Source organism: Spermophilus citellus (genome assembly GCF_964194105.1).
Source record: "Spermophilus citellus genome assembly, chromosome: 1".
NCBI classification, from domain to species: domain Eukaryota; kingdom Metazoa; phylum Chordata; class Mammalia; order Rodentia; family Sciuridae; genus Spermophilus; species Spermophilus citellus.
Window position 1 is genome coordinate 16,052,449 of NC_138182.1, and position 72,089 is coordinate 16,124,537.

At 36.1% G+C, this 72,089-nt stretch overlaps 2 protein-coding genes across 2 annotated transcripts; one reads left to right on the plus strand and one right to left on the minus strand.

Annotated features, from left to right (window-relative positions):
• Positions 1-2,476: 2,476 nt before the first annotated feature.
• GPR180 (G protein-coupled receptor 180) lies at positions 2,477-31,152 on the minus strand. The gene is made up of 9 exons (XM_081302689.1): positions 30,915-31,152; positions 28,441-28,599; positions 21,882-22,082; positions 14,131-14,311; positions 13,939-13,988; positions 10,784-10,941; positions 8,181-8,372; positions 6,094-6,171; positions 2,477-5,049 (listed from the first exon to the last, which is right to left on the minus strand). The coding sequence occupies exons 1-9, from the start codon at positions 31,057-31,059 to the stop codon at positions 4,891-4,893; spliced, it is 1,323 nt and encodes a 440-aa protein (XP_081158815.1). The 5' UTR covers positions 31,060-31,152; the 3' UTR covers positions 2,477-4,890.
• A 4,107-nt stretch (positions 31,153-35,259) lies between these two features.
• On the plus strand, positions 35,260-60,801 carry TGDS (TDP-glucose 4,6-dehydratase). Its single transcript, XM_081291818.1, has 12 exons — positions 35,260-35,414; positions 37,512-37,578; positions 38,871-38,939; positions 40,143-40,233; positions 45,492-45,634; positions 49,408-49,506; positions 50,571-50,630; positions 52,054-52,097; positions 52,816-52,981; positions 53,601-53,659; positions 54,256-54,353; positions 55,901-60,801. The coding sequence occupies exons 1-12, from the start codon at positions 35,329-35,331 to the stop codon at positions 55,969-55,971; spliced, it is 1,053 nt and encodes a 350-aa protein (XP_081147944.1). The 5' UTR covers positions 35,260-35,328; the 3' UTR covers positions 55,972-60,801.
• Positions 60,802-72,089: the final 11,288 nt, after the last annotated feature.

The window sequence follows — 72,089 nt, forward strand, 5'->3', positions numbered from 1 at the left end:
ACAATTTAATGGAGTTCTGTGTAAATGGTCTAAGAGTCTGTTGGGATACACAGGGCTGTTTTCACTCAAACTAAATGACCCCAGGTTGCTGTGATGGTATTATCATTTTTAGTTTTCTGTCTTCTTCCAGTGACCTCCAACTTCTGTCAACATTCTTTCCTCTAGATGACTCAAAAACTTTCTTTTAAATTAGTGCTTCTAGTTGTGATGGGCAAAGAAACCAGCCACAATGTTCCATGGAGTATTACAGAAAAATGGAAACTCCCTTGTGACAACCTGTGTCATCCTATTATAACTGGAGAGTTTTACAGTTGAGTCTTTATAACTACTTGACTATTCCAGACTTACACACTTCCAAGTTCCATGATTTAATGGAGAACAGGTAGAATATTACTAAAGTCACTATGGACATTTTTATTATTTAACTAATGCCACATTAGAAGTATATCTAGAACTTCAGGATTGTTTTCATTCATTCATTCAAAAATATTTTGAGTACCTGGTGTGTACCAGGGGATGTTCTAGGTGTTAGGCATACAGCGATGGACAAAACAATGGGCAAACTCCCTTAGAATTTATATTCTAATTGGAAAGAGACAACAAAGAAAAAAAAAAGGATAATATGAGAATAATTAGGATGGGAGAGCAGCATTAGATAGGATGGTGTTTTCAGGATCTGATTAGGAGAACCGTTAGAATGTAACACATACCTTTAATATTTAAAACAAAGCAATTATATGGATTTTAGGAAAGCTGTTTCTCTTTGTCTGGCACTTGAATATGAAAGATGATATAAAATGGAAGAATCCAGGAACTTTCTAGGAAGAATAAAACCCATGGGGACTAAACGGAACTTATAAGAATGGACTGGAACTCACACCAATCTCACTTCCTTCAGTTGTCCAAAGTTAAGCACAGTGTTGTTTTTCAGAAACTAATAATGTCTGTCACAGAGTAATATACACACTTGGCCCAGGAATCACAGGCTTAAGGGGATGATCCAGCAGGAAGCTGTGTCCCCTGCTGTTGTCCCACAGGCCAAGAAGATGAGTCAACAATGTGGGGTAAGCTGCAACAGTACCTAGTGCCTTGCTTGGACCTTCTAATTACGGAGAGTCTGGACCTGACTGCTGCTTTACTTCCACCTTCTAAATCTCCTCTATCAATTGTTTTTTTGTGGGCTGTACTGTCTTAGAGTTACACAGGGACAAAAACTCTGGGGAACTTAATTGGCACCATCAAATCTACCACAGATGGTTGAGGTGTCTGAAAAGGCATTTGTACAGAGAATTTGAAGGATGAGGATTTGGTCATGCAACCACGATTTGGAAGAGAATATCCTAGGCAGAAGAAAAGGCTAGTGCCAATTTAGGGACATAAGCAGGGTATTTTCAGATGAAGAACAATGAGGTTGAGGTATGGTGGAAGGGAGAGTGATACAAATTATTAAAATCACATATAGAGGTAGGGATTAACTAGACCCTATGGGGACTTGCAGAAAACATGGTAATACATGGGGACTTCTTTTTTCTAAGTACAATGAGAGGCAAATAGAGTTATCAGGGCTGTAGTAGTTGGATCTGATTTAAATATTTTTTCAATGTTTTATTTTGAAATAATTTCAAATTTCCAAAAAAGTCGTAAGATTAGCACAAAGAATTCCTGGATGCCTATTGTATGGCTGATTTGTCTTTAAGAGGCTATTTTGGCTGCATAGTGGAGAATGCCTACAATGGCAGGGCTGTCTTCCCACACCTCCAGGCCTCACTGCATTCCTACAGCCCAGTGTGCACAAAGCTTTTGGAGCTAGCAGAAGGCTGCCCAGGTGTGGAGGCAGGAATGTTACTCACAAGCCACTACAAAAGTTCAAGCTATAGGGCTTCCACACTGGTGTCCAGACCTCATAGGAAAATCAATCCTTTATTGTCTCAATTCAGAAATCCATGCTGGAAGACAAAATGGCACTAACCCTTCCGATCTGACCTCTAACCAACTGGATGTTTCTAATGAGCATGACAATTCTCAAAACAAAAACAAAATCCTCAATGATTTGACACCACAGAAGCTATGTAAAAGAGTGGATTTTACAAGTAATTTCAGGTTTCTAAAAAATATCCAGAGAATGTGCAGTCTCCCAAGGGAGAGAAGGGGTTCATGTTCATGCTGATATACAGATTCTAGTCTTATTGGAGGTGACCTTAGACTTGTATCACTTCTACCTTCATGAGAATTGCTTAACTTGAGATTATGAAAAATTTCCCTCAAGTAAGCTTTTCTGCCTGGATTAATTCTCCCTGCTAGCAATACAGTCTGGCTGAAAGCCAGGTTCAAATTCTGAAGTACTGAGTTCTTTTGATTTCAGATTTCAGCACAAATCTGGATTTAATGTTCAAACCAACAGTAAAATTAACATGGATAACCATTCATTCTCACTAAAACCATACACACTGAATACATGCTCATTAAGTCGTGAGGGTAGAGTAGAAAAACTCAATGGATGGATGACCTTAGAGGAAACAGTCTCCTACTCAGTTCTTTGGGAGCTTGGGTATTGCAATAGGGCTTAGTGATAATGAGGGTTAAGTGCCTGATGCATAGCAGGCATTCTTACTATTATGCATGTCTATAAGGAAAGAATTTTTTTCTTCCCAAAAGAAAAAAATTTTTGCTTCCCAAAAGGGGCAGGAGTGGCAGAACATTTATCCCAAGAAAAATTGTAAAAGTGGATAAAAAAGAATTATCTGACAGAGGAAGAGAAGTAAAGTTTTTATCTTTCATTAGAGTTTGCACTATATGCTTATCTTCCTGTAATCTGTAGTGAAGAATCTCCATGTAAACATTCAGAAAGAAAAAGAGATGCTGTGTCATGACTTACAAACTATAAATTTTGTCCCTGATTACTAACCAAGGACAGTTTTATATATTTATTAAAAACTGTTTTCCTTCATTTAACAATGGCTTTTGAATAACAAAATAAATTATTTGCAATTTCAGCTACACTTAAAAAAAAAAAAACTTTTGAAGTTAAATAAATGCAAGTATAGTAATACATTTCACATATGTTGATTATAGTTACTGTGTTCTTTATATAAAATAATACAAATAATTATTCCTTTCCCATTGTTGCAATTTCACAAATTAAATGAAAAAATTTCTCTCACTCTTTTAGATTAATTAACTGTGACTCAGTTGAACATAGCAGACATTAGCTGGTTGTTATTAGTGATATGATAAAAGAAAAAGTTATGACCGCTCAGCAGATCCTGTAAACCTAAAACATTCTTCAGACTTTCTAGTCTTAACCTGCAGCACTCATTTATTAAATGATAGACAAAGAACTATTAGGGAGATGATTTAATCAGTGGGTTGAGCTTTGTTACTGTGCCATTTTGCTAGTCACACACAAAAATATTTTGCCTTTAGAATAAAGTAGAATACTATTCATTTCCAGTGAGATTATGTGCCAGGGAAAAACACAGACAAAGCCATAGATATTCTTAAGTTGAGCTACATCATTTTAACTAATTTATAAGTTTATAATTATCAGATCATTGCACCATTTCTTGTTTAAAAATGTAATAAGCAGATAAAAATATTTTTAAATAACCAGAAATAAAAATAAAAAGGCCTGAACAACTTGACAAACAGCAACAGAATTATTTCCAGTCAGTTACTATGAATGGGAATGTTCACTTTATACAGCAGGCAGTGACAACCATCTAGCAATTCTTTAATCAGGCACTTGATAGAGTATTTTTAAACTAGTGTACTCAACAGAAGGGCATCTTTCTTTCTCTTTCTCTCTCTCTCTCTCTCACACACACACACACACACACACACACACAAACACAAATATGGCTTTATTACAAAGGATTCAAGATGGCAACTACTTAGAATCCAGTGCCAACACGGATTATAACAAACCCAGTGAGTATTTTGTTTTTCAATTATTCATAGAAAATTTAATCCTGATTAAGTATCCTTGGGCAGGAATTCATGGGTAGTTGATGACTGAAACCAACATTTATGTGAAATGCTTCTGTTAATTTAATCTGGGTATATGGCTTAATTATGATTGAGGATTCAATGTAAGAGAAATGAATTATATCAGGATTAAAATATTAGTACCATATCACATAGTACCTTTTCCTTTTTTCTTTTCAGACATATAAACCTTTTTGTCCCTTTACCTAAGTGCTCAAATTTTAAAATCCTTTGTCCTTAAAACCCAAGTAAAGTGTCTAGGTTTTATTTTTCATAAATTTGTCAAAAATCCTTTGCTAATCAAGCTAGAGCCAAAAATGAAAGAATTGGCAAATAAACCCACCCACAGGTAAACAAAATCTTATTTAGGTAGCTGAATATATTTTATATTCATTTCCTGAACTAATCTCATTTTCAAATTCTTTAAACTCTAACATGAAATACATTTTCTTTAAAGCATTAAAACGAAGCAGTTTTTTCAATCAATGTATTACACTGATTTCATAACTGGACTAGTTTGGATATGTATATGCAAGTAATCATTTAACTGATTACTTTTTAAAATACTATCAAACCTGAGTAGCTATTGATATGAGGCATTATAAGTGGTGAATATCTTACCAAACTATCATATAGTTCTTTTTCACATTTATTCCATATGGAAATTGCTTCAATCACCTTATAAAAACACTCTTTCTTGAAAGTTTATTGTTTAAGTTTCTTTCAAAACATTTGACTTATTACCTTTTTGATTTTGGTACTGCTTAAATGCAGTTATATAAATAACATGCTCTGGTTTCAAAGTTCAATTTTTCATACCAAATGTATGAAAAAAGAGTCACTGTATTTGGATCCTTATTGCACTCCTTTAACGAATTCACTTTTTCTTTTAACAAAAATCAAGTATCAGAAATGTGGGCGACTTTTGTGTCCAGATGATATGGTCAGTGGTAGTGTTACTGAGGAAAGAGAAGAGACTTCCCAGTATAGACTGTGGGACAGGAAAAGTCTGTAGAGAATAACCATGGAAACAGACTGGCAAAGGATAACACCTATTGTAATAACCTGAAAAGAAAAGAAAGAATGCTTTTACTGCAAGCAGAAACAGAAAATATATTCTATTTATCATGAACACGTATATGCTTTTTATATACAGTACTCTATCCTTCATCTTTACCACATGTACATTTTAACAGGAAAATATGACTTATGTTATGAACTGTAATTGTTCAAGGGAAAAATCCCTCCAACAGTTTACAGATGCCAAGTAAGACACAAAAGAATAACTTGCTAAAACATTCTCTCCTAAGGGTGTGCACATAAGAGTATAGACAAGAGTAGTAACTCACAGGAAAAACCAGGTTCCTGGCTAATAGGAATTAAGCATGCCACTACCAAATGCCAGAGTGCTCTAAAGCCCTTTCAGAGATTTTCAAGTCACTTCCCTATTTCTATATACTATCTTCCTACTTATTTACCCTAGTGAATACCTCAGGCTCAATAAACATTTGTGCATTCAAGCACATAGTGCACTGCTTTGTAAGGGGCTCCTGGCAGAACTCCACTATCAAGTGATGGAGCAGTTCGCCCAGGAGGGGAGGAATCAACACAATCAAGACTCGGCATACTTGAGCATGGCACTCCAGAGTGTAGTCTGTTACAGAAACTAGACTGATTTTTATGAATCTATCATGATTTCTACCATTATGGAGCAAAAAAATTAATCTTTTTTTAAACAAAGATGTATTATAAATTCTATACTATGTGGCTGGGTATGTAGTTCAAAGTAAAACACTTGCCCAGCATACACAAGGCCCTGGGTTCGACGCCTAGCACTGGGGGTGGGAGGAGATATATATATTACATATTTAATATATAAAACATTATTCTGAAGAAGGCTGAATTAAGAACAAAAGATATTTCCATCATTTTGCTTATAAACTAAATTTCTAAAAATCATTTTATATTTTAAACAATCACAAGTTCAATATTTTGTCAGTTGTAAAGAACTCAAGAAACTTCCGAATCAACAGGCCTCTCCTACCTCAATATTTTTCAAAAAAAGACTACATTTTCATTTAAAACGACTAGTTTGATTATATTACTTACCTTATCTCTTTGGTAGTCACTGAAAAGGATAGAAATGCACGTAAGAACAGGATGGCATAAAAACCACAGGATACAACCCTGAAACAAATGAATAATAAGTCAAATAAGTACAGCTTTGTCTTTATTTACAGAATGTACCAGATAAAAGCATTGTTACTAGCACTGAATTCCTGATTGGCCTCAACTGGCCTTTAGAATAAAGCTTGCAATAAAATGTAGAAAAAATTTACTGTTGCTGTCATATTAATACTGTTTCTAACCAAATGTGTTGTTAAAGAGTATTTATAACCTTCTATTTGTAAATCTGTTACATATACAAATTTTGATAATACTTATAAATACATTAATATAAGCAACAATAATTGAGAAAAAGCAAGGTACAAATGTAGAATATTTCTGTAAAAAAAACATAAAAATGCACATTCATATGTGAATGTAGATACACAAAGAAACTTTGTAAAAATACACACCAAAAACTGATTAATAGTGGTTACCTATTTGGAGGTAATATGGAGGAGGGGGAACTGGGCAGGTAAGAATGGAAAACTGTTTATATCATACTTTCCAAATATCTTTTTCTGGTTTTCCTTGAACTATTTCAGCATATTCGCTTTTCCAAAAATTAAATTTGAAACAACTAAGTTAATATATAGCTGTTGTGGGGTACACTGAAGATTCAAGGATTAAAAAGATGTAGAAAAAGTTTTTGGTACACTTTTACATGAATGAAAATGGAGGAAACTATATGTAGAAATAAATAAAATTCTCTGGGAGGATAAATTAGGAACTCCTATCAGTGATGATATGAGGAGATGGTGGTAACTGCACAGAAGGAAGCAAGGTAAGAAGTACTTTTTGCTACTCTTTGAATACTTTTAGATTTTTGACCCTATTCAAAAAGTTATATTAAAAACTAAAAATAATTTTTAGTTAAGTTCAAATAAAAACATTTAATACTGTTTTGAACAAAAAAAAGGGGCCCAAACATCTCAAATATATATGAACTTATCAAACAATAATATCCACTCCTGCCCCTGTGAAAAATCCAAAAGCAAAATGGCAATTTCTTGCCCTTTTGGTACTCTGCAGTGGCCCTAGAACCCAGTCTGAAGCTGGGTTCTAGGGCCACTGCAGCAGCTTTGCAAAGTTCAACACCAGAAATAGGGAGGAATTTGGCTCTTCTGCCATACATGCCTCAGAATGCTGGTGGACCAGGCTGGATCTACTGCACACAGGAATGAAGGGACACAGATTTTTGCAACCTGACAGAAAAATAGAACCTCTATGGAAGGAAGGTTTCTGTGAGTTACTGCTCCAACACTTCTCTTGACAATCTTTCCTTTGACTAACTAGGTATAGGGAGAATAAAACAAACAAACAAACAAACAAAAAATATATATTTTTAAAGATCTCTCAGGCCTAAGAGTGATATACAAAGGGGGACTAAAGGGCTGGGGATATAGCTCAGTTGGTAGAGTGATTGCCTGGCATGCATAAAGCCCCTAAGTCAGTACTCAGCACAACAAAAACAAATAAACAACCAAAAAATACAACAATAAAGAAAGGGGGAATAAAATGGACATGATTTGATATGGGTGAAGTAGCTGAAACACAATAGGTACTCAGCCACCTGGCTTCATCTGCTTATGCTACAGGATAGCTCCTCAAGTGTTATAAAACACTGCATAACTCTGAGACAAACAGTTCAGCTAATTAATAAACTGTTGAAAAATTGCAAACTGTATTCTAATTAGAATGATAAATTAGAATATCATTAAAAAATTTAAAAATATTCTGTTACCACAGAGAAAATGCAAAACCCCTATTGATATAAGAAACTATAATACAGGCAAAGTTGACAAAGATTACATGGAAAATACTACTCCATAAGTTCTCTAAAATTGGGAAGATAATGCCCACAGCATTATGGTTATGAAGATTAAATGAGCAATGCAAATAAAGGGCTTACAGTAGGTTCCTAACACATAATAAGTAAACAGAAGTTAGCATGTGGATTTTATTAACTTCCCACAGAAATCAGAACAACATTCATAATCAGAATAATCACTTTTTACCCCAGCTCATACTTTGGCAAATGTGATGTAGAACTCTCTTTTGAGTGTGCTTCTCTCCACTGTGATGATTTGATAGAGTCCACATCCTAAAGACAATGCTAGGCAAATTCTTAAAATGATTAGGAGAATCCCTGCTAAGTTGTGGTGCGAATGGTAGCTGTGATGACTAGTATCTTCAAACTGTTCCCAAAGTAGTAAAATACTCTGCAAAAAATTTTTAAAAATTTAAACATTACATTTAGAGAAGAAAAAAAATGATACCTCCCTAAAATATTTTTTTTTCAACTTTTGCAAACTTTCCCTTTAACATTATATAAACATTCCTAAGGGATGTAAAGATGTAATAGATTATAAAGGCTGTTAAATAATAAAGTACAGGCATAGTTTTTTCCTTGCTCTGATAACAACTAAGTCAGAGAAAATGAATTTTTATCAAGTGAGACCCAGTTTTAAAAACAAAACAAACAAAAAAACAAACTAGTGCTATCCTGATTCAGATATGACATCTCTAAGGACAGAAATATATTGAAAAGGTTAAGTGAATAAATGTAAACTTTCTTCTAAATCCATCCTCTTCTTACTTCAGTATTGTCAATAAAAATCAAACTGTTCTGCATTACAGTCTATTATCTCAAGGTAACTTTCAAATGTCTCAAGATCTTTTGTAATCCAGAATTAACAAGTCAGAGTTGTTGATTTCAGACTTCACTTTTTCATGGTAACCTCATAGCCAAAAGAAAACACATCTTTCGTGTTCACTGTAAGTGCCCAGGGCACTGTTACACACCCTTATGTTGTCTGTTGACCTTTTCTCCCATATTGTTATTTCAACAGTGAAAAGCGCAGCAAGTTCTCATTATGCTGTTCTGTTCACTGCCATTCAATAGAAATCAGTGTCCATCTTTCCTCCATCCTTACCAAACATCAACTGCTTAAATTACTGTAATATTTTTAGCATCAAACATACCTTTGGGCTTCATTTATTTGTCAACTCAGCCCACAGAACGGAGTCTTTAGTGACTTCCAAAGAGTTTAGATAAATCTCACTATGAAATTCAATTCTTAGATTTTATGGGTTTACCAGCAACCTCTTCCTTTCCTCATTCTCACAGTTCTACCCTAATTTTATTACTGCTAGTACTCTAAGTAAGTGAACTTTGTCATCCTGCACATGTAAAATTTTCTTTAGGAGCTTAAATTTTGCTATTACTGAAAGTGTTATTCCTTCCATAAAATTATGCCTATCTGATTTCTTAACCACATTTCTAAAATTAAATTTTACACCACAAGTACTATTATAGAATTACTATTTTTCATGTTTCACATTTTTACAATTTGAACTCCCTATTTTCATACACATATGCCAATATGTGATCTGTATGATATATGTATTTATGTAGTCTTTGGTTGCCTGTCTCATCAACCTTGTTTGGCTGCTGAGGATCAGGGCTTTATCTAATACATTCTTCCTAAATGCCCATTTAAACTCTAGGGTAGGGTCAAAATCTTAATTTTCAGTTTGTATTTCTCTATGATAATGAATTAAAATTATAACAAAATGATTAATGAAAACTGAGTTTTTAAAAGAGCTATGAATTTAGAAATGAGAATTTAAAAAGAAATTAATAATATTTTCCATATATCCTGGATCAAAAACATTAAGTTGGTCTTACTTTATTTTAATCACTTCTAATTGAATTCATAGGCCCTTTCCTGGCACTCTCTACTTTCAAAATATCACCCACTAGGAAATAATCTTTCTCAAATCAATCATGTAAATTCAATACTCCTATGTCACTCATCACCTACTATACTTTACTAATACTATGGGAAAAGATGAATACAGCACTGGCTCCACAATTGATTAGTGAATTTTCAATTTATTTAATGCATTAAAACCTACATCATAATGCCCTTTACAGAGCCCACATGCATATTTCATTATTATCTGTAGTTAATGCTGGCCACAGACTCAGTATAAATTTTTGTTCACACCTTTCTTTCTTCCTAATTTTTATAAATCCATTGCACATAGGCATAGAGATATCTTAGAATACAGTCAATGCTACTAATACAGAGGAAAAGGAAAAAATTAAAGGACCTATGTTTTGCTATTACTGAAAATCCTCAAAACTTATGTCCTCTATATAAGACCAGATCTGTTTTTGTATTTGTTTCCAAAAAAATAGACCCCATTCTATCTTATTCCATATTGTGCCTTTTAATTAATCTCCTATAGTTACTCAAATATTTTTATGTATAAAGTAACCAACTGTAAAGATCCTTGTCAGTGGAATAAAATCTCAAATTCATTGAATCACTCATTAAATGGTCAGTACTTACCATGTAATAAAGAAATATGAAAGAAAGCTATTATTAAGTAGGAAACATTACACTTAGAAAAGCTGGTAGGATGCTCAAATCCAGGTAAGTTACAATTAAATCCCACAAACTATATATATTAGCACCTGGAAGGTTAACAGATTATTTGATCTTTAAATCCATACTTCAAAATGATACAAATTCCTCATGGGTCCCAAATTTCAATTCTGAAATACGTTGGCATTTCTAAATATTGCTAAGCATAAAACTGGGTCTCAGCACTCAGCACTCACCTGTGTTATGACAATGAATACGGCAATGCCAGTGGACGCAGGAGTAGAATCCCACTGGAGAGGTCTGCTTTGAGACTTCTTCATTCTGACTATAGTCCAACCCATGCATAGACTCAGAAGTAGGTATAACATGTGAATTTGGGAAGCAATGTCAAAAACTAAAGGGAAATAAAAATTGGAAGTTAACCAAGTTTTCATAATACACAGAATTTGGTACTTTTTGCATTGAGACAAAATTACCTTTTGTTTTATTTTGTAAGCCACAAAAGTACAGGCATTTTTTAAAGAGACGCTAAGGAAATTCAATAAGAGATATTCATATATGATAATTCTAAAGGATTACAAAAACTTCCAAAAAATGTGTAATGTTTATAAAAACAGTTAAAACAGTGGTAATACTACTTTAAAATGTATACATATATATATATATACACACATACCCATATATATATATGTGTACATATATATATATATATACGCACATATATATACGTATATATATATATATACACATATACACACACATACCCATATCATATCTCTATTAAGTTTAACCTTAAAGACATACATGTTTTCCATTTTTCTAAGCTTTCATAACCATAGATAATCCTGATCAAAAGAATCAAATTTTAAATATAATTTGTGCAGTGTACAAAATATTAATACCTTTAATTCTGGGTTGTTACTTTTTTGATGACTAAACTATATTGTAAATAGCATTTTCTAAAATTATTAGTAAGAAACACTATGACAATAAAGTACATAGCCACTGTGACATCCAATTATGTCAGTTTTAGTTTCAAAGTGCTGAAGACAAATGGAAAGCTTGGTGAATTAGTGCAATGTGCCACCAGGTGGCTATCACTTGAACTGCAGGGGAAGCCTGCTACTTTTAAAAAACAGTAACAAAATCACCTGTATCCAGTTCAGCAGTATAGGGAAACAAAATCTATAAATACTTCAAGTTCCACCCATATTTATATAAACTAGTAGTGATTGATTTTTTAAGGGCTACAATTTTTCATAGTGGTGTGTTCTGATGTGCATTTTGGAATAAATTTATGATAATTTAACAAAGTGCCACACAGAAACTCTGATATTCATAAATTTTACTTCTTTTATGTAAGGATATTATAAAAACAGAGAAAACTAGCTCTAGTATATAAAGGTTCATGTTTAAAAACTGCAAGCTAAAAATCTATTTCTAATACACCTTTTCAAATATATTTTTACAGATTTTCCCCTTTCATCTAAATTAAAACTGGCTACTCTACATTTATACTAATGTATCTGTGGTAGTGAATTCTGATAATTGCCACTACATTTGAATAATATAAAATGTTATGGCCAATCACATCAAGAACACTTTCTTTTCATCATAGATTTTTGAATCACTGTGATATCAATTAATTTTATTAAACATTTCACAAATACACATTCATTTAATTACATAAAGAAGCTAAAGGAATATTCCTACATAAGCTGCTAAGTAGCTTATGTAGAAATTGATTCACTCATTCTGTGTACTTACCGTGCAATAGAAAATATGAAAGAAATCTATTATTAAGCAGGAAATAATACATAAGCTGCTAAGTAGCAAAAACAAATACCTGGAAAACCCCCCTAATATTCTGGCTCATTTCTTTATGTACTAAGTAATACACAGATGGATATGAGACTATAACTGGATAGGTAGAAGACAGCTCATTTGTTGTTGGAAAGTAATTAATTTCATATAGAATACACAGATCACACAAAAACTCCATGCTGTCTTGAATTTTAATTACTTTAACTAACTAAACCTTTTGCTGTAGGAAGCACCAAAAATCAGCAACATCAATTTATTGCCATTCTAAACACAAACACACACACACACACACAAATTTTTGTTTCTCAGCCTTCCATAAAAATGCAAGACTAACACTGTACTATATATAGCAGACACTCACAAATATTCATCAGTCCTTCATTTTAGTAATAGCTTTGCCACTAATTGGCTCTGTGTGCTTTGCCCCTTTGAATGTCAATTTCTTCATCTAAAATGCATAAGCTGAATTATTTCTAAGGTTCTGTCCAGCTTTAACAATCTATAATTCCATTAAATATTTGAAAGACTTCCAAAAGGGAGAAGCAGAGCTCTAGACAATGTTCAGAAAGGATAAGCCCCTCCTGCTTGTGTACAGGAGGTGCACTGAACATATCCCCTTCACAAGGAGAATGAAAGGGTTTTCAAGTTTCAAAATCTTGAAACAGGTGGCAAGGTCTGGATGAGTGGGTCCAAAGATGATTAGTGGTAATACCCTAAAAGAGCAATGAGACTGGAAGAGAAATGTGGAAATATAAAGAAAAGTAAATCCTAGTAGTAAATCCAAAGATAAAATGAGTTTCATATTAAAAATCTGTTTTGTAGAGCAAATCTTAAATAGTTTTCCAATATTAAGAGTGGCATAAAACTTAATGTCCCTTTGCAGTTCTCTAAAATGTCATGATTACAGGACCTTTTAAATATTTTTTTCTATCATGCTTAATTGAAAAATTACTTCATAAAAGTTTCTCTTATAAATAAAAGAACAAAGATGTGTGATCAGCTCAATTATAGATGTACATATGGCCTAGTGTCAGAAACAGAAAAAACAGTTGGTGCAACAGAAAATGGAATTACAATAGGGAAAAAATATTCAGCATTGGGGTCAGACCTCTACTGCTCAATAGCTGACTGACAAATGAAAACATGCTTCATGACACTGAGTCCAGATTCTTTATCTGCAAAATAGGGATAAGCATATCTACTTTTTGGTGAGGACAAAATCAGAGACTATATATGTAAATATGCTCTCAAAATAATGAAGAGTTACATATATTATTAAGAAGAAACTAGGGAGGATAAATGAGAACTAAATCTGTAACCTTGTTTTCAGTCAATATGAGTTCTAACCAACCTTGGGCATAAAAAACTGTACTATGTTAAAAAATTACATATTTATGTGGTTTTTGCAATGCTGGGGATTAAACTCAAGGCCTCACACCTGCTAGGCATGTGCTCTGCCACTGAGCTTTTTTCCCCAATACAAAATAATTTTTAAAAAGGGAAAATGAACAAGCAGATAGCAAGTTTATCTTAAAAAAAATTAAATAGTGCTCAGAACAATACTCACATTCTGCCAAACTTCCCATAAAAGGTACCCCTATTCCATCCTTGGAATACCTGAGGAATTGAAAAGGAACATATTAGTGTAAATTACAAATGTGAAAAAAAGTGTTCATAATCAAAGCAAGCATAATTGTGGTGCACTAATTAGGATTAATTAGACGTAATGATGAACACAGTTTTAGTGGTTTTGAGTTACCTGGAGAAATGAATGTAATTAGCTAAAGCTGAACCAGCTTGTAACAGCAATGCAGTTGTCAGAACCTTTAAAATCATGTGCATGGGTCCTCCTTTCTTAATAGCCTGCCACAATGATTGAGCATAAATGCAAGCAATCACAAAGTACACTAGGACTAGGAGGAAAAAGAACTCATGTAACCCTGCGAAGAGAAGAAAGGGAGTTTGCTTCAGTAAAACAAAGCCAGTGCAGTGTTGGGCTGCTTTCAAGTCTTCCTGTCAATATATATCTAGACTTTTAAAACTGAAGTCACAGCATTTATTTTTGTGAGAAAATAAAGAGGGAAATTATTTAAAAACCAATTTTTTACTTTAGGCCAAAGTTTTAACTATAAAAAAGTAGATTAAACCAACCACTTAAAGTCAATCTATTAAAAAAAAAAATACAGTCAAGGAAGCCCAAAGATTCACCATAAAATCACACTTTAGTTTGAAAACAGCAAATGAAAACAAAGATTTCAATATTCAGTTAGATATACTTTTTACCCTAAAAGTGCATTCTTTTGTGAGAAGTTTAGATCTATTTAGTCATTAATAGTTTGCTATACCTGGATGATGCTCCTCCAAGTGTCGTCCCTGGGCCAGCAGCATCACCAGAGAACTTGTTGAAAATGAAATACCTTAGGCCCCACTTCAGATCTACTGAATCAGAATCCCTGAAGGTGGAACTCATTAATTTGTGTTTTAGTAAGTCTTAGGGTGATTCTGATACCACTAACATGTTCTGGAATGCTCCATTACTTTAAATTTCCATTTGGATAAAACTTTAAAACACCTGTTATAGCCAAAGTCACTTTCTGAGGTAAACTTTGTGTAGCTCTTGCCAAAGAGGAAATCCTATGGAGATCAAATGACTGCTCTATGATTAACTGGAATTGTGATACTAAATAACTGGCCACCAATTCAAGTTGCCAACAACATAACTTTGTTCTCAAAGGCAAGATAGGTCAGTCATATTTTTGGGGAATTCAAACAACAAAATATGAAAAGGGAAGTAGTCCATAAAAGACTTGATGCTAGGACAGGCCAGAAGAGTCAAACTAGGCTACAATGAAATAAAATTTTGAGTGAGCAGAAATTATGAGCAAAGAGCGCTGATTGGCAAAGATGAGAACAAAGTGCAGATGCTATATTAAAAAGGATGCCAGTCATTATAGAGACCTCTAGTTCCAAAAAGCAGCTCTTCTCCATAGTCTTCACGTAACTTCATGATCAACACCACCTTTTCTGGGTTACTTGGAATCTTTTTCTGAGTGTTCCTCTTCCAGAAATTTTAGATTTTTTTTTTTTATAATAAGCCAGAAGATGTACTGAGGTTTACTGCTTACATTTACAGGCATCCCTCAGTAACCAAAGAGGACTGGTTCCAGGATACCACTGGGATACCAAAATATATGGAGTCCTTCATATAAAATGGTATTTTATTTGAATAAAAGCTAGGCATATGCTCCTATATACTCCAAATCATCTCTAGATTACTTATTATACCAATACAATGTAAATCCATGTTAACTATATGTTATGCTGTATTGTTTAGTGAATACTGACAAGAAAAAAGTCTGCATATGTTCAGTACAATTTTTTCCACAATATATTTGATCTGGTACCCATGAAAATAGAACCTGTGGATATAAAAGGCCAATAGTACTTGGTTACACTCAAGACAGTCCCTAATATAGAGCTTTTAAATTCTAACTAATATTAGAATGTCATGAAGCAGTTGAGATTAGAGCCATCTCCACAGAATCTGTGGATAAAGAATGTAAATTACACTCACTCCCCTTCCAATCGTGAACACTGAGCCTGCTCTAATTTCCCTCGAGGAAAACTCCAGTTAATGAGCAGAAAAGGAACCTTTACATTATGTGGACAATAATTTTGGAAAAGATATAGAAGACACAAATAAAAGGGAAAAAGTCAAATGGTTCAATCTCAATCACTTTAGGGGCATGGTTAGGAGGAAAAAAAAAAGGCAGCAAGAAGTTTTTCTCCACTGGGTGTCTCCCCTGCTCTACCTATATAAATATAAAGACAGTCACTTTCTAGAGCAGGTGAAAAAGTATGTTTAGACTTCAGGAAGAGAAGATCAAATAACAGAAGGGGCATACTTCCTTTTTAAATTCCTTACATAGAAAAGCATTGCAGCTTTAGAAATAATGGGACCATAATCCTCAGATTACTGTAGGACTGGAACAATACAAAACACAAATGCTAACCATATTATAACAGCTGTGGGTCAGTAAAATTCCTTATACTATTCTGTGTATTAGATCTTAGTTTTTACCTTTCCTTCTTTGTATTAAGGAATAAAGCATTCTATTTAAAGTTTTATTTATAATACTTTATAGAATATCTATTACAGGATAAAGTTTCAGGCTCCATTAGGGTACAAATCTACCATGGAAAGAAAATCCTCAGACTAAGAAATCAGAATAATGTGGTAGGAGGGTACTTTTAAAAATAAGACACCTATTACCAGCAAAAAAAAAAAAAAAAAAGAAAAAAAGCCTGAGGATTATTCAATGTTAAATGTGTCTCTCAGAAAGGACCAATTTTATAGCCAACAAAGCAAATTGTTTCACTGAAATAATATATTAAATGAACCAAACTAAGATACTTTGTTCACTAAATTTTAGATAAATGATTCTTTCCTTAAGGCCATCCATGAGCTACTTTAAAGATAAAAGGGTGTGTTGTGTCTACACTGTTTTTAAAATTTTTAATGTTTTTAATGAGTATGTTACGTTCTATATAATATATATAGAATCACACACACATGGGATATAATTTGCTTCATTTCAGTCCCTATCACTTCTTCTTTTCTCTTCCTCCTCCCTGCTGTTCCCCTTCCTCTACCTACTGGGCTTCCCTCCATTTTATTGTTTTTAAAATTGATACTTTACAGAAGCTAGAGCAAAATAAGGGGAAAAAAAACAAAAACAACAACAACAACGGTCCAGGGGGGGGGATCCCACAAAAAAGGGAGATCAGTGGAGTGGAGGAAGGAGATAAAGGAGGTCAGGAAGAGAGGAACTCTGGAATGAAACAGACCAAAATATGCTATGTACATACATAAATGTCCACAGTGTATATCTACAAAGCACTGTTTTTTTAAAAAACAAATCACTCCCCCAAAAGTCTGATTTTTTTCCTCTTCAGTTACCAATTATACTTTTTTTATGCCACCAAGCTTCACAAGACCAAAACAATCTGTGTTTGTTCACACTGAAATTAAAATCTAAAAAACAGATGAATACAAAGTGTTACTTGTCCTACTTAAAACAACATTCACTAAAGAAGAAACACATACTTAAATGAACATGTAACTGTGGTGACACAGGTTATAAGGAAATGTATAGGTTGTAAGGCAAGTTCAAATGAAGAACTGGCAAAATCAAGTAGGAAGAAAACTTAGAGAAGAGCTTCAATAACTTCAGCCCCACCTAAATGATGGGAGAGCAGAGGATAAGAAAAGCAGAAAGAATCCTTGAGCCATGGGGCATCACTTGCAGCAGATCTGCCTGCCTGTCCACCATCCTTCCTGTCTTGGTCCCAATATGTACCCTCCCTCCTATGCCACAACAGCAACCAGAAATTCCAATACCCTTGCCAGCAGGAGGTAAACCTAGCCCCTTTGACAGATTTTTTTTACCTTTATCATCTTTCTGGTATGGAAACAAATATTTCTCTTATAATGCAAAGATATATGACCTAGTTCTAGCCAACGAAATGTGATGGGAGCTTCTGGGAAAGATTCCCTTGCTATTAAGAAGAGATACCAAAATTTGCCAATACCTAGATGGAATGTCCAGAACAACTATAGCTAAACCTATGGGGAGCCAACCTAAAGACAAAGGTGACAGAGGATACCAGGGCAGAGAGACACTAAATAATCCACTCTGGAAAAGCTTTAGATCCTTTTCTTGTTTAAGATAATTAAGTATACCACTTGCCTTAGGGTTTTCTATTACTTTAAGCTTAAAACATTTACTAATAAAACATGTTACCAGTGCAACATTAAGATCTAACCCATTATCTTTTGGAACATAGAGGAAAAAAGGGAAAACAGAAAAGCATGAACATGTATGCTAAAATTAAATACAGTGAGATGGCAGATGTGAAAGCCTGTAATATTCCAATGAAAACCAGTCTATCTATAGCCTTAGGTAATAACGCTCTTGGCATCCTAGGTGCTTCTTTTGGTCTCTAACAAGAGCACGAATACAGTTAACAAGGATTTTAATCTTTTTACAAAGCAGTTTCATTTGATTCTACCTTAAAGCATTATGCTCCTATTTAGTACACTGTCCAGTGGCATCAAACTTGCCTCAGTTCATTTTGTAAAATTAGACTGTATAGAATAGAGGATTAACCAAAGTCTGTTAGATATAAAAACACTAATTGTTTTGAAAGAAAATAAATTATAAAATTTAACCAGATTAACATGTAACATTAATTGCAGCAATTATCAGCAGGTTATTCTAATTCAAACCTCCCAGACATATGGAAATAGTCAATTCTTAATAAATAAAGCCATAGCAAATCAATTCTCCTTACTTGGAGCAGATAACGAGATAAGTGACCAAGTTTCTGAAATGAACTAATTGGAGATTATTCCCTGAAAACAAATACCTGAGAATAAAAGAATCCCTCTTAAGCCTTTACTTTAAAAAACTAACACATCACCAAAACAATGTGGAGTAGAGACTTTTAGGTCAGTGGTCCTGACAACAAACAGAATCAACTTCAGAGCTCTGAACCAATCTGGATTTTTAAAAATAGCTTCTCTAGCTATAAACACAGTAATAGGCTGCAAACCATCAATTTGGACTAGAATGAAAAAGAATTGCAGGCATTTTAATCAATACAATGATATGATCTTTAGGAATTGAACTAGTCAAAAATTAAGGTTGAGTACTTTTGGGTACTTTTGGCACTTTTTAATAATCAATCCCTGAAGGTTAGTCCTGCACAGAATCATGCTTAATGAAAATACACATTACAGTGAGGTTTTGCTCCTTGTTTAAACATTGTCAGCTACATAACCAATGTAACTTTACACATTTTAGAATAAGAAAGAACTTTAAGATATCAGAGTGAGCATCAAACCAACATCAGTGACAACATTAAGAAAAGTTAGAATGAGTCAGAACTAAGAAGCAAAGCAGAATGTAAATCCTAAAAAGCTAGCCATAACTCCAGATGTTAAGGAAAACACTGGAAGATATGGGCAAGGTTCAGGACAAGGCAGGTGGGTGTGGGTGGCATTCATTGGCCCAAGCACACAGCACAGGGCAGAGATGTAATTGCATAAAGGTGTGGGTTCAAAGTTCAGATGTGAAATTGGAATGAGGGAAAAGAGCAGAAATGGAAGCCTGGAAAAGGAGGCAAGAAAAAAAGCATATCAGGAGTCTCAAGTCCCAGAGAGCCACACAATAAATAAGACAACCTCTTGAGCCAAAGGTCTACTGCCTAGAAGGCAGGAGGGGAAAGGACAGCGCATCTGGACTCCACTAGAGGCAGTGGGGCTGGCATATAAAGGATTACTTCCTAGTAAGCCCTTGCCTGGCCCTAAAAATTGGTGTTAAATGAAATAATGAAATCATACAGTAAAGTGATCTTTCTTTCCCATATCTTTTTAAAACAGCTTTACTAAGGAGGCATAACTGATGTATATCATAAAACGCACTCAAGGTTAGTATACGATAATTTTTGGTATAGTTATACAGTTGTGCAACAACCACAATTCAGTTTTTTTCTTTTGGTAGTACTGGGGATTGAACTCAAAGCCTTGAATATGCTAGGCAAGTGTTCCCCACTGAGCTATAGTCCCAGCCCACAATTCAGTTCTAAAACATTTCCACTTCTTCCAAAAGCCCCTGGTTCGTGTTTGCAGTAATTCTCATACCTACTCTCAACTCCAAGCAACTATCAACTTTTTCAAAGTGTCTTTATTAGTGGATTATAGCTATACATAATAGTGAGGCTCATTTTGACATAACACATGCATGGAATATAATTTATTCCATTTCAGTGTCCATCTCCTCTTCTACTCCGTTGTTCTCCCCCATCTCTATTATTGCTCTTATAAACTGGTACTTCATAAATATACATAAAGGTGGAATTTACCATGGTACATTCACACATGCACACAGCATAATTTGGTCAACATCATTCTGCTATTCCTTTCCCTTCCCTTCCCTCCCCTGTCCCTTTCAAACCACACCCCCACCCCACTGATCTCCCTTCCATTTTCATGGTGCTGTTGAAAGGGATCTTAAAAGTAATTTAGTCCTGGGCTGGGGATGTGGCTCAAGCGGTAACACGCATGCGCGGGGTGCTGGGTTCGATCCTCAGCATCACATAAAATAAAATAAAGATGTTGTGTCCACCGAAAACTGAAAAATAAATATTAAAAAATTCCCTCTCTAAAAAAAAAAGTAATTTAGTCCAAATCAGTCATCCAATGCTATCAGATTTGGATTTCACCAATGCCTTTTCAAAATATGGAAAATAAATGTCAACATCTTTTATAAAGATAAAACAAATGACAAGACTAGCTTTCAATAATGATCCACACTGTTCTAAGGTTATCATTAGTGAAATCTGACCTTTAAGTTCATCTGCATTCAAAAACAACCTGAGTGGCTTAGACTCTCATTTCCCTCACAAAAAGAACTTTTAAAACTATCTATTTTAAAACATTAGCATCCCACTGACTCTATAAACTTTTTCAAACCAATGGATATTATAATATACTCATTCTTTATACATTCATTTGTGACCTATTACAAATGCTCTTTGACTTGCTTTTCTAGCTGTGGCAAACTTACACTTTGAAGTAAACATTGGTTAAGTCTAACACGGCCTCATTTTTGTCCCACCCTCCACCCATCCTCTTTATGGCCGATGAGATGCAATGGAATTAAATTCTTCTCTAAGTAGACTGACTTTTTCAAATGGGCAAATAACTCATGAAGTCATCACTTTTCTTTGACAGATGACCTACATAAATCCTTTTATAACTCTGACATATTACTCCAACAAGTCTATTCTACTTCATACTGGGTTTATCGAAATCACAAGAATCCCTTAATTTTTGTTGAGGCTAGGAATCTCACTTCAATAGGGCCGGGCATAGTCACCTAAAATTTGGTAAAAATGTGTCTTTATGGAATTAAATTTGACTCCAGAAAGCATTATAGATTCTGATCATTCCTATGTACCAATAAAGGCAGTCCCTAAATCTGTTCAAACAACCTAGCGAAAGGATAGCCTTGGAAAATAATTCAATTTCTAAGCTAAAATGCTGAAATATCAATTTAAATTGCTTTATTAACATTTTTGTTTATAAATATAATTCTAAGATGTCATAAAACAATAAAAAGAGGTAGACCACACAGAGCAGACTAAACACTATACATCTCTACCATTCAGAATAAGAAACCTATTATTTTTGTGATTTTTAAAAATTCATTCTCTGCATTTTTAAATACACTTGAAGTCATGCAATATAAAATTCAGTGTTCTGCCTTTTAAACTTAATATTATAGCTATCAAAATGTTATCAAATGATTCATTCAGCCATATCCCAAATGCTAAACACATAGATGACTTTAAATTTTTAATATTCTAAAAACACAACATGAAAGTGTTTTTTATGTCTTTTTTTTTTTTTTTGTATTTAGGATATATTTAAATAGGTATTCTTACCAGATTCTCTAGCACTAAAATGGTCAAATGGATTTCCTTCAGCGTCTGGGTTTAGTAACACCATTTCAAAGGGGATATCTTCCACCTGAGAATTCTCCTTGTCATCTCTGCATGTATACTTGTCTGCATAAAACACGTGCCATGTTTGTGGAGATGGAATCTGGGACACTGTCAGATTATGTTCAGTCTGGTTCATTGTCACTTTAAAGAGAAAGAAAACAACACCTTTCAAAGCAAAACTCTTTTTTAATTATTTATATGTGACAGTGGAATGCATTACAATTCTTATTACACATATACAGCACAATTTTTCATATCTCTGGATGTATATAAATTATATTCACTCCAATTCGTGTCTTCATACATGTACTTTGGATAATAATGATCATCACATTCCATCATCATTAATAACCCCATGCCCCTTCCTGTCCTCTCCAACCCTTCTGCCCTAAGTTCATCTATTCCTCCCATGCTCCCTTTCCCTATCCCACTATGAACAGCCTCCTTATATCAAAGAAAACATTTGGCATTTGGTTTTTTGGGATTGGCTAACTTTACTTAGCATCATCTTCTCTAACTCCATCCATTTACCTGCAAATGCCATGATTTTATTCCCTTTTATTGCTGAGTAATATTCCATTGTGTGTGTGTATATGTATGTGTATACATATATATATATGTATATATATATATATATATACACACACCACATTTTTTTATCCATTCATCTACTGAAGGACATCTAGGTTGGTTCCATAGTTTAGCTATTGTGAATTGTGCTGCTATAAACATTGATGTGGCTGTGTCTCTGTAGCATGCTGTTTTTAAGACCTTTGGGTATGGAGTGAGGAGAGAGATAGCTGCGTCAAATGGTGGTTCCATTCCCAATTTCCCAAGAAATTGGTGAGGATGTGGGGAAAAGGTACACTCATACGCTGCTGGTAGGACTGCAAATTGGTGCAGCCAAAGGAAAACTTTTAAATATGCTCACTGTTTTAGCTGTATAATCAATCTAGGGATTAGAATCCTTTTTTTGCCTCAAAAACTCAGGCCTGGGTGTAGTACTGGAATAAAGTATGTAAAGTATAAAGCAGATTAAAATGATGCATTTTATACCAAGAAATCACTATTAAAATACTGAAATACCACAAATGAAAATGGTTTCACTGAAACTTTGAATTTACTGTGATAAGAAAAAAAATACACAATTTTATCATTTTAACCACTTTTAAGAGAACAGTCCACGACACTAAGCACATTCACAATGCTGTGCAGTAACTGCTGTGACATTTGACATTTTTAAGTTACTTGAGTTAAATTTTAAATGGAGCATTCAACTAATTAAGAAAATTATTATTATATCTAAAAATTATGACTTACAAATAGTTTTTCAAAAAATTTTTCCAAAACATTTTTCTGACTGGTCATTCTTAAAAGCAGTACTGGGCTAAAGGTACAGCTCCATGAGACAGTGCTTGCTTGGGCCCTGGGACTGATTCCTAGCACCCATATCAAAACAAAACAAAACAAAACAAACAAAAACATCAAAAGGCACTTAAAAGTAAAAAAAAAAAAAAAAAAAAAAAAAAAGAAAAAAAGAAATACAGAAGATGTGGAGCCAACCTAGATGCCCTTCTGTAGATGAATGGATAAAAAAAAGTGTGGCATATATACACAATGGAATATTACTCAGCAATAAAAGAGAATAAAATCATGGCATCTGCAGGTAAATGGATGGCATTGGAGAATATAATGCTAAGTGAAGTTAGCCAATTCCAAAAAATCAAATGCCGAATGTTTTCTCTGATATAAGGAAGCTGATTCATAGTGGAGTAGGGAGGGGGAATATGGGAAAAACAGTCGATCTCTAGATAGGGCAGAGGGGTTGGAGGGGAATGGAGGGGGAAGGGGGTTAGCAAGGATGGTGGAATGTAATAGACATCATCATCCAAAGTACATATATGAAGATATGAATTGGTGTCAACATACTTTGTATACAACCAGAGATATGAAATATTGTGCTGTATATGTGTAATAAGAATTGTAATGCATTCTGCTGTCATTTATTTTTTTAAAAAAATCAATAAAAAAAGGAATACAGAAGATGAAAGTTACACTGGTTCAGGTCCATGTAAGGTAATATGACATAGTGGGGGAAAACTCATGAAAGTTGGCATCAAACGGATCTGTATATATACAATAACACTCACTTTCTTCATTTGTAAAATGAAGATAATACCTATAGCAAAGAACTGATGCAAGGACTAACTTATATGAGTCACCCGGCATGGTATTTGTCAAAGTAGTTGCTCAACAAATTAATTTTCCTTCTCCTTTCTTTAATACAAGGTTTTATACTAATCACAGTTCTCAAATCAGGGTAATCCTGCTTCCCTTTAGGGCACTTTGAAAATGTGTGGGGACAATTTTGTTGTCATAGTAGCTGTGAAAAACTTGGAGGGAAGCTGTGCTAAATCTCATGTAAGCTAGGTAAAGTCACATAGCAAAAAACTGTTCTTCCCTAAAATGCCACAGTACCCTCTTTTGAGAAGTACAAAATAATGTCTATGATCTTTTCCAGATCTAAGACCGTGATTCTGCCCTAAGAGGCATTAAATAATGCTACTTGAAGCTGTGGGGAAGCTGTGGGAAAGTGGTGTCTCAGACTCCAGACACTATTCCAAACAGTGGAGTTAGCAGAGCAAGGCTTGGCTTTGTGTAATTCAGCAAATAAATTACATTTTATAAATTTGCTTCTTCAACAGTATAATGGAAGATACCTGCCCTATCTAGCTCAGAATTCTTCGGAGGACAAATGAGACACATGAAAAATCCTATATTAAGATATATGGTTTTATACAAAGTAGAGTATTCTTAACACATAAAATTACATTGTTGGTCATACTTTACTTTGAACTTTTCTGTACACTGGAAATTTTTCCTAATAGAAAATTGAGGAAATGTTATGTATTGGATGGCTTGATAAATGAGATACAGATGTACCTAGTCAAGATTCAAATTTTAAGGACCTTGAATTTACAACTGGAAATTCTACCTATTATGAATTAAAATGAACAAGAGGATTTGATTCACAACAACACAGCATTGCTTTTTTGGCTATTGTAGATTAGCCGACTTTATATTACTTCTTTTTTTAAATTATACAGTCGCTAAAAAAAAAATGCAGCTAAGATTTTAGTTTCTGTTAAATTTTTGAAAACCTTTAGTAAAAATATAGTCAATCAATAGTTCAGGAATGAGACTGTTTAAATGTGAGGCTTGCAATTATATAATCTGGACCTCATTATATAAAGGTTCTGCTGTGTCTCTATCACTTGCACTTTTTCTCTTAGATAAGACAATACAAAAACTCATTATTATATTTTCATCAATATACTTTTTGGTGTTTCATTTTAAATTACATGGATCTACAGAGACAAAAATGTGCTTCATAAAGTGATACTGGCCTTTAGTTTTTGTCTGTCTCTTTTCAACAAGCCTGGTAAGTGAACCTCTTGACAAAACTATATGTTTATTGTTTGTGAGACAAAAGACTAAAGTACAGCATGCACATTCTATGCTGGTATAATTAGTACCTCAAATATTAACAAAAATTGAATTGCAGTGAATGGTGCTGAATGGCTAATTGCCTAGTCATATTATAAAAGAAAATGAATATTATTAACCAAAATACACAGAATAAAATACTAATATATTTAAATGATTTTAATACACCAAATACACAAAAAAATATAAAATATCAAAATGTTTTACATACAATATATGTAGCTCTTATAATCTAACAGAAAATTATCCTGAATCTCACTAGATTTCTTTTAGATAGAAAGAAAAACTCACCATTTTCTGTGCTTGTAGGTGTTCAGTTTGCTTGCTTTAAAACCAAAATAGTTCTTGTCATTAAAAAAAAAAAAAAATCTGGCCTGGAGACACAACTCAGTGTAGTGCACTTGCCTTGTATGCACAAGGCCCTGGATTTGATCCCTACCACCATTCACACATACGCACAAAAGAAAAAAAAAAGAAAGAAAGAAAGAAAGAAATCTGATGTGCTATGAAATTCAAGAACAAAAGAAGACTGAAAAAATAATTTCTCAAACATTAATCTGAGTGAATCAAGCAACATTCAGTACCTAGAGATTTTTCAAATCTACTAGTCTCTTCACAATGAGTAGCAGCAGAGAGGTTTTACATAGGAGTTGGACATCATTAATGAGTTCATTCCAAATAGGTGAAAGGCTATTAATTCCTAAAAGTCTTATTGATAGGAAATCCACTTCCTAAAAGATTATTTTTAAGTATGTGGTACTATTACAGTGTCATAAATTTAAGAATATGCTTTGGTTTCAATGTACCCAAGCACCTATATAATAATATACTACAAATATGACAACTACTATATAAAAGTTCAAGACAGATTTTCTTAATATTTGGATTTTGTTACTGGGAAAAGAATTAATAAAATCTATAAATCTGTATCTATTTATATCAATATATATTAAGTACTTAATTTATTTCAGGCACAAATATTAACAAAAACAATTTTCATTGTTCTAAAATTCCTGTTTCCTGATATCTTCCGTTCCACAATTACAAAGAATACTTTTGTACTTCACAGAATAGAGAAAAAGAAAATAGGAAAAGACACAGCAGCAAAAGGCTTCCTTAAGTTATACTCCTACATATAACTGTATCCTGGAGTAACCTTTAGAGTTGCAGCATCTTAGGATGGTCAGGACCCTAGAAACAGTCCAACTTATTTGTAGAACACATAAGTGAGGCTCAAAACAAGCCCTTTTATAAGTTACTAGCAGGGATTCCCAGTGTCGTGGATTTCCTATTGCACTATACTTTCTCCCTATGTATAGAAGGTCTGGGAATGCAGGAATATGAATCATGAAAATGATGTTTTTTAAGAGTATATCATACATGGCATAATACTGACCATGTGATAACAAGAAAATAAATTGGTATTCTTATAGCCCAAAGCTTTAAACTGCCTAACAAAGTTTGTTTTGTTTTTAAGGAAAAAAATTGTAGGAAAACGTCTTTAATAGCTAGTTTATATTTTTAGGTTAAAAAAAACTTAAAACAGATATAAAAAGCTTTTAAATAATTAAATTTAACCATATTTAAAACTAACCAATTTAAAATTATGTGCAGACAGACAATAAATAAATACCATAAACAACATTAAAAGAGAAACCAGAGACTGGGGAAAAAAAATCTATTCAGATTTGTGTCCAAAATACATGAAGAATTCTTTCTAATCAATAATAAAAAGCAAAATAATTCCAAATGGACAAGGTAATAAATAAACTATTAGCATAAGGGAAACCCAAATGGTTAATAACATAATTCAACTAAACTCCAAGATAATATGTTCCTCAACTTTAAATACAGGGTATTACATGGTTCATAACTGGCTCCTTGTCCTCTTCCTGGAAGCCTGATAAATTTTTACTAGAGAGAGAAAGAAGTCTTTGCGGTGCCCAAAACAAAAAGTGGTTCAAATCTGCTATTTAGAAAGAGCACTCTGGTTACAGAAGGGGGAGCATCATGGCTACGGAGTGGCCACGTGGGAGGCAATTTCAACAGTACAGGCAAAGGACTACGGCACTGCCGCAATGGATGGCAGACTGGGGACCTTTACTTTTATCCCTATCCTGACTGGCTGCCTTATGAGGGAACCAGATGGCTAATAGGAATGGATGTTTAGAAAGGGGAGTGTTTTACTTGCCTAGACAAAAAGAAGAATCCACCACATCCCTACATATGGATGAGTCTCTGAATAATAGGTGGATAAAGAGGGAAGAAGGTAATTCCTACTTTTTCTCAGGGATGATTCACATTTCTCATCTCCTACAGTCGGTTAACTTCCAAGGGGTAAAATGGGTAGAAGGGCACATGTGCTTCATTTCTAAATTATAAAAGCTTTCACTTGCTCTGGATGGCTATCACCACAACCATGAGACAATGTTGAGGAAAATGGATGAGAGCAAGGATTCAAGCCACTAGATAAGGATAAGGGAAATCAAGCCTCACCAGAGGCAAACCCTGGGTTTTACAATGACTTGGTGCTGGTACCTCCCAAAGCTAAGTATTTTGTCACCATATGACTAAGTCAATGACATGAAATGGCATCACTTGGGCTAAGTTTTATAATTAACTAACATACATGTTAGTGTGTTATCTCAGTGCTGGCAGAAAAATGCATTCAAAAAATACTATCATTGGTTCCATGCTGACACTGGGTAAAAATATATTTGTCATATTAACATAAATTATATGAATAGTAAAGAGTCTGAATGAAAGGACTCTTTTATAAATTATCTGGATTTTTAAAAAAAATTTGAATGATAAAGGCAGGGAGAGGCATTACATATTTTAAACAAGGAAAAGGTTATTTTCCTTAAAATTCAGCTTAAAATGTACCAAAGTGTTATCACAGTGTGATATAGGCAAACATGAAATATCTTATATACTTCAAACATAAGGAAAAAAAAACATCTAATGGTCAAATAAAAAAGGATATACTCACTTGTCAACTGAGCTCTGGATAATTTTTCACTACAACTATAACCATGACTGCTTTCCTGTAGTTTTAGCCATTCCTGGGCTTGGAACAGGTAGAGTTTAGCTTCTTTTCCAATAGCTACTGCTATGTTGTTGATTCTGACACACAGAAGAGCATGGTCACCTTAATAATATTAAAACAAAAATGATCAACTTATATGAAACTGAGATAATAGGACAATACTTTCACTTAAAAAAACACAAATTTTTATATTTAAAAACATATATTTCAAAAACAATTTTTAACTTTTTTTTGCCTCACTTTACAATCACTATACATCTTTTATATTGTTCATAATCAATAGAAATTTCCTGCCAAAATTTCTTTTGTTTTTTTAACATGGGTTTAATATTTCAATTTATTCTTAATGTAAAAAAATAAGCCTAGGAAATAGCAAGAAAGATTAAAGAAATGTGTTTTGAGGTATATATTTTACATCTAAGACAAAATTTTACATATCAGACTTTTACAAAAAAAAAAACTTTCATAACAATATATGTTAAGTCATTAATAATCGAATGAGCCTGGTTGCACACAATAACAACAGTGAAGACCTGGAACAGAAATGGCAAAAAGTAGTTGATTCTAAGAATGGGGACACTAGGTGATGAGAGGTAAAGCAGGAGACTATTTTTCACCTTAAAATCTTCTTTAAAAAATTGTTATTAGAATTATCATTTTGACAATATATCATTTTGATTATAATATATATTTGTGTGTAGTATACATAATGAATGTCTAAGTCTCTTGCATAAATTGGTTACCTTATAAATTGTCAAATCCTAAAACTGACTATAAAGCCCTGTTAACACCTTAAATTGCATTCTGAGTTATAGGCTGTTTTTTCAATATATTTTTAGTATCATTTTACTGAAGTGTAATTCACTGAAAAATTGGTAATAACAAAATATATATGAGAATATAATTACATATTTTTATATGTGTATTTTTATATGTGTATACACACACACACACACATAGAATGAGAAAATGTATTTGGAACACCCTATATCCAATCTGTCTTGAGAAATTTAGACTGTTTTAAGTATATGTTTCTCTCCCATGTTTACCAGGTAAAAACCAGGTTGTCTTCTAAGTCTGCAAGTCTGCTGGTACAGCATCCACGCACTCTAGATTTTTCAGCACTGTTCAGTTGTGCCATTTATTATAGTGATATTACTATCACTATTAATACTCAAAGTATTGTTACAGTGAGTTAAAAAATGAAAATCAGACAAAATAATAATAAAACTATTTAATTAAAAACTATTTAATTAAACTGTTTCTCCTTTATTCACCAAAGGTATATATTCATATTGGATTTTTTCCTTTCTCAGCTAGGTTCAAAAACTATAGATTTTTTAAAAATCAGGTTTCCCTGCCTTTATATCACCAATTCTTTAATCTCTCAGGACTTTAAATTCCTTTCCCACACCAAAACCACTTTTCATTTCTATTATCTTCTTCCTAAGAATCCTTTTTAGGCCAATATTCTGATCTCCATAGTTGTATCTTTTAATGCAACTAAAAGTTATTTAGACCAAAGATCATAAGTTCACCAAGGACAAATTATTTGAAATAACAATACTAGAGAAATAAAGAGTTTCAAGAAAATATCTGAAATTTTGAGGGTACAAGTAAATGCAACAAAAATTAGAGTCAACTGCAAGTTCATTCATTATAGGGATGATTACTGATTTTTGAGGGAGACCAGACTGTACAAATCAAAGGCAACTCTGATTTCAGATGGGCCAAAGAGAATATCAATAATGAAATTTCCGGGACACTATACACTATGAAGTTTCCATTGAATTAACTCTAGGCCTTAAGATCCATAGTAAATCACCCAAGTAACCAAACTGTTCTGGCAGTAATGGTAATTAGATTACAACCCCTCTGCTCCAGGAGGCTTTACCACACTGGTCTTTAAAAATAAAAGAATAAAGGAAAAAAAAAAAAAAAAGAAATCTAAGTTCCTGGGCTTACATTCACCCTTAATAAGGTCCAAATGAATGTAATCAGGCCCAGTCGGGGATGGACAAAAGATGCTTGTTTAGGGGAAGGATCTCAAAAAGATATAGCGATCAGATCAGTCATTTGTGTATTCTTTTGCAAGGGGAGGGCTTGGAAATGGACACGGGCTTTCAGGTGCAGAACACAACCTCTATTCGCCAGAGGCTGCAGACAAGCTTGGGACAGCAACTGCGGGGCTGCCAACGCCTGCCGAGATCCCGGCTAGTTGCGGAGGGGGCAGGGCCGAGGCGACGGTGAAGTGCAGGTGAGGCTGGCGAAGACGCCCGGCTGGCCCAACGTGGCAGGGAGGGGCTGGGTGCCGCCCGCCCTCGGCCTACCCCCAGAGGCGGGGAGGAGCGGTCTGCGAGCCCTGCTGGAGCGATGGCCCGCGCGCCTCCATCCCTCTCCCCGCCCCCGGGACCTACCGTGGAACTCGAAGAGGCCGATGCTCTGGCCCTGAGTGTCTCGGGCCGCGGCGCTGCTGAAGCTGCCCCGCAGGGTTTTACCCTGGCTGCCCTGCGGCCACCAGCAGCACGTCAGGGCCACTGCCAGCAGCCGCAAACCCCCCATCCTCGCCTCCCGTTCGGCACCCGCACCCGGGGCCCTAACAGCCTGCGGCCGTCAGCCCCACGTCGGCAGCCGGAGGATGGGTGGGGCCAGGGCAGCGAGCCCGCCCCTTTGGAGACCAACAGCCAATGAGGTGAGGTTTTCGCCACGAGCCAAGCATATTCACCAATCAGAGGCAGAAGTGGGCAGGGCGTGCAGATCCGCGCGTCCCATCGCTCCCCAGGCTTTTGGCTAGTTCCCGCCTTTTTTTAATGGAGAATTTGGAGGATGTTGCTTCGGGTTACTGAAAGCTTTTGCCCTCGGTGCCCCAGCGCATGGTGTCGATGCGCATGCGCGCGCTGCGCAGGTCGAAGGCACCTTGGAGCGGCTCTTGGGATTAGGAAATTGCTAATAAAACACGACAAGAGCATTCCCGTCAAAAAAAGAAAACTCTCTTATATTTGGAACCATGTTATTTTTCTCCTCCATGCCTATATAATTTACTGAGCATGTCCACTTTAATGTTTCAAACACACTTACATGTCTAAAGTATAAAACATGAGTGGCATCCAACTGATTTTTCATCCCTAGGTTTCCTCTTTAATTATATCAACACTTAGCATGCCAGAGGGCTGAGAAATGGAGCTCTCTTTACTCCCTCATATCCCATGAATTCAATTGCAAATCTCTTCTGGTGATAGTAGGAAGCAGCAGCCTATGGCAGCGGACCTTCCTCCACTCTTCTCTAACAGGCTACAGTCCACCTCTTCCTTAGAACCACAGAAAACTTTAGGAAACAATATGATTGAATCACTTTCTTCAAAGGCTCTCAGCTGCCTTTAGTACACAATACAAACTCTTTAGAATATGGCTCTCTAGTCACTCAGATTTTAGTCTTTCTACTGATCTCCATCTTTATCATTGTCAGTCTACAAACACCTCAATTTCTCCCCTCTAGAACTTTGTCATTTGCAAATCCCTTTGACAGGAATAATTCTGCTTATCCTACCACTCAACCCTATGTCTCACCTACTATATCCCCCTCACCTCCCAACCCTGTCAGTTTAAGAAGCCTCTGTGTTAGTTGTCCCTAGGTCTGAAATCCCTCACTTCCTTATCAGGGAACTTACTACACTATATGGTGTATGACTTGACTTATCTGAATCCCTCACTACATTGTTAGGTCCAGTGGGTCAGAGACTATTCCTGTCTTAGTGAAAGTAGGAACTCAAATATTGTTTCATGAATAAGTGCATATAAATTATTCTCATTCCAAAACACACTTTAAAAACGTATAAATAAGTTCTCACAACACATCTCACAATTTAGAAAAGAAACTAGGGTAATACCTACTATGGTATACATAGCATTTTCAGTATCTCTGGCTGACCAGGAACAAACTGGAGGTATTAATATTTGGGTATTTTAAAAACTTCACTAGTTTTTTTTTAATTATAAAAGAAATTCATGCAGCTTAGAAAAATTCACGGTAAAATTAAAGTAAAACTTAAAGTTTCTATTTCCTCCTTTCCCCTCCCATATCCAATACCCAAAGATTACCCTTGTTAGTAGTTTAGGGTGGATCCTTTTAGACCAGTTGTTATAAATAATATGGTGTTAAATTAAATTAAATTAGACCTGAAGCTACATTTAATCTTTGAGTTAATACATGGAGAATTGCAACTTAATTTAGTATATAAATGAACAGCAACTTAAGCAGAAGTATAGTCTTCTAACAAGTAACTGAGTCTCAGTCAATTATTGCAGGGGGGATTCAGCCAAACGCAGGCTGCCAACTGACCAGAAGACAACCATATCTGGCTGATGTGTTGTCATATCAAGTCCTGATAAGGCAAAATTGGAGATGTAACCAATTAAGCTGTTTCTGAATATCACTTCCTTCTCCTTTGCGAACTTCGTCTTTAAATATTTCCTGCCCATGTTGCTGGGTAGAGCTAAACTCTCTGAACCTTTCTTTCTTCTGAGTCTGCCCAACTCATGAATCATTCTCTGTTCAAATATACACTGCTAAATTTGTCTGAATTGTCTTTTAATAGTGTAACTTGCAAGTCAAAGACAGGGATACAATTGGTGCCAAAGGAGAAGCCGAACCTGGGCCTTGAATGCTGGGGGACTTTCTCTCTCTCTCTCTTTTAATTTAGTTATAGTTGGACACAACACCTTTATTTTATTTATCCTCATGTGGTGATGAGGATCGAACCCAGGGCCCCGAATGTGTTAGGCAAGTGCTCCACAGCTGAGCCACAATCCCAACCCTGGGGGACTTCTCTTTTTGTCTTTTATTTTCTTCCCTTCTTGATCAGCTTTGTTTTTTCTCTCCCTCTGAAGGCAGGTTTTCTGGTTCCTCAGTTCATTTGAAAGAATATGGCCACTAATAAGTCCCAAATTTGTAGGTCCTCAGAATTCATGAACAACCAGACTATTGTAGAACCTTAGTCCAATTTGACATCCCAGGAAGAGGCTTCAATTGGCCTAAGATGAGTCAGATCCCCATCCTTTGGCAGTGGATCAACTCGTGGAAATCATAAAGGGCAAGGTATTTAGGTCAGAAAAAAAACAATAAGTATTCACTTCAATATATTTTGGTCAATATTTTCAATTATATCATATATTCCATGATAGTACAATCTTTTTAAAGTCTATGTAGCAGTCCATTATATTTAAAAAGTTAGGCAATCTTACAGATTGTGTCCATTTTTCCTTATTAAACAATACAGCAATGAACAATTATCTATATTATACATCATGAAATTTGGGGGGCACAGACTATGTACACTTTAGATTTTCATTTATATTACCACTTTGCCCTCAAAACAAAAAGTTTGTAGCAAATAACACTTCCATAGACAGTGAATGTTCTTTTGTTGCTGTTGTTGTCTTTGCTAAAATACCATGTAGGGGGAAAACAAGACATTTCCTATTTGACAATATTTACTAATTGTTTATTTTATGTCAGGCCTGGTCTTAGAGATTTGGAATTATCACAGTAAACAAAAAGGCCCTACCCTCACGGAGAAGAAGCAATGAACAATTCAGCGAAGTATGTGTTGATGACTGCTATAGCAGCACAATTCACAATAGCTAAACTGTGGAACCAACTTAGATGCCCTTCAGTAGATGAATGGATAAAGAAAATGTGGTATATATACACAATGGAATATTATTCCGCAATAAAAGAGAATAAAATCATGGCACTTGCAGGTAAATGGATGGCGTTGGAGAAGATAATGATAAGTGAAATTAACCAATCCCAAAAAACCAAATGCCAAATGATTTCTCTGATTTAAGGATGCTGATCCATAGTATGCTGGCGGGAGGGGGCAGGCGGAGTGGGAGGATTAAATGAACTCTAAATAGGGCAAAAGGGAACAGGGGAGGGGAGGGGAGGGAAGAGAGTGTGTATAGGGGTAGGAAAGACCCTGGAATGCATGGTCATCATTACCCTAAGTACACATAAGACTACCCGAAGGATGTGACTCTACTTTGTGTACAACCAGAAATATGAAAAATTGTGCTCTATACATGTAATATAAGTTGTAATGCATTCTGGTGTCATATATAACAAATCAAAATTTTAAAAATAAATAAAATAAAACAGTAAGATGGTTCTATAGGGCTAGGATAGAGCTTGCTATTTTAATTGGGGTGGTCAGGAAAAGGACTCTAATAGGATGACATTCGAGCTAAGAAATAAAGAAATAAAAACTAGGCACAGATTGGAGGAAAGTGCATTCAGGCTGGGGTGGAGTAAGCAAGAGGGGAGAATATTAGGATAATACCTAAGAGTAAGGCCTAGGGAACATCTTTATCATGATTGCAAGTAGTCTCCTATCTATCTTATTAATAATAAAAAATAAATTTGCAGTTGCAACCTCCTATTTCCACATTGCAAAAAGAGAACTCTGGAGTTCTCAGCTTAACTGGTGCGTAATCTCTGAAGATGGGTGAAGTGCAAGAGCTAAAAGAAGGCACTTCTTCAAAACTCTGAACTTCCTTGTTTTAAGTAAAGCATAACTCGGGCTAGCAACAGTTGCCTGGAAGACGTTCCACACACTGCTCTGCCCCAACTCCCTCAATTACTCGCAGTAGGTCTGGCTTTGATCCAGAGAACCTGCGCCTGCGCGGTAGCCCTGCGCGGCCGCCCCGGAAGCTGCGCCGACTTCTCTGTAACGTGTCAGTGGAACTAGGTGTGTCGCAAAAAGTCGCGGTGATACTTTCCTCTGGTCTTCAGACCCCGGCGCTTTACGGTGCTAGGTTCTGCCGCGCTGGGAGATGTCGGCGGAGGGCAGGGCGGAATCCCACGGTGCTCCCGGCAGCTTTGCGAAGCGGGTCCTGGTGACCGGGGGTGCTGGTTTCATGTAGGTAACAGCGCCGTCAGTTTCTCCCCGGAAACCCCAACCTTTTCCTGCGACTCTGCTTGCCGTTGGCAATTTGAGCCCAGCTTTGGGTGGGTCTCCTGTAGGGGAGGTCCTAATGCACCCCCGGGAGCATCCTACCCTTTTCTCTTTCCCTGGCTTGTGAGGACGTGGGTCTTTTGAAACTGTGACTTCTACCAAACTCCTGCCTCCCGAAGCAAGAGTACTGTAGTAATGTCCCCGCTTCTGCCTTGTCTGAGATGTACCTCCTGTCACTGCCTGAAGTGTGCACACGTTAGTTAAGCTGTCGCCCACGGCTTCCCATGCGCACCCCCAGCCTGACCACCCCCAGCCTGACCCCAACTTCCATCACCATGAAGCACAGGCCTTTACGTATAGGCGCCTCCAAAATGATTGGGGATTATGATAGGACTTATTTATTGTGCAAACTTCTAAAAATCCTTGGTTGCTGCTGACCTGCACTAGATGTTTGATCAGGTCCTTTCTCCTAATTCCAAAGTGTGTCCTCGATGTGACCACTTCTCACACTCCCCGCCTTCCACCCTAGTCCTCATTATCCTCTCCCCCCCCCCACACACACCTTTTGCCTAGACTACTCTTGATTGCTTTTACTGCTTCCGCTCTTGTTCCCTTAGAGTGTTCCTCACGCAGAGGTCAGTGTTTCACTAAGTCAGATCATGTTAGTGCATAGAATTTTACTCCAATGGTTCCTGCCCACTTTAAAGTAAAAACTTATTACCATATCTACAAGCTTATTTGGCCAAGCCTTACTTTTCCAACCTAATCTCTTTACCCTCTTACGATTCTTGGAGCACACCAGGCTGGTGCCCCCTTCTGTCTTGAGGCGTTTGCACTTGCTTCTCCTTCATTTCAGCTACCTGTATCACTCAATTTGGGTTTTTACTTGGATATCACTTCCTCAAAGAGTTCTTGCCTGACCACACTATCTAAAATAACCCCTTTCCCAACTAACATACTTACCCTGCCTGATATTATATTGCATATTTGTGTTTCCTTGATTAATGCCTGCATCCCCATTCTAGAATGTAAACTCCATGAGGGCAGAGACTACTGTTCACTAAGCACTTGGCAGAATATCTGACCCATTTTCTGAAGGTCTTCAGTGATTGTTGAATGGATGAATGCAAGAATAATGAACAGGAAACTCCTACCCTCAAGAAACTCAGTGTCTAGTGGAAGAAGAGGAAATATGGGGATTGATTCTTATTTATTGCCTATTAGCATATTAATCATCCCTTCTAATCTGATGGTCACTTGGTGGAGAGTACCAGGCATGCAAATTTCACTTATGAGAAGAGTATGAACATGTGAGAGTGCTGGTCCAGGAATGGTATGACCTAGAAAATGCTGTGAAAGAACTACCAGTGCACATCTTGATTTTATAATTTGGTCAATGCTTGCCGCTGTTCCGGAGGCCCCAGCATTTTAAGTGTTATAAAATTGGGTAGATCTTCCACTGAAATATGCCTCAGGTTCTACTGCAGGGCCCTCTGAAGCCCAGAGGCAAACAGGGGTTGGTTTCAATTGTTATCAGCCTGGGAAACCTACATTTTTTTCGGGGACCCCCTTGAGAATTGTGGCTTATAACACCAAACTCTTGTACCAAGACACAGGAATTGCAGAAGTTACTGTAAACAAACAGATGACTGCTCATATTGATTTAATTTTTATGTAATCACATCTACAGTTCCTGAACAGGCACATTATAATTTCAGTGTAGTCACTCTGAGTAGCACCATTATGTTTTTCATCCAGCATTAACTTTCACACTCTAAAAGATGCATGGACAGTATAATTTGTTGAACTGATTTTTTTTCTTTATATCCAGAAACACTAAATTCTCTATTCTACATAGCATAAAGGGAGCAAAAGAGTTAGTTTATAGATGTTGTTGGTGAAAAGTGTACATGTGTGTATATTGATGTTGTTTCTGTTTTCTTGAAAACATTTAAAGTTATCTTTGATTATTTTCATAATAGTCAACAGCATAAGAAAATATTCAAGAGTCTAAAGGGGTTGAAATTTTCCACTCACAAGATGTTATTTTTTTCCTTATAGTGCATCACATGTGATTGTCTCTTTAGTAGAAGATTATCCAAATTATATGATCATAAATCTAGACAAGGTGAGTTTCATAAAAATAAGCTTCATGCACTGAAATTACAGTTCAATTTAATTACATTTTTTTTAAAGTACCAGAATCCTGTTAGTTTTTTATTTAGTCTTTAGCTACTTGGGGGTCTGTATGGTCATGTGCTCATGCTGCGTTAAATCTTATGCAGAATCTTTGGAAACTTTTACTTATTATGCTAAGCCATAAAGTCAAAGTTTTTTTTTTTTTGTGTTTTGTTTTGTTTTTTGTACTTGGGATCAAACCCAAGAACCCCATGCATGCTAGGCAAGTGCTCTATCACTGAGCCACATTCTCAGCCCTTATGTGCAGTATTTTTACCAGAAGAAAACTTTCACTCTTTCTAAATTCAGTATTTAGTAAAATGTGACTACCAGTTTTTTCTTGGTGTTGACATGCTTTATTTGATTTAATTATTTAACTATTTAGTTTTATAATTATCATCACCTAGAAAATTGTACATGTTTATTTTACAAAATAAAATTTAGTTAAATTAATTTGGTTTTGTTGAGAATTCTGCAGTAATAATTGGAGTTTCCTTAAAGAATCTGAAAGCCCTAGTTGGAAATCATAGATTTTTTTTAATCTGAGCAAATACAAATGGCACAGATACAAATGGTTACCTTAATTTCCTAAAACACAATAGTTAAGAAGTACAGATAAAGAATAACCCTTAACTCTTAGGATTTTTTTTTACTGCATTACTAGTGAACAAGAATTCTTTTTTCCCTCATCTGTACACTGACTTACCAACAGTTAACTCAGGAACTCAGGACCAGGTATAATGAACTATAGTATGTATAAAACAGGCATCATTTTTGATGACTAGTAACTTTTCTGTCAGGAGTAGTAAACTTTTTTAAACACCAGTGGCCACAGGCAAATTTGGGTAGGAACATATTTTAAAGTACACATTTATAAAAAGGCTTTTTTTTTTTTTTTTTGGAGTCCGCTATTTTGAAAAGGTATCACAATTACTTGTTTTTGTTTGTTTTTTGTTTAGTTTTTACTTGTAAGATGTCAGAAGCTGGGATGGGGATTAGTTGTAAAGTGCTTGCCTAGCATGCATCATGCATAAGGCCTAGGATTTGGTTCTCTAGCACCTCGATCAATGTATGTCAGAAGCTTAGAATGTGTAAAAGCATAGAGGAAACACACTTGAAGAGAATATGTTCTTGTATTACAATCATTAACATCTATAGTTTTAAAAATAAATTGGTATTTTATAGGAAGAGCTAATATTATCACTTTTTGTGTTGCCCCTGGCCATCCTCTCTTTTTTTAAGCTGGATTACTGTGCAAGCTTAAAGAATCTTGAAACCATTTCTAACAAACAAAACTACAAATTCATAAAGGTATGGAAGTCTTCTTATAATTATTGAACTGTGCCTCTTTAGTCATATAGAGATTATAATAGCTTCCTATTTACAAGCTTGTGTGTAAAGGGCTTGGCAAGCACACTTACTAAAGGCCTTTTAAAAGACCAAATAGTTAATTTCCAGAAGTACCACATGCTCTAGAGAATTCTACTTTTAGGTATACCACATAAAAAATTGCATGTCATTTTTGATACCTTAGAAAATCTGTGAGTAGCTGGATGAATTTGTGTGGTTTTTAATTTTAAGTCCTCACTAGCCTGTTTAATAGTGCCTACCTGGGATTCAGAGTGGTTGGTGTGAAGTGTGGTGTCCTCCTGAAAGGCTAGCCAGACCATGAAGCACATGAGGTAGTCTCTCCCCATGAGGGCACATGGCCTCTGGAAGGCTGATTCTTAACTCGCCACTCTTCAACAAGTCCCAAGTATAAACCAGAGCAGATCCTTTATTTGCAAAGGGAAATGTTACTTTCCAGTGAAACTATGTTGTGATTTTATGTTCTTTTCTTTTAAAATTGATTTTACAGGGGCTGAGGTTGTGGCTCAGGGTAGAGCGCTCACCTAACATGGGCGAGGCCCTGGGTTCAATCCTCAGTACCACATAAAATTTAAATAAAGATTTTGTGTCCAACTATGACTAAAAAATATTTTTTTAAAAAAGTGATTTTACAAACTCTCTTTTAACCACAAAACCACAAAAATATATTGAGCAATTAGTTCATAATTCTGTTCTGTGTAAAAGTATTTTCTTCAGTTACTAAAGGTTTTTTGAGAATATGTTTTTTCAGAAGAATTAAACCATAACTTTACTATTATTTTCCAATGTTCATTCCAGTTGTTATACTTACTTTAGATATATTTCAGTAATGGTTCTTTCAAAATTTTTAATACTACTTTCCTTTTTAATATACTAATCTTAGATTGTCAAGAATATAATGAAAAAATGTAGAAGTAGTTGGGTGGTCAATAAAATATTGTTTTATACTTATTTGCAAAAAATGCTTTGAATCGAATATCTGGAGAAATATATCATTACTGTACTTGTCTGACCATGTGGTTGAATGTTCAAGATATTCTCTATTGAACTGGGAAGTGGGAGATGGGGTGTGTTATAGCAAAAATGAATTTGATGATGACAGTGCTCAGAGAAACCTAGTGTTTTCATGTTTGCTTTCTCATATAGGGTGACATTTGTGATTCTCACTTTGTGAAACTGCTTTTTGAAACAGAGAAAATAGATATAGTACTACATTTTGCTGCACAAACACATGTAGGTAAGCATTGTCTTATGCTCTAGTTGTGACTGGCATTTCTTTTTCCTCTTGTGGCTAACTAGACTAAATCCAGAAGTAGAACTAAATAAATGGTTATCTAATACACATCTTTGAAAGAGGATATACATGTTACACCAGAAAAACAAGACTTTTGCTATGTCATTGATATATTTGGCACTTTTTAGATCACTTTTATTAGTGTGGGTTGAAATATAACCCTGAATAGATCTTTTTTTTTTTTTTTTTTTTAATTGGTTGTTCAAAACATCTTAAAATTTTGAGTCGAGGGGCTGGGGATGTGGCTCAAGCAGTAGCGTGCTCGCCTGGCATGCGTGCGGCCCGGGTTCGATCCTCAGCACCACATACAAACAAAGATGTTGTGTCAGCCAATAACTAAAAAATAAATATTAAAAAAAAAAATTAAAAAAAAAATTTTGAGTCGAACCAAATTCAAACTGGTGATTACTTGTGAAAGGTAGGAATGAGGAAATGGGTCTTCAGCTGTAATTTTTATGTTGTTTTTCTTAAATTGGGTGGTGGATACACAGATGAATATTATGTTGTTATCTGTACTGTTTTATGCATTTGAGATATTTTCTAATAATTTTCTGATATGGTTACAGTGAATACAACATATATTCAAAAGAATTTAGAAGTGAAATAAATAATGGTAATATGAACACCCATGTAGCCATCATCCAAACAAAAATCAAAGTGTTGTCAGATCCTCTTTGGAAGTGCACTGCTATTGCCTGCTGTCTGATTTATTTCCTTTGCTTTTCTCTGTAGTTTTTCTATTTATATTCTTTTCCCTAAGCATTATAAGTTTTGGCTTTTTAAATTTTATTTAAAAAACATATAAGGTGGTATGTAGATTTTTTTTGTCTTTCTTTTTAAAAATCCATTTAGATTCATCTATCCATTTGGGTATAGGTACAGTTTGTTCATTTTCAGTACTGTATAACATTGTAATTTAAGAATTGGCACAGTTTACTTAGATATTTCACTCCTAGTGGAAATTTGGGTTGTTTATGCTTTAGGGCAATTTTGAACAGTACTACTGTGAGCATTCTTACGCATATGTCATGGTACACATACGTACACATTCTGATACATAATTAGGATCATAAGATTTGTCTGTTTCAACATAAAAATATCAAACTGTTTTCCAGAGTATATTAATTTCTACTCTTCCAGTAATATGTAACTTCCTGTTGCTCTAGATCTCACCAAAATTTAGTTTTGTCAGATTTTTCCATTATTTCCAATCTCAGCAATGTGTGATTTGTCTTTTATTATATTTTAAATTTGTATTTTCCCTAATTGCTAATAAATTTTAGTATTTTTAATGTTTTTTGGTAATTAGGATTTCTTCGGTGAAATGCTGTTGAAATCTTTTGTCCAGTTTTTAATTTTGTGGTTTATCTTTTTCCTCATCGAAAAAGATGTTTCCAGAATTAGTAATCATTTTGGGTGGTTGAACCATTTATCTTTTTTTTTAATATATTTTTTTTTAGTTGTAGATGGACACAATATCTTTATTTATTTATTTTTATGTGGTGCTGAGGATTGAACGCAGTGCCTCACATGGGAGGCAGTGCTCTACCACTGAGCTACACCCCCGCCCCTGAACCATTTATTTAGGAAGTCATTTTCTTAAATGATGTATACACTTTGAAGTCCATTTCATTTGACATTGATGTGACTGTATCACTTTCTTGTGTATCTTTTTTTATTAGTGCATTATAGTTATACATCACATATCTTTTTCCATTCTCTTTTTTTCAACCCTTCTGGCTTTATGGCTTATCTGTTTCTTAAAAACAATGTGTATTTGGATCATGGTTTTTATTTTAATTACTTTGAACATCCTTGATATTCATTCTCTTGCTTGCTTTTTAAAGGACTTAACTAAGAAATTGTTCCCTTTTTCTCCCTCTACTACTTTGGAAGATATATATTCTTTGTATTCTTTGAGTGGTTTTACCTTAGGAATTACACATGTATAATTAGCTTATTTAAGTGTAAAGTCCATAAAACCTTTGCCCTCCTCCCAGGTATGCATTTTAACACCATTTATTTATTCCCAACTGTATTTATTTAGAATTTTAAGTCTATCTTATTTTTCAATCCCATTGCATATTTATTCCTACTATTTTGTGTAGTCAGTATTACTATTTTGTTTTATCAATATTCATTTTTAGAGGCTTGTAGATAATATCAAATTAAGTCATTTATTTTTCACTTATATATGGAATATCTTCATACAAGTAGGTTTTCCACATAAATTATTAGGATGATTTAAGTGATACTGAAAAGCCAGGTTAACTGCTTGATACCTTTTGTTTATGTGGTAAGCTTTATTTGACTTGGTTTTCTATCACTCTCTTACTTTCTTTTCTTTTTTGTATAATTATGAATTCATAGAGTTGAAGACTTTTGATTCTTTGTTTGTTTGTTTTAATGAATTTCAGTTTATATTCAAATTGACCCACTACTAGCCACAGAGAGCCAGAGTTGCTTCCTGGGTCCTTAGTAGTCTTTGTTGCCATCTTATTCTCTGGTGTAGCAGGATGTTCTAGGTTTATCTTCAAGGTTTCTTCCAAGGATCTGGAAGCAACCCTTCTTCTAAGGACTGAGGTTCCTTTTAATGGGAATAGTAGTTACAGGCCTCAGTCTGGGTATGTTCACTGTTACCAATTGGACATTGTTTCTAGGCTTTTTCAGTTAACTTCAGAGCTAAGGAATATTTATTTATTTGCCTATTTAAGATAAAATACATCATGAGTTCACAATGCATGAGTGCCTAACTCAAAGTTGTTATTAACCCCATGGGTCTTATAGTTTCTTTCCCTTATCCTGAATACCTTGGTTCTCAATAGCACCATAATAATTTCTCATTTTCTTTTCTATTTCCCATTTCTTGGTACTGGGGATTGAACCTAGGGATGCTTTATCCCTGAGCTACATCCCAGGCCATTTTTATTTTATATTTTGAAGCAGGATCTCATTAAGTTGCTGAAGCTGGTCTTCAATTTGCAATCCTCCTGCCTCAGCCTCCAGAGTCTCTGGGAGTGCAGCTGTCTAACACTGCATTCATTTGTCATTTTTTTAAAATCCCATAACACAACAAAATAAGAATAACAATAGCAACATTATCTGAAATGACAAGGGTTTTTTTGTTTTGTTTTGTTTTGTTCTTAGTAGTTTCCCACCAGTCAAATTATTTTGTTTTATAGGTACTCAAAGCATGGTTATATAACTAAGTAAATTCATTGTTTGATTCATATTTTCCATCTTGCTTTTGAGTTTTAGAATTACTTTCTTTCTTTTTAATTGTTTTTCAGTTATGAAAAATATAAAATAGTTCCAAAGTCAAATCTACCATATAAGGAATATTTATAAGTCTGTCTTTGGCCCCTGCTCTTCTTCTGTGTTCTACTCTCCCCTGTAGAACACTTTATATACATTTTAGTTTATTCTTTCTTTTAAAAGAATAGATATTCTGTGCCCCTCTTAGAGAAGTGATAATCTCGAACATACAGCTCTCTCCCTCTTGCCTTTTTTATTTGACAGTATATCTAGGACATCAGTCTATATGTACAGTGGTTAAGTTTATTTCCCACTGTTTTAAATAATGCTGGAGTAGATGGCTTTGTACTTGTGTCTTTTTGTATATTTTTAACTAATGTTGGGAAGATATGCCTAGAAGTTGAATTGCTGGGGGCATTAATCTTCTAGAATTGCCAGAACAAAGTACCACAGACTGAGGGCTTAGAGAACAAATTTATTTGCATTCTGGGGCCTGGGAGTCCAAGGTCAAGGTGTTGCCAGGCTTAATTTCCTCTGAGGCCACCTGCTGGGCTTACAGCTCCTTTGCATTTACTCTGTGTTCACAGGACCTTTCCTCTGTGTGCATTCCTGGCATCTCTTTTTAGGTGCAGATTCCTCTACACTAGGTAGATTGGACTGGGGGGTTCACCTTCAAGGCCTCATTTTAACTTAATCACATCTTTAAGGGCCCTAACTCCAAATATGCTCACATTCTGAAATATTGGCCAGGTATAGGGAGGTCAGGTGTCACTATACATTTTATGTAACAGTTCAGTTTATATCTTTGGGTTGGGGGATAAATGCATATTAATTTGGTTAGAAATTGCCAAATTTCCTTCCTTAGGGTTGTAAGCATTTTGCATACTCATTCCCAGTGTGCAGAATTAAGTCCCCCACACGCCACAAAGCCTCAGCAACAAAACATTTTGTTAAATTTTTTATTTTTTGTCATTGTGATAAGTTATAAGTGGCATTCTCTGAGTTTGAAACTTGGGTTTTCCTTATAAATGAGGTCGAGCATCATAAGCTTAAGGACTATTTATATTTTTATATCTAAACTGTTTTGTATCCATTTTACTGTAGGATTGTTCTTATTTAGTTCTACAAGGTATTTATAGGTTGAATATATTAATGTTTTGTCTCTAATAAGTTCAAATGTTTTTCCCAGTTTGTCTTTTTTATTTTGTTTCTAGTCTAGTTTTTTTTTTTTTGGAGGGGGCAGGGGTTGACAATGAAAGATTTTTTTACAAGGTAAAATTTATTAATCTCTTCCTTTATTGTATGTGAATTGTGAGTCATAGTTAGGGAAGTTACCCCATTCCCTGGTAAAGCAGATGATTTATTCAACACTTATTGATTTATTCAACATTTATTATTTTATTCAACATTTATTATTTTTATCAGTAACAAGTTGCTTTGAAATGCATAGCCCTCAAATTGTAGAAACTGGAAGTTTCAAAAATTTTTAAAATTTGAATACTTGAATTTTTAAATTTAGATGCATCATTTTGTGTTTCTTTCTTTTTAGGATAAAATGTTTTTTGAAAATTTAACAGATTGTTTTCTAGCTTCTGAAATATTTATACATACTATATAATATAGGCTTACAGAAATAAATATCAATGCATATATATGTTATTTCCAAAACTATTTAATTATGATGAGTAAAGAGAAGAGAATAGTACTCTCTTAAAACTAGAATTGAGGGACTGGGGATGTAGCTCAGTGGTAGAGGGCTTGCCTAGCACGTGTGAAACACTGGGTTCCATCCTCAGCATTACATAAAAATAAATAAGTAAAATAAAGGTTTGTGTTCATCTACAACTAAAATAAAAAAATTTAAAAAACAAACAAACTGGAATTGATTGTTTGGTATTTGTTTTGTCCTTGGGTGAAATTGTTCTAGTTTTTTTCTCTTCTTTTAGATTTGTCATTTGTCCGGGCCTTTGAGTTTACCTACGTTAATGTTTATGGCACTCACGTTTTGGTAAGTGCTGCTCATGAAGCCAGAGTGGAGAAGTTTATTTACGTCAGCACAGATGAAGTATATGGAGGCAGTCTCGATAAGGTAAATAATTTACCTTTTCTAAGTTTACGTTAGAAAATCTACAACACCTGTTTACTTATCATGTACCATGATGCAGATCCGTCTTATTAAACCTGTCCTGCACTCTTCTCATCCTCACTCTCCAGAATTTTATGCCATGGTCTCTTCTGTTCAAATCAAATACCATCCTAAATGGAGAACAGCCTAGTCTCCTATAGATTTATTCATAATTTGCCTGACAGATTACAAGACAGCAGCAAATATAACATTTTTTGTCTCAACCTCACAAACATGTAAGTTTACCAAGATGGCTTCAGAGTGGACAGACCGAAGCAGGAGTATGATAGGCTGCAGCAGGTTCCTATGTACCATTCTCTGCCAATCGGCAAACACATTGGAATATCCAGGGGCAAGTGTGAAATCATTGTAGAAAGTGGAATCTATTTTTTATCATTTCTAAATATTATACTTTTTTGCACCAAAAGATGACTCCATTCTTCACAATTTATATATTTTTTCTTTTCTCTTGTTTTTTTGGGAGATAAATATCTATGCTACTAGATACAGTGGCACTGAAATTAGGAAGGTACTAAAGGGAAATCTCAAAAGAATATGTACAAGTAACAATTATTGGATATTAACTGTTAAGGGTTATTAACTCTTTTAAAGGTCATTCTCTGTACAATTGACACTTGAGAATGGTTGTGTGACCTTGTGCCATATTTAAAGGAAAACTGCAGGTAACATGAAATTATGTGGAAAAAATGTAGTTCCTCATATTTCTATAGTTTTAATCTCCAAATAACTACTGTGGCTACCTATAGACCTCTAAAGACCCACCTAACCTTACCCAGTAAAAACTGTAGTTTTCCTTTATGGTAGGCCTATTTTTATGTTAGTTGAATTTTTTACTAGTACTTGTCATTTTAAAAAAGGTCTCTCAGATGCTTCTAATCTTTAGACCTGTGAGGGGTCATCAGACTGCTACTGGTTTCTACTCTGGCAGAGCTTTGAACTTGCATTGTGATAGAAGGATTCAGCATTATCTGGATAGGTGGTAAGGAAAGTCCAAATCTCTTCCAGTTCCAAATGTTGTCATTTCATTCAAGAGACTTAAATTATTTGTTGATTATACATTATAATGGAGGAGACAAAAACATCATTCCCATGAGTCACTTATCTAGTGCCATTATTTAATTTAGATATATTGCATAGGATGTGCCCACAATCCTTTTTACCACCAAATAATTCTCTGATTTTGCTTGGGTGACCCTTACGCTGGTGAACTGCAGAATGTCCCAACAGTTACTATCAGTTCAGCTACACCAAGATTTCTAGAGGCAGTGACTTCTCCACCAAGCAGATTGTAAATTAATTTCAAATGAAATCTGGCATCACCCTGAGGGAATTCTTACTTCACACTGTTGGGGAAGTTTACCAAGATGGCTTCAAAGTAGACTAACTTTATACAGTGCAGTTAAAAGACACACTCTTTACATTTAGCAGTCAGCGTGGATACAACAAAAAAGAAAAGCTACATTAAAACCCTGGGTTGGAATGCTTCACATTTTCCATAAAACAGAAACTAAAATAACCTGTTACAGAGTTCTCAGGGTTTTTTTTTTTCCTGTACATAAGAATTATCTAAACATATCTTTGTAGTAACCAGGACCTGCCAGTACTGTGCTTTACTTGAGTTCACAGATCTGCTGTAACCTGCAGCTTCCCTGTCCCTTCTCTGGCTCTCCTCTCCTACTAAGCTTTGTTTTCTGGCAGGCAGTAAAATATTCTGTCACCACCACAGCTCCTGCTGCTGCTGGAACCTCATGGCCACCTTGGGTTTATGGTTTGACAAAGTATTGGCTGTTACAATGGGTGATAATATTGAATGTTTCTATCACAGTGCAAGTTCAAAGCCCTGCCAGGAGTAGAAACAGCAGCTGGCTGATGCCACCCCACAGGTCCCCAGATCAGAAGTGTCTGGGAGAGGGCTGGGGTTGTGGCTCAGCAGTAGGATGCTCACCTAGCACGTGCAAAGCACTAGGTGCGATCCTCAGCACCACATAAAAATAAATAAAATAAAGGTATAAAAAATATTTTTTAAAAAGTGTCTGGAAGACCTTTTTCAAAATGACCAAGTTTCCTCCCTTCTTAGATCCCAAATTTGAAGATTGATTGTTGCATTTGCCAAAATCATTGTTGCTCCCACTACCTCCAGAATTGCTTCTGTCTTTACCAGATCCATATAGATATCCCCACCACCATGGCTACTATAGAAGTCACCATGACCACTGAATTTTCCTCCATGACCAGTGTTGTAACTACCACGAAAATGATTTTCATGGCCACCACCAGAGTTTCCAGATCCACTTCAGCCTCTTGGCTTGATGAAGCAGTAGCCATCTTGTTTCCAAAGGGCTTTCCTCCCCTCAGAGTGTCCATTCCCAGAGGAGTATTTCTCAGTGACAGACTGACTCACAGACATGGCTGCCAGAGGTTATCAAAGCAAAGCGCTTTTTCTAGCCATTGCCTCAGTCAGTCCTGATTTCAGTTGCTTCAGTTTTCCCACATTGTTCAAAGTTATCTCTTAGGTCATATTCTTCAGTGTCTTTTATAATGCTGCCCACAAAGATCTTTTCCACAGTCATGTGGGCTCCTGGCCTTGGAGAATCTTCTCTTGAGACAGCTTTCTAAGGTTCCACAATCCCATCTCCTTTGTATGGCCTCACATTCATGGCTGCACCCACCTCCTCCACAGAGGAGTAAGTGGCAAGCCCAGAGCCCCTGGAGTGTGTGGTGTTTGTATCTCTCATTACCACACAGTCTGAGTGTTCCACATTGTTCAGAATGGCTCCTCCAACTCCCATAGGTTGTTTCAAAAGTACAGGCCTCCAGTGATCTCCAGGAGACTGTGACTTAGACATGGCTTCATGAGAAGAGAGACTTAATAGTGCTTAATTAGTGGCATCCATGGGCAGAAAGCTCTGTTTTTCACAGTCAGTTTTTATAGGGAACTCATTTTGTCTATATACACAAATACACACACATATGTGTGTTTTGGTTAAAACAGTGTGTGTGTGTATATGCGTGTGTATATATATATGGAACTCATTTTGTATACACACACATATGTGTGTATATATAAAGTAAGACAAAATAATGAGTTCCATATATATATATTTTTAAACCAAAACACACACACACACTGAAAAAAAAAGTCAAAAGTTTAAAAAGACCTCTAGTGAGAAAAAGGAGACCCTGACCACTTGTGGATCCCTAGTCCTCTGAGAAGTAGCCAATTTCAACTCTCTGCGGTTTTTATCAAACTTCTTCCTTCTAATTCCCTTTCCACTCTCTATCAGATCTGGCACAGTAGCCAGAATGATTCTTAAAATAGAAATCAGGTCATGGTGTTATTCTGTTCAAAATCTGTCAGTGTTTTCACGGTGACCTTCCAGGGTTCAGGGTACTATTCTGCCCTCCGTCCAGCTCTCTGAGCTCATCTCCCATCTCTCTTCCTGAACAGCAGCTTTCCTGCAGGTCCTTTGGACATTCTTCTGTCTTAAAGCTTTTGTACTTGTTCTTCTCTCTCCCTGCTTTACAGGGTTTTTGTGATCACTAAAGAAGTTACTGTGGGTGCATGTAAAGATTCAGATACACAGTGTTCAAGAAACGGTGGTTTTTTTTTTTAAATGCTATAGTAAACAATTCAAGTTCAAGTTTGTAATATGTTTTCTACTTAGAAAGTATATGTAGTACTTATTTTTTATCATAATATATCTTTTTAACATTAGGAATTTGATGAATCATCACCCAAACAACCTACAAATCCTTACGCATCATCCAAAGCAGCTGCTGAGTGTTTTGTACAGTCTTACTGGGAACGATACAAGGTAAGAACTGATTGCCGAAACTCTTGCACCATTTTATTTTGGACTTAAGTGTTAAAATTCCAACTCAACTCTAGCAGCATTTTAGTTATCGAGTAGAAGACAGCTTGAGAAAATGTAGTACTAAGGAATGTAAGATAATTGATTTTTGTGTGTGTGTGTGTGTGTGTGTGTGTGTGGTGCTGGGGATTGAAACCAGGACCTTGTGCATGCTAGGCAAGCACTCAACCGACTGAGCTATATCCCCAGCCCAAGATTAATTGATTTTTATATTGTGTGGCCAAGATATGACTTAACTTTTCTTGTTCAGTTCATTATTAAAGGAATAGTTTGAATACATATTTTTTCCTATTTCAGTAATAGGTAGAGTGTTACAGGTATAGTGAAGGCCCTGTTGGAAGCCCATGAGTAGAGGAAGACAGAGAGAGGGAGGACAGATTCCCTTCCCTGCCACATACTTCTCTGCTTGGTTCAGCACTCTTGGTTTCTCATGAATGGGAGATAGACCTTCCCCTGGTGCTCTGACAGTGTTGCTGTGGGACCCTTAGCCAGTAGGATCATCATCTTGAGGCCCGTATCTTTGACTTCACACTGATCTTTGAGTTGTTAGGGGCTAGATCAGAAAGGCATTCAAGATCCTCTTGCTTTTTATGTTTTAGTAGCATTGGTCCTCTTCCCTTTGTGGTAGCTCTAAAGGGTTGATACAGTGGAGAGAGCCAACTTGGTTACCATCTAGCTAAGCTTAGAGTCCTAGAGTTGGTTCTTGAAATGGTCAGATGGAAGAGTCCTCAGTATTCTGCTGGCAGAATTACAAACCCGCCTCCATCTGTGCCCATTCGCCCCTGCCCCAGTGAGGAGAATTGTCTTCATCCCCCTTTTGGACCCTTTGCTCTTATTGGAACCTCATCCTCCCCTGCCTTTCTAAGAACCGTACGTTAGAAACAGTCTCTTCGTTCTGTCTTCATGACATGTGGAATTATTTAAGCAAAGGTGCTTCTTTTTAAAAATTCTGTGTAGCTTTTTAATAATCACTATTATAATTGCCTTAATGTTGAATATTCTTTAAGTTTCCAGTTGTCATCACAAGGAGCAGTAATGTTTATGGACCACATCAATATCCAGAAAAGGTAATTTTATTCCGAATTCATGGTGGTTGTTTTAGTGATTGTAATTTTTCTTTGTTTAAAATATCTTCTCATCATTTCTTTGTCCAAAAAATTTATGCTGTAATTATACATAATTATTCTGCACAGGCCATAGAATTAGGCAAATCTTCTCAGACTTGAGTTTGAAGACTTAAATTTAAGTATCAACTTGATGCTCTCCAGCTGCCCTGACCTAAGGCTCTTTGAGCATTGTCTTTAAATTGAGGGATAATGAAAATGCTTAGGATTTTGAAGGATTCAGGTGATATATATGAAAATACCCTGTACTTCCTAGGACTCTGAAGTACTACAGAATTTTCCCACTGCAGCCACCATGCTGCAGTTAAGGCTCTCAGTTTGCAATCACCCCATTATGTCAGGATGTATGGAAAGTTGAAAGCTAATTATTGATGCAGGAAGCTTGTAGGTAAATTTGTATTATATCATTGGGTTAACTGCCCCAGCTCTTTTTTTTTTTTTCTTTCCAGAACTGAGTATTGAACCCAGGCCCCTTTACCATCTGTGCTATATCCCTAGACCATTTTATTTTTAATTTTGAGACAGGGTCTCACTAACTGTCCCAGGCTGGCCTTGAACATGCCATCCTGCCTCAGCCTTCTGGGCAGTGCTGTGATCACAAGTGGTGAGCACCACTGTGCCCAGTTCCCAATTCTTTTTGATTGTGATGTGCCTGAATGTCTTCCAGAAAGTAATAAGTAGTGAATAAAGAAATGTGCTAGATGGCTGGGAATCCCTGTGCAGTTAGTTCTGTGTCAGTAAGCCTGCTTTTAGGTAACTGTTGCCTGCTATGCCTAAATTTGGAGTCTGGGTTTTCTCACTTCCAAGCTGGTTGTTTTGATCTGTTTGCCCAAAGAAAAGGGCCATTTCATGGTGTGCTGGTGTTCGTATTCATATTGCTTAATTTTTGGAGTATCCTTATAAGTTTAATATAAATTTAGTAATTTCTTGCTTGCCACGTTTAACATAAGTTTTTTTTTTTTTTTTAATTCAAGGGTACTGTAATTTTTTATGAATCCCACAAGCACTTATTCAGTGAGTGGTTACATGTAAAGTGATAAATAAGATTCAATTCCTGCTCTTTAGAAATCAACACAGAAGTGAGCTTTGTGATGACAGAAAACTGTCCATGAAGACTTTCTCTGAGTTCTTCCACTGTTGAAATAATTGTATCTTCAGAGAACTGCTTTTTGTGAAATAGCAAGCTATCTCGGAGTTCTCTCACTTATTGAGTATTTAGGTTTTTTTCATGAGTTCCTGGTAAAAAGAATTCAATTTTTTCCATATGTATAGTTTTCTAATAATGATTTTTAATATATCATGAGTTCAGATTCATGTTAATGAGTAAATATTTGATGTTTAAAATGAATCTTAAATATTCTTTTAGGTCATTCCAAAATTTATATCTCTACTGCAACACAACAGAAAATGGTATGTTGTTTACCTTTGTACCTGTATGCTTTTCTGATATGTTGATAGTATTTGGTAACAGTCTCTTTTGAAAATCAGTCTTAGAGTTGGAGGCCATGAGTTGAATGTCCCACCAAATTTAAGAGTTCCTTCTTCATTTAGTGTGGTAGTTTTTTGAATATTATAAGCTATAATTCATTTCCATTATTTACTAAAATAATTTGTTTTTAAATGGTTTATTATAGATCTTTGAGCCATAGCATTAAAATTTGGTATCTGTCTTTACATAATTTTACTTTTTCAAAGGATTAATTTATATAGAACTGTAGACATTTCTTTAAAATGAACTTGTGGTATAAAATTGACAAATATTTATCATGGGCCCATGTTTGCTGATTTTTTATTGAATAACCTCAGATGCTTTGGACATCATTGAAGAACTAAGGTTAAAATTTAAAAGAGCTGGGCTTGGATTGTGGCTCAGTTGGCAGAGTGCTTGCCTGGCATATGTGAGGCACTGGGTTCGATCCCCGGCACCACATAAAAATAAAATAAAGGCATTGTGTCCATCTACTAGAAAAATATTTTTAAAGAGCTATTCATATTTTTGTGTTTTCAGTAAAAGGTTTCCAGGCTCTCTGTGGGAATTGTCTTCTCTTTACTTGTACCCAGTTTTTATCCTGTTTAGGAGCGCTTACATTTTTACATTTGATGATTCTGCTTCATTTAATCTGTTCAGCTGCATTCATGGATCAGGGCTTCAAACAAGAAATTTCCTTTATGCTACTGATGTAGTAGAAGCATTTCTTACTGTCCTCAAAAAGGGAAAACCAGGTGAAATTTACAACATTGGAACCAATTTTGAAATGTCAGTTGTCCAGCTCGCCAAAGAACTAATACAGCTGGTACGTATCTTTTGTAAAAAGGTGGTGTTTACACAACTGTAACTAATCACTAATTTAGTCAGTAGTAGTTTACAGTTGATTTAATTTTAAAGTGAGTAAATGGAAAATGAAATTCATAATTATAGGTATCCCATATATGTCTTCACTTGAAGCTCTAGCATTCATTTAGTAACATTTTTTGAAAAAAAGATAATTCATTAAATGTACCTGCCCTAATTGTAAGATACCTCAATTTTGTAAATATAGACTGTGTCTTAGAACCAAAGAATACTGATATGTAAAATAACTATGGTTATGAATATACATATATGTGAGGCAATATCAATTATAAATTATAGAGTTTAGTAGAAAGGGGAACCGAGTAATACCAAGTAATAACTAAAGGTCAGGAAAATTTATTTTCTCCCATGGTTTATACAATGTGTATTATTTTTGAACTTCAGGTAAAATTTAGGTTATGAAGTATAGGAAGCATATGTAAAGTATAAAAAGTATTTTTGCTGTCTCCCCTGCTTTGAGGCAATTGTTTTTCTTGTCTTTTTAATCAGCTATTAAATACCATTGTTATTCTCTAGTCTCATTTTATAATTTGACTCAATAGCCTTCTGCATTTTGACAGATCAAAGAGACCAATTCAGAGTCTGAAATGGAAAATTGGGTTGATTATGTTAATGATAGGTGAGTAACAAGTTAAAACATTGGGAAAAGGTTGTGAAATCTTAGGTATTATAAATTATATGGGCTTAACTGAGAACTAATTTATCTGTTTTGAATTTTCTGGTAAAATATTTTTTTCCTAATTTTAAATGTTACACAGATTAGGCACAGCACTGTTACTAGCTATGTGACTTAAAGAAGTTATCCAAGTCTGAGGTGTCCTTCGTTGTGAAATAGGGATAATATTATCTTACTTATAATGGTATTTTAAGGTTTAATTATGTATATAAAATACTTGGATCAGAGCCTGGCACATAAATGTATGCATTTATTTTTTCATTCATCACACATTTCATAAGTTCCTTCTGTGTGCTAGGCACTGGAATTACATTGTGACTGAAATAAATTTACAAAAAGCCTAAACCACAGAGAGGGTTAAGTGTTGGTGATTATGGTTTTTTTAATAACAAATTTTCTACAATAAGCATATCATTAGAGGGAATTATTCTAAACTTTAATTATGGTAAAGATGCATGAAAACATATTATCTCTCTTAATATTTAAATTTGTAAATATTTAGCTACAGTGTTATTTTAAATCTCTTTTATTTTTCTAAGACCTACCAATGATATGAGGTATCCAATGAAGTCAGAAAAAATTCATGGATTAGGATGGAAACCTAAAGTGCCTTGGAATGAAGGAATAAAGAAAACAAGTATGTTATAACTGGATATTTGGGGGGCAATTCAGAAAAATTAAAAGGAAAAGTGATGCATTTTTAGAACACCATACAAATTCAGCAGAATATCATGATGGATCATATGCACTCTTCAAATTGTAGCATTTAATATACTTCTCTAACAACACTACTGTTCCCTGAGCATTTTGAATTTCATAATTAACTTATAAGTCTTTCTTTCTCTTATCATTAATCAAATACCTATTTAATTGATTCTGAAATACACGTTTTTTCTTTCTTCATATCTGTGATAGGTATTTGTTTTATAATTGTTGATGTCTTATGATTATTATTGCAGCTTTCTTTCTCTTAGTAATATTTGAAACAAACAAATACAAAACAAATTTAGATATGCAGAAAAATCTATTAAAATAAATAGAAAATCTGTATGTGTTAAAAGTCTATTTAGAAATGTACTCATGAGAAAAGACCTATCCAAAAGTAGAAAAAAGTCTTTATTAAGAACATGATCCTGGGCTGGGGTTGTGGCTCAGTGGTAGAGTGCCCACCTTGCATGTGTGAAGCCCTGGGTTCAATCCTCAGTACCACATAAAAATAAATTAAATAAAGGTATCATGTCCATCTACAACTAAAAAAATATTTAAAAAAAAAAGAATGTGATCCTATGTTCATACATGAATACATGACCAGTGTAACTCCACTTCATATATAACCACAAGAATGGGAAGTTATACTCCATGTATGTATGATATGTTAAAATACATTGTACTGTTATGGACTAAAAAGAACAAATAAATTTTTTAAAAATAGCAAATAGCAAGGCATGGTGGTACACACCTATAACTCCAGTTCCCATAGGCTGAGGTAAGAGGATAGCAGGTTCAAGGCCAGCCTGGACAACTAAGCAAGACCCTGTCTCAACATAAAATATAAAGGATTGGGAATGTAAGTCAGTGATAGAGAGTGTCCGTGGTCAATCCCTAGTAAAAACAACAACAACAACAAAAAATGAAATATAATAAACTTGAATTGAATATTAAAAAGCAAAATCAAAGAAAACTTTAAACTATTAGGTTTCTTTTAACTTTAAAAAATGCTTCTTGTGATAGTATGGCATGAAATAATTTCATATATTAATAGAAGGAAGCTCACTGATCTCACTCTGCCTCTGATGCAGTATTACCATGTTTATATGAACAAAGAGTACACTTTTTTATAAAATAACTTGTAAAACCAGTACAAATGACCTGCCCCCTCACCTCAAATTCCTTAAAATTAAAATGTCTTAAACAATTGTTGTCAGCAGGTTCAGTATTGTAGGGCTTTTTAAAGAAAAAAGAAAAGAAAATGAAGGATTGATTTTAAATTCTCATATTTTCAGCCAATAAAATGTCTTCTAACTTCATTAAGTTCAAAATCAGCTTATGTCAATGTACATACAGCCTTTGTCTGTTGCTCAGCTGATGAGCAAAACTTCTTACATAGCAGGAACTCAGTTGTTTGTTGATTAATTGATGTTTAGTTTTTCATTTTTCATTTTTGTCTTTTGTTTTTCCTACCAGTTGAGTGGTACAGAGAGAATTTTCACAACTGGAAGAATGCAGAAAAGGCACTAGAACCCTTTCCTGTATAGCCAGTATTCATATACTTGGCATTGTTTTTCAGAGAAGAAGAAAATTATCCTACCTCAACAAATGGTATGAAATCAAGTGACCAAATGAAGTGCTCTCTTTTCATTTGGAATTAGATTCATCACTTTTTGTATTAAATTCAAATACAAAGTGCCTCAGTCTTTGGAAGATTGTCAATTGGCATAGGATTTAAATGTCAGAATTCTTTCAGAAAACATCTTCTGGAAATTAGGAAGTAGTAGGCATAGACAGATATATCTAGGGGTGGGCCAGGAAAGAATCTCCTGAACAGCGCTGGGTGGATTGCAGCCTTGGCTGGCTTGGAACTCAGTTGGCTTCCCAGCCTTTACCAGTGCATAGAAGTCTTTTAAGTTTTTATTTATAGGAGAAGTAGGATGAGTATTATGCTGTAATTCAGCTTTTTTTTTTTTCAAGGTATGATATTGTGCTTTAAAAATGGAACAAGATGAATGCATATATAGCACTTTTTAACTTTGGATAATTTTGTAAAATGCTTTTTTAAAACAGAATTTAAAGTTTTTGTATTTTCAAAATCAGTTGTTGACCCCTATATAACCTGTATCAGAGAACTTTTATCACATGTTTACTGTTTATAATTATTTTATTTATAAAATTACCAGTATTTTAATATATTTAATGTAGAATGAGACATTTTAAGTAATGTATATTTTTATTTTGCTCTAGAGGAAATTTTAAAAATACTTGATTATGTATTATTTAATCACTCTGTCCTAAAGACTGTAAGTTGATTTGAAAAGTAACTGACTGGACACTGGGCTGAGAAAGTGAGAGAAAGCTGGTTTACCCCTCTGATTATCAAGAATACAGATTTCAAAGCTTGTCGCCTTGGGTCACTGGAGATACAGGCTGGAGCAGTTTCCCTCTATGTAGATTGTATTGTTGCTAGAACCTCCGAGACTACGGGGCACCACTTTCTTCTTTGTGGAAGAGGATGTCAGAAACGGCAATTTGACTTTTACTTTGGAGGGCATGTCCTGGCACACCCTGATCGTCAGACTCCTAAAAACTTTATTGAAATAGCAAGCCTCTGAATCATCATCAGGGTGAAAGAGAATTATCAATGCCACCAGTGTGCTCTCCTCTTCCTCTTAATCCTGCCTGGTCAGCCTGATGCCATCAATGTGATAGATCCATGTCACACTCTACAGGATGTTCAGAAAATTCAAGTCTCCCAGGAAAACAGAACTAGTTCATGCAGCCCTTAGGTGAAACTGAGTGCAACTGTCTCCTTATCTTTTGTGATCAAGATGGAAATGTACACATTCACAAAATCATTGGTGGAATACCATGTATCCTCACTAAGAAGATGCCCTGTGGGTACCACAGCCACCTGGGGATTTGCTGCTTGTTTCAGCCGGCCGTTGTCTGCAGTTGCTCTCCAGGCTACCCACTTTCATTGGGGACCAGATAAATGAGTTAAATAGAGATGTGGTGGGGACCCACCTCTGCATCCTTGAGAGCCTCAAGGGTGACCTCATCCTTATCATCTCCAAGATATAATTTTGTTATTGATTTACTATCTTGGCCAGTGGAGTGGCCAGTTGGGGCAAGGCTGTCAAGTTAAGGTCAGGGCACTGATTGTGAAAAGTTAGGACCCTGACATGTGCATGGAAATATCTGGGTGGATGTCTTTAAAGATTTGACTCTGAAGTTTTTAACTATTAAGTCCTGAGTTTGGTCTTGGACTTTGTCTTTTCTCTACCTCAGGTGATAAGGTACTCATTTAATTGTCACTTGTTTGTTAATTACATTCAGTTTTTCCTTTCCTTCCCTTCCTTTCCCTTCTGTAGGTACTAGTACAGCATATTAAAGACAAATCAATGCCATTATCCTTGTATGACTTGTTCACCTGAGCTTTTCAAAATCCCAAATTATTGTACAGGCATGGCAGGACATCCTCCCTAGTCACCATACATGGGAGTTTTAGTGATGAGGTGACTGCTTTGCATAAGGGACTGTTTGTGCCCCACACCCTGGATGGTACTCATGACCAGCAAGGCAGGAAGTGTTTCAGTTCCAAATCTGTCTTACCAGCTGCCCTGCTGGATCACTCTCAGAACCAGCTATGTCATTTGGATCCTCTGGAAAGCAGGGACTGAGACAGAGGGGCACAAGAAGTTTAGGGGGGAATGTTTAATGGGCAAGAGAAATTGTGAGGTACAGTACAGACCTAACAGCTGTAAAGAGAAGGGAGAGGAAGAAGGGCTGGTAGAGAAAGCCTCAAGCTGTGGTGCGGATCTGACAGGATGTCAGCTAACCCAACAGGGGGCTCCAGAGTAAGATCACTTGTAGGAGAATCTCCCCACTGGGCAGAAAGGGCCAGGCTCCTGGATGTGCTCATTGATGGCCCAGTGAGCTCAGCAACAGCGGAGGGGAATCCAGAAGGCATTGCAAGGTGAGGCTGTTAGCCAACTGCGTTCTTGGCAGTGGAGTGACAAGCTCTCTCCAAGGGAATCCTGCATAATTGCCACCTGTCTGCTTACAGCAGCGAAGGGGGTCTTGGGATTTAATTGCTCTCAGTACAGATTTTCAACTAAACCACTGCCTTTAGTCCAATCCTTTACTCTCCTGAGCTTCTCTGGCATTCTGTTAGGTTACTAGCCTAATCTAGAGGTTCCCAGAAGGTTTTCTGGAGATGAAATTCAAAGTGGGTCTTAACAGATGGAAGGAAGTTCGTAGAGGAAGCTGAGTGTGAGTCGAGGCAGAGGGATTGGCAGAGTGAAAGTGTTAAGTGGTGAATAATACTGTTGAGGGGATGGTGGATCCTCACTGTTACTCTAGCAGTCATTCTCAGAATGTGTCCCCAGGTCATTAGGAAATGCAAATTGAAAATGTAGCACTTCACATCCATAAGGACAGCGAACTGCATTCTTGGCAGTAAGGACATAAGAAATTAGAACCCCGATGTACTGCTGGTGGGAAGGTCAAGTGATGTAGCCACCATGGAAAATCATGCTGTGGTTCCCAAAAAGTTAAGTTGAATTACCACATCCTCTTGCAATTTCACTTGGCATGGTTGAAGGAAGTATGTCATTGTGGGGACCGTGGGGGGACTATATCTTATCTCTGACTCCTTTCTTCCTCTGTTTGCTTCCTGAGTGCCATGAGCTGAGCAGCCCCCCTACACCCTTCGGCCATGATGGTCTATATCCAAAAGAATTGAAAACAGAGACCCAAATACACATGTGCACAGGGGTTATAACATTGTCACTCACAATTAGTTACAAGGTGGAAACCACACAAGTGTCCAAGGATAGATAGAATGGATAAATAAAATGCAGTATGTAGAGACAAAGGGAATATTATTCAGCCTGGAATTTCTACACATGCAAAAACATGGAGGAACTATGAGCAACTTATGAACATTATTCATAAGCCAGACCCAAAGAGCAATACAGTACGATTCCTCTCCTATGAGCTACCTAGAGTAAGCAAATGCATAGAGACAGAGAATATGATAGGAGTTTACTAGGGCTCAGAGGGAGAAAGGGGGGATTGCTTAATGTGTACAGAGGTTTTGCTAGGGAAAATGAAAAAAAAGTTCTAAAAGTGGAAAATGGTGATGTTTGTACAATTTTGTGAAGGCATTTAATGCCACTGAATTATACACTTAAAAGTGGTTAAAATGGTAAATTTTACATCATATACATTTTAGCACAGTAATAATTGTAAAGAATGTGTTCCCAAACCAAAATCACCTGCATCTCCGGGGAACCAATTAGGAAGGCAAATCCTTGGGCCACACCTTAGACAATCAGAACCTCTGGAGGTAGGGCTTAGTAACCGAGATGCATAATGTTTGAGAGCCTCTGCTCTGTGATGTAAGATGGGGAGAAAAGGCTGGAGGGGAATTAGTAGTAAGATGCTTGGACCTTATCTTGCCAGTGAGGAGCTGATTCTGGATTTTAAGGAAGAAATTGACATTGTCAGATTTGTGGATTTATCTTTTTTCTAATTAGCCTGTGCTTCTTGCAGAAATCTTGGAAAATTAAACAAAAATCTAAAAGCCATTGTAATGGTTTGGATCTGTAACATCCCCCAGATTTCATGGGTTGAAGACATGGTCTCCAGTGCAGTAATTAATGTCCAGAGGTGGGACTTTTAGGAGTGGGTCATAAGGGCTCTAACCTTTTGAAAGGATTACTAGATGGTAACTGTAGGCAAGTAGGCATAGTTGAAGGAAGTATGTCATTGGGGGGACCCTGAGGGACTACATCTTGTCTCTGACTCCTTCCTTCCCCTCTCTTTGCTTCCTGAGTGCCATGAGCTGAGCAGCCCCCCTCTGCTACACACTTCAGCCATGGTGTCCAGCCTCACCTCAGGCAGGCCCAAAGCAATGGAGCCAGCTGACCGTGGACTGAACCTCTAAAATCATGACCCAGAATAAGTCTTTCCTACTCTGAAGTTGTTTTGTCAGGTATTTTGGTCAGTGATGAAAAGCCGACTGCTAACTAACACAGTCATCCTTAATCTACCCCTGGAAGGTAACCTCTGTGATTATTTTGGTGTACTCCATTTCATTTTTCGGTGCATTTGTGCACATTTTTTAAAACCCAATATGGGATTGCTAGGAGCCACAACCAAATAATATGAAATAATATGATGCATGGCACTTTTGGTTGTAAGGTGACCCCAGCTAGCCATTGAGATGATATGATTATGTTAAGATTTACATTCATATGGATATTGGACTCCTGCTGTTCACCTTGGCCTGCTACGGGACTCATGTTACGGGACTCCTGGAGAGTTCCCATTGGTTGGGGAAGGATAGTAGGAGGGAATTCCAGGGGAGGTCCGGCCCGGGGTGCGTGGGTGGACCGGTTTTGGCTTGCGGGCGCATACGGAGTATTGGCGGCTTTTTCAAAAATAAAGTTTTGTTCCTGCTTGAGTGGCTCGTGATTCTGTGCCCAGCTAGACTGTGGCATGGGATCATTGTAGACATACTGGTTTGGAACCTGCCTTTTTTTCCCTTAGCAATACATCATGAACATTTTTACATGTTATAAGAACTTTTGCCATTTTTATTGCCTGCAGAATTACATTTTGATAGCTTATTCTGGGAACAGTATGGAAGATGAATTTAAGGAAGAAAAGATTGAACTCCTGCAGGGATCCAACTTATGAAGCCATTGCAATAAATCAAGCTAGCCATGATAAGGCCTAAAGCGCAACACTACAAATGGGGATAGAGCTGGGGACAGATGTGAGAACTTTTAGATTAAAAAACTTATTGATTGATGGTACACGGAGGTGATGTTTCTTGACTTGGGTGGTATTTTAAGATTTTGAATATTGAATTGGAAAGAGTGGAGAATGCTAAGTTTAGAAGATGCTGAGCTTTGGAAAATGTTTAGTCTGAGGGATCTGTGAGACATCCAAGTGTCAAATATAGGAATCAAGCTCAATCTGGGCAAGGGTTGAGATTTATATACATATATATATATTTGGGAATTAAATGGTTTATCAACACCCAAGAGTGGAACCTTTAAGAGACAAGACCTAGTGGGAGGCCGTTAGGTAATGAGGGGTACACCCTCATGGTAATCTGGTTGGTTTCCACAATAGTGAGTTGTTATAAAAAGAGTAAGCCTCTGAAAGTGCTCCCTGAATCCCCTTTCTGGCTTTTTGTCTCACCATATGATCTGCACACATGCCTGCCATTGTGATGACATATGCCACAAGGCCCTTAACAGAGGCCCAAACACACAGTTATCTTCTCTTGGACTTTTAACCCCTATAACTGTGAGCTAAATAAATCTCTGCTTTATAAGATGTCTGGCCTCAGGTATTTTGTTATAGCAACAGAAAACAGATTAAAAATATTTGGCCTCACCTGCAGATGTTGAGGTTCTACCATCTGTATTAACCTTACTTTATGAGTATGATTTGTGTGCTTATAATTTGTGCGCCCTGTTAGACTTGGGAGTGTAATCATCTCTGCATCCCTAGGCCTGGATGCGCAGCATCTCAATTCATGTGTAGGTTTGTAAAGGAGCGGGGTCTTTGTTGTTATCTGTCTAGGTTTCTCTCTGCCTCTTTCTCTATCCTTGCTCCTAATAAGCTCATCTCCCCAAATAACCCTACCACAGGCAGAGGCCTTTGCTTTTCTACACACCACTGTGTACACAAAGCTCAGTTTCTTCCTTAAACCTTTCATTTCATGAAGGAGATCAACCAGTTTAGCAAGTCTTATGCTTGCTTCTGATTTCATTTAGTTCTATTTGTTTTTTATTATTTAGAAAGACTGTTCTCCCTTTGGGGCTTCTTTGTAGAAACTTCTTTGAGTGATTCTTATTTGTTCCTTTCTTACCTTTTTGTATTTCTAATACTGCTGTGTTCATAGCTAAACTTGCTATGTTCTAACTGACAGTTTTAAAAAGGGGTTTTCTCAATGACAGAAGATTTCTCTTTGACCAACGTAACCTTTCTTTCCTAAATTCGGAAAGCAGGAAGCCCCCTTTCATCTTCTTGACTTAAGTCAATTTAGAGGAGCCCAAGAAGCATTTTTTTTTTTTTTAGTTGTCGATAGACCTTTTTTATTTGTTTATATGTGGTGCTGAGAATCAAACCCAGTGCTTCACACATGCCAGGCAAGCGCGCTACTGCTGAGCAACAGCCACAGCCCTGCGAGAAGCAATTTTAATTCTTGGTTTCTTTCCTTTGACTCTAAAGTACTGGAAAGCCTTCCAAATCAATGTTTCATAACAGTTCTGCACTTTGCTTAGTCCCTCATCTATTGATTTGGAATGAAAACATTGCTCTCTTAATGAAGATGGTTGTGAGAAATATAAATATATGGGTGTAAGGGGAGGGAAAGCCCATTTCCAGATTAAACTGCTGAATAAAAATAATAGAGGTATTAAATAAATATTATATAAGCCCTTGAGAAACATGTATTTCTAGAAAAAAATATAAACTTGAATCATCGACTCTGTAGTTTCATCCACATTTTTAAAAAATAAAATTAGGTGAAAATACAGAGCAATTTTTCTTTACCCATAAAAAAAATACCCTCCAAAGCAAAATGTTTATTTGAGCTATCTGGTTATTATATATCAAATGAAAATTCCAAGCGAAATGTACATTTCCCTTAAGTTAATATACTATTCTGCAGATTTTCCTATTGTCCTTGTGACATTCTAAATAAGTATACTACCTCTGACTAACTGCAAATATTTCAGTTATCATAAAAAAGAATAGTGTACTGCACAGCTAAAATTAAATCAGTTTAAAATTCTCAGGAGTTGGGATTGTGGTTGCTTTAGTTAATGGACTAATCAAACCATAGTTTTAGATGATGTTACTGCAGTACTCTAATTACTGCAATCTGATTTCCCTTAGTAATTGTGAAGGTCAAAACTGAATGCTTGATTCAAATAGGAAATTAAAAGTTAAGAATAAAAGACAAGACATTTTTATACCCAACATATGTCATGATAGATTATTATGTTGACCTTGTAAAGTTAAATATTTCACTATAAATTACATTGGAATTGACTACAAAGTATGGAAACTCTGTTTCCAAATCCTTGAGAGAGTATGTCATTAAATTGTGTTATTTTTCAAGAAAGATGATTCATTTTGTATTAAAAGCTATGTATACATTTTTATTTTATGCTTTTGTAAGATTTTCAAAGTAAAAACAGAAGCAAGAAATTTTTTGTCATATTCTGATCTGATGATTTAAAAAATATGGCTTGTTATATACATACCAAATCTTAGCAATAAATTTACAAAGAGGCTACCAAGACTGACTATTTTAGGAAAGAACTCTTACAAAATCCCTGGTTACCTTCCTGTGCCTAAAATCCTATTAATAGGAAACAGTGTTCGTCAGTCTTTAATGAAAAATAGTATTAAAATTCAGAAATTTCCAGAGGCTATGATTGTGGCTTAGTGGTAGAGTCCTTGACTAGCTCATGTGAGGCACTGGATTCACATCTCAGCACCACATTAAAAATAAATAAACTGAAGGTATTGTGTCCGTCTATAACTAAGAACATTTTTTTAAAAATTCCTGGATGTTATGTTATTGTTTCTAGAGGATTTTGCTGAAGTGTTTTGAGTTGAACTGTCACATCTATCACTTACTTTCAAATCACTCTCTCCTATATAGAGATAAAAGTCAATATAGCAAAATGTCAACGTTGTTGTATCTAGCTGGAAACTATATCTCCCAATTTTTCTATATTGCTAGGATCTGTAAGATATGACTAATATTTTAATATTTGTCTTTTTTCAAAAAACATATTTTTGGTAGTGCTGGGGACTGAACCCAGGACCTTGCATGTACTAAGCAAGTGCTCTATAACTGAGTTACATGCCCAGCCCTTTGAAAAGAATTTTTTAAATTTTTGATCTTGCTAATTTGCCCAGGCTAGACTCAAACTTGAAGTCTTGCCTCAGCCTTCCCAGTAGCTGGCATTATGGGTATGAACTTCCACACTTGGCTCTTTTCTCAAATTTTATTATGACAAATTTAAAACATACAGAAAAATTGGGAGATATAGTTTCCACCTAGATGCAACAACATTGACATTTTGCTGTATTGACTTTTATCTCTATATATGAGAGAGTGATTTGAAAGTGATAGATGTGACAGTTGAACTGAAAACACTTCAGCAAAATCCTCTAGAAACAATAAATAAATAATGACCATGTCATTTTCATTCTTAAGAAATTAAATCATTTCCTGCTATTCAATACACAGGTTCAAATCTCCCCATATTCCCCCCGAAGTCTCTCATTTGTTTTTTTCCCCCCTACACATTATCCAATAATGATCCACACCTTACAGTAGGTGATGTCTTTTAGACAATTAAATATAAAAACTATCTTTCCATTTTTTTGATGTTTTAGTTTTTTTCCATGACATTGACTTTTTTTTTTTTTTTTTTTTTTTTTTTTAAGTTTTGGCTGTGCTGGGGATGGGACCTAGGGCTTCACACATGCGGGGCAAGCACTCTACCACCAAGCCACACTCCCAACCCAACCTTGATGTTTTGTAGACAAATAGGCCAGGGATCTTAGAGAATGTCATATTCTGGGTATATCTGGTCATTTCATCATGGTTTCATCAATCTCATTTCTCCATTTTCTAAATTTCTTACCAGTTGGAAGTCAGGTCTACCTGGAGGCTCAAGTGGCTTCAGGTCAAACATTTTCAACCAGAACCCTTCATAGGTGGCACTGGGCGTGTTATGAGAACACCTCCAGAGGCCCACAGAGTCAGTGTGAAGGACTTCTACTTATACTGACATATAAACCATTCTTAGCAGGTCCCTTTTTAGGGCCAGACTTTCATTTGAAAGCAGTTAGGCCTCAAGATTCTCAAAGTTGGCATAGAAGTTCTTTAGAGGCTCGGGGACTTTGCCAGTTTAGTGTGAGTAGCAAGACTTGAGGACTGAGTAAGGTCATGACAATTGCCTCAAGACCTCACACGGATGGCAGCTGGGGGGCACTGGTTCCAGGACCTCTGGGGATCTGAGGCTACTTAGGTCTCTGATATAAAATGTTACACTGAATACAGCTGATATACATTGTATACTTTAAATCATCTCTAGATTATTTGTAATACAATGTAAATGCTGTGTAAATAGTTATCATACTGTAACATTTATGGACAAATGACAAGAAAATGTACATGTTCAGCTTAGACAGGCTTTTAAAAAAATTTTCAATCTGTGGTTGGTTGAATTCAAGGAAATTGAACCCTCAGATATAAAGGACCGACTATTCCTGAAATGTCTATTGATCAGAGATTTAAACAAACCTGTATTCTGACAAGGCTGGTCTCAGATAGGGACAGGCATGGTGCAGTATAGCAGCTTTGACCTGGGACCTGAAACCTAGTTCTAGCCCTACCTCTGTCACCAAAAACTGTGTTACTGGGAATCATTCGTTTCTCTGGGCTTTCATGGATTCCCAGTTAGGGTAGAAGTCCTGTCTCAGCTGATCTAAGCTCCCTTATGTTTTATAAATATTACTCTAGCACCAATACTTGATTGTGTGTGTGTGTATTTATTTTAGTGACGTAAAGAATAGCACTTTGATTTTGCTTGTTGTATTCCTTATGGAACAAACAAGAAAGTATCCATTATTTTCAGACGGAAGCATTGCTCTTTATCCAGCTATCTAGACAACTTACTGCCATCAGGGAGGGCAGAATGTGTTGTCAGAAGAGGGGCTCTTGTCTGTGGCATGACCTGCCTGCCAGGAAAGGATCAGACCTTGCGTCATCCATGGGAAAAACAGAATGATGGGGCTGGGCTGCAGGTTTATTCCCTTTGGAAATGTATGCAACTTTCTGTGATGGGGAAAAATGTAAGCTAACTTTTCCAATTATTAATGTTTGTACCGGGCTGGAATGTGAAGGGGGGAATCTGAGGTTAGGGCCCTGCTTTCTAACCCCCTAATCTGGGAAAGCTCTGGGCCAGTGTCCTGACCTCTCCAACTTCAGAAGGAAAGTGGGTTTGTGAGGCTCCCACCTCACCCTGCAGTCCTGCAAAAGTCCTGACCACAGGAAGCAGAAAAGCTTTGCCCTTCCTTGCTCTCACCCATCCCACCCACCCACTCACATCCCCTTGATAAACTCTGGCTATGTGTGCAAGGGTAGGGAAGAGCTGGCTTGTCTCTGTTCTTTTTTTTATAACAAATTCTACATTCTGAGTGCAGGCGTAAGAGGGTTTAAGCATTGGCTAATGGGAGGAGATGGAGTTGGGGAATAAGGATACAGAAAGATAAACCTGGAGAAGAAAATGAAAGTAGTGGAAAGTGTTGTTGTGAGAATTTTCCTCCTACTAATTTAGGGTCCAGTGGTGGAGGTTGCAAATTAACTCACAATACATGGATTAATGGAGAAAATTATAATTCACATGCATGTAGGATCATTCAAATGTAGAGAATGGCTGAACAGCTAAGGACAAAAGTTTGTGCACGAACTTAATAAGGAGACAGGAAGAGAAACAAACAGCTTTTAGGTGAATAAATGAGAAGTACTACCATTTGGTTTGCAATTTCTTACCCAGCTGCTCTTAGTCTCCTTTCTTGCTGGAAGTTCCCCAGAGAGGAGACTTAGGGCAGCTTTACTTCTTGGAAGGCTACATAAGGGAAGCTCAGAAAAGGTTTCTTTCTGCATTCATTGTATTTCAAACGTGGTTAGTTTTAAGTAATTTTTAGACCATTTTAGGGTTGTGAGACCCTACAAGTCAAGAATGTGAGGCACCTGTAAGGTCAAAAGGGAAACAGAGTTTCCTTTTCTGAGCTTCCAGCCAAGGTGTTAGGGAACCGACAGATGTAAATAGTGTGAACACGTGGTTAATAGAGTAATTCCATAAAATGGGCCCACTGTGCTGATGCCCATAAGCTTTTTTTTTTTTTTTTAATTCCCAAGAAGCGAACAGGATTATGTCACATTTTCAGCAAAATACCAGTTAACTGCAGGAGAAATTGCAGGCTTGAGATAATATCAACAGAAAGAACCCAGGAGACTTTTGTGACCAGATTCTGAAACTCAGAGAGATAAGAACAATTTCTCCTAACAACAGAATCTGTAAAGAATGTATGGTTAAGAATCCAATTAGAACCAGTTAGCACGGGCCAAGGTGACCAAGAGTTGCCATGGCAGTGGGTATTTGAAAGTCAAGAGATGGACCTGGGTGGGACCCTCTGGAAACTTCCCTAGGATGCCCAATAAAACTGAAGTGCAGGGGAGGCACATTGTCCCTCTCTTCTCTGAGACGACCCACTCTTTCCCTTGAGAATGTCCCCTTCCCCTTTTCCTATTCCTTCAATAAACGTACACCTATACCTCTGAGCGACATGTCTGAAATTTTTCTGACATGGTTGCAAGAATTGGGGTACGACAGGGGGACATTGCATTGCTTCAGGTTCTCAGAAGGCCCCAGGTCTGTAACAATTGAATACCATCTTGCCCCACCTTCACTGGGGCAAAAGAAAATACTGATTTATTTGTAGTTTCTACCATTTAAAAAAATCAAGGGATTTAGGAAACTTCTATATTAAGTTTATTTCATTTGATTTCTTTGGGTGAATAATCAGGCCTTATCCTTAGTCACTGGATGAGGGTGGGCAGATGGGGGGATGAGGACAGTTGGAGGAATACAGTTGGGAGCCTGGCCCACTTCATCAAAAGGGAGAGACAAGCAATTAAACTAAGCAGTGTTTAAAGAGCACTGAGTCTCTGAAATTTAAGTTCTGGAATCCAAGTTTTCTGGCCTTTAGGGCATTGAGCAAAATCCACATGGTTAGTTAGGCGTTTGGTAGATGGACGTGGGAGGATTGGATTAGAACATAAAAAAAAGCTTGGTAAGTTGTTCTTGAGTATAATTTACTTAATTGTTTCTGGCCTGGTAAGTATACCCAGAGGCTTTATATTGATGCATGTGATTCAACAAAAACAGAAAACAATAAGATCTTCATCGACTTGTGGTTTAATGGCTTTAAATAAATTAACTTCTTTTGGATCAATTCAGCACACTGATGATATTTGCAATCTATTAACTTTTTTATAATACTTTTCCCCTAAGACACAACTTTAATATGTAACTTTGGAGAAATCATTTTACATCCATCAAGCAAAGGTATTGTTTTCTACATGCAGAGAACTTCAAAATGCATAGTCATGCACATAAAAAAAAAAAAAAAAGCATCTATAAAAAAGGCTGGGCCCCAGCCCCAGATTCCAATTTGAGAGTTAGACTCTCATGCCAATTATCAATTGAAATAGAGTCTGTTTTATTAAAAAAAAAAAAGAAGAAAGGAATTTGATGAAAGGTGAAGAGTATGTTTTATGGGTGAGCAGTCAGTTGTGTATCAAATTGTGTAACTACTATAGATTGGATGGTGTCTCCCACATGCCCAATGCATATATCTCAACCCTCAATGTGATTATTTTTGGAAGATAGGGCTTTAGGAGGTAATTAAGGTTAAAGAAGTGGTAAAAGTGGGGGTACTGATCCAGTAGGAATGCATGTTCTCACACATGCATGGAAGGAGAGAAGGCACTGTTGGCAAGTCAGGAAGAGAGCCCACACCAGAAACCCAATCATCTGGCTCCTTGATCTTGGACTTCCTAACCTCTGAACTGTGAAAATATTAACTTCTGATTGTCAATTTTAGTCTATGATATTTTGTTATGGCAGCTCAAGCAGACTAATACAGTAAATCGCAGCAAGTTACTCAGTGTTTCTGGACCTCCATATTCTAATATGTAAAACTTGTGGATCAGGCTAAATAAGCCTAAGTTTTCTTCATGCTCTAAGAAATAGTTTTGGCTTCAGAAGACAGTCAAAAATATTTGTATTTTTTTTTTAACTTGAGTTTCAAATTCTCAGAAAAGTTACAAGATGGCAAAGATAAAGAAGTTCAATACAGATTTTACCCAGATTCATCAACTTTTAATATTTTCCCTATTTGTTGTTTCATATTTTCTTTCTCTGTGTATGTATTTACATATATTACGCACACATTTATTTATTTTCTGAACCATTTAAGAGTTGATTATCCCTGAATACTTTAGTATTTCCTAAAAAAAGACAGTTTTTTGCCCATGGCTGCCAACTTCATGCAACTTAACAATGATATAACATTTATCTGATCTACAACCCATGCTCCAGTTTCAAGAATTGTCCCAATAATATCCTTTAAGACATCTCCCTCTGGAGTAAAACCAGTACAGGTTGAGACACTGCAATGGGCTGTCATGTCTCTTTAGCCAGCTTTCAGAGGGGGCAGGTCTTCAGCTTTGCTTTCATGATCTTAATACTTTTTGGTGAATACAGGCTAAAATGACCTTTATTTGGGTTTTGTTTGATGTTACCTCCTGATTAAATTCAGCTTTTGTACCCCTGGCTGGATACTCTTAAGTGTATATCCTTTTTAGGGCATCACATTAGGAAGTGCATGCTATTTGTCCCTTTGTTGGTGATGTTAATTTTGATGACCAAATTAAGGTATTGTGTAGTTTCTCTACTGTACAGCTGCTATTTCCTCCCTTGAAGTTTTTTTTTTTTTTTTTTTTTTTTTTTTTTGGACCAGAGATTAAACTCCACAGGGATGCTTAACCACTGAGCCACAACCCCAGTCCTTTTTCTTGGCGAGGTAGATATTGGAGTTTGAATTCAGGGGCACTCAAACACTGAGCCACATCCCCAGCCCTATTTTGTATTTTATTCAGAGACAGTGCCTCACTGTTGCTGAGGCTGGCTTTAAACTTGCAATCCTCCTGTCTCAGCCTCCACAGCCACTGGGGTTACAGGTATGCACCACTTGCTGGTTTTGTTTGTTTGTTTGTTTTTGTTTTTGTTTTTTTTGAGACAGGGTCCTGCTAAATTTCTTAGGGTCTGGCCAAATTGCTGAGGCTGGCTTTGAGCTTGCAATCCTCCCGCCTCAGCCTCCAGAGCCACTGGGATACAGGCATGAGCCACCATGACTCCCCCTTGTAGTTATTAAGCAAACTATGGAGAGACACCTTGGAGCCATGAGCTGATGGCCTCATAAAAACTTCCTACCCCAGACTTAACATCCATTGATGATTCTTGGATGAATCAATCTTTACTGGTGTTTGGAAAATGGTGATTTTCAGAGCCACCACTCCCTCCACATTTATCATTTGACCCAATTCAGTCAGGTACAAGCAAAAGCCCTCACTTGGCCCTCACCTCCCTTCCTAGATATTGCACTTGTATTCATGGGTTGATTCTCATTTTACTTAATCCCTTTATTCTCCTTTTTTATTGTGATGTTCAGAAAGTCCCAGTTTGGGCCCACAGGAGCCATTTAAACTGACTCTTTGTCCTTTTCATGTACCTACATCATATTTTTAACCCTTTTGAGACATACTGAATAATTAATAGCAGAGACAAATAAAAATAAGTGCTCTGTGTGTCTACATGCTATGGGGTCCCAGGAGCAAAGTTAAGGGCAGATAATAAGTTGACAGCAGTTCAAAAGTTGATCAGATGTTTTACCCATATACAATGTACTCTCTTTACTTTTATTAGATCTACATAGTTAGTTCTCATAATTAGTTTTCATAGTTATCATAGGTAATTAGGTTGGAGCTGGCCAAAATCCTTGGGCTAATTGGGAAGACAGAACTGCAGCTTACAGAAAGTTTTTTTTTTCTTCAACTTGGCATCTTCTTCAATATTCTTACCCTTATTTTGAATGCCAACATCTTTATCATCTGACCCTTCTTACTGTGACACATGTGCCCACATTTTTGCAGGTAGCTCTTCTTGTCTCTGCAACTGAGTAAAGCAAAGTTTTCTCCCCAACTCTAACAATTTTCATTCACGAACTTTCTGTGCTCACAATGTTCTTAGTGTCTTGGTATTTTTCCTAATGCCCCCAGGCCAAAAGAAATACCCAACACTTCCTTTTATTAAGAACTTGGGCCCAAACAGCTTAATAAGTATTTATGTCCCACAGCTATGTAGCCTCTTGAAAAAAAATTATACACATAAATTGAAAGAAATGTATTTTCATTCAATTCTTAACCACAATTACTTATCATTGGGATATGTGTGCACCTTGGGTGCAAAACTTCTCAGGCCAATTTCACAATTTCTCAAGGAAAAAGATTTGCTACCTCAACTTGAATTTCCTAATTCCCATTGGTTTTCATGGGCACTTGTTCTTTATCATGACTGTAGACAGCCTAGCTTTTGCAAAGAGATGGCATCCCTGAAAGAAATGTAGAGTGACCGATTGCTGAAGCTATCAATTGTCTGAAACTTTGCAGTGTCCCCAAGGTGTTGAATATGGCTGTTTTTGTAAGGTATTCTGTAGAATCCCTGTGGATTTACTGCAGTAATCCAGGACACATGGCTAAATAGTTTGAGAACTGCTATAGTTTCAACCTATGGTATCCCCCAAAGACACATGTGTTAAAGGCTTGTTCCCCAAAATGGAGCTATTGGGAAGTGATAGACCTATAAGAGGCAGGGCCTAGCGAGAGGTCTTCTGGTCATTGGCAACCTACCCTTTAAGAGAATAGTGAGACCCACCTCTTCATCATGGTCATGAGGTAAATGGGCTTCCTCTTCATGTGCTC

Coding starts and splice junctions, on each gene's coding strand:
- TGDS (XM_081291818.1), top strand. CDS start 35,329: ATGTCGGCGGAGGGCAGGGCGGAATCCCACGGTGCTCCCGGCAGCTTT. Junction 52,098..52,815: donor CTGCAACACAACAGAAAATG/GTATGTTGTTTA, acceptor TAATCTGTTCAG/CTGCATTCATGGATCAGGGC. Junction 54,354..55,900: donor TGAAGGAATAAAGAAAACAA/GTATGTTATAAC, acceptor TTTTCCTACCAG/TTGAGTGGTACAGAGAGAAT.
- GPR180 (XM_081302689.1), bottom strand. CDS start 31,059: ATGGGGGGTTTGCGGCTGCTGGCAGTGGCCCTGACGTGCTGCTGGTGG. Junction 14,312..21,881: donor TTTTAGTGCTAGAGAATCTG/GTAAGAATACCT, acceptor TTCTCTTCGCAG/GGTTACATGAGTTCTTTTTC. Junction 6,172..8,180: donor TCTACATCACATTTGCCAAA/GTATGAGCTGGG, acceptor CATTTGTTTCAG/GGTTGTATCCTGTGGTTTTT.